Source organism: Haematobia irritans, chromosome 5 (genome assembly GCF_050003625.1).
Source record: "Haematobia irritans isolate KBUSLIRL chromosome 5, ASM5000362v1, whole genome shotgun sequence".
NCBI classification, from domain to species: domain Eukaryota; kingdom Metazoa; phylum Arthropoda; class Insecta; order Diptera; family Muscidae; genus Haematobia; species Haematobia irritans.
In genome coordinates, this window is record NC_134401.1 from 73,124,188 (window position 1) to 73,196,276 (window position 72,089).

At 34.3% G+C, this 72,089-nt stretch overlaps 3 protein-coding genes across 3 annotated transcripts; all 3 read left to right on the top strand.

Annotated features, from left to right (window-relative positions):
• Positions 1–22,644: 22,644 nt before the first annotated feature.
• On the top strand, positions 22,645–23,060 carry LOC142239832 (uncharacterized). The gene is made up of 2 exons (XM_075311593.1): positions 22,645–22,878; positions 22,932–23,060. Exons 1-2 carry the CDS (start codon positions 22,645–22,647, stop codon positions 23,058–23,060), a joined length of 363 nt encoding a protein of 120 aa, XP_075167708.1.
• Positions 23,061–23,062: 2 nt separating this feature from the next.
• Positions 23,063–23,673, top strand: LOC142239833 (uncharacterized). Its single transcript, XM_075311594.1, has 2 exons — positions 23,063–23,334; positions 23,376–23,673. Exons 1-2 carry the CDS (start codon positions 23,063–23,065, stop codon positions 23,671–23,673), a joined length of 570 nt encoding a protein of 189 aa, XP_075167709.1.
• A 3,800-nt stretch (positions 23,674–27,473) lies between these two features.
• Positions 27,474–27,821, top strand: LOC142239834 (uncharacterized). Its single transcript, XM_075311595.1, has one exon. The coding sequence runs from the start codon at positions 27,474–27,476 to the stop codon at positions 27,819–27,821; it is 348 nt and encodes a 115-aa protein (XP_075167710.1).
• The last annotated feature ends 44,268 nt before the right edge of the window (positions 27,822–72,089 follow it).

Sequence of the window (72,089 nt, forward strand, 5' to 3'; positions counted from 1 at the left end):
AAATGGACTGACAACTCTGAATGTTTATCCATGTATACTTAGGCTGTTAGACGAACTTCTAATAAAGAGACGTATTTCAGCCACACTAGGGCAAGCAAACATACAAAGGTATGTGAACAGGGGCACTCCCCAAGGAGGAGTTCTATCACCTCTTCTTTGGAATGTTGCTATAAACAACCTACTGGTTTCTCTAGAAAAAGAAAGGATAAAAGTGGTGGCATACGCAGATGATGTGGCGCTAGCAGTCAGGGGAAAATTCCCATCCACAATCAGAGATATTATACAGAGAGCTCTCCGGATGACTGATAAATGGGCGAAAGATAATGGTCTTGGTGTAAATCCAGCAAAGACAGAAATAGTCATGTACTGCAAAGATCGCAAAACTCCCACGGTTAGGCCCATTTCCTTAGGGGGTACTGAAATTCCCTTTGGTGAGTGTGCAAAATACCTTGGCGTTATTTTGGACAGGAAGCTGAATTTTAGGCTTAATATTGAAGAGAGGGCGAGAAAAGCCACGGTAGCTTTGTACTCGTGCAAAAAGGCAATAGGGAAAAAGTGGGGACTAAGACCAAAAATTGTGCATTGGCTATACACGGCAGTGGTTAGACCTATAATGCTATATGGTGTTGTAGTCTGGTGGCCGGCACTTCAGAAACCGACTTGTTTAGATAAAGTTCAGCGTATGGCGAGCTTATGTATCTCAGGCGCATTTAGTAAGACAGGAACAGACTCCCTTAATGTCATGCTACATCTATTGCCTTTAGACATTTTGGCCAAACAGTCAGCTGCAACAACGGCTGTGCGGTTGCGCGAGCTATCGCTGTGGTCGGAAAAAATGTACGGTCATAGTTCGGTCCTCAAAGTAATGCCAGATGTGCCTAACGTAGTGGATTACACCCTGGCAAAACCACTTTTCGACAAAAAGTTTGAAACTCTAATTCCCAACAGTGAGGCGTTGTGTACACAGACCCCGGGGAATAAAAGATATATAGATTTCTATACTGATGGCTCCAAATTGAATGGACAAGTGGGGTTCGGAGTATATTCTAAAGATCTGGAAATTCGAATAGCGAAAAGATTACCTAATCACTGTAGTGTTTTTCAGGCTGAAATATTGGCAATAAGAGAGGTGGTGAATTGGCTGAGAAGTAATGTTCCAACAAATATTGGCATTAATATATACTCAGACAGTCAACCTGCAATAAAATCCTTGGACTCTGTGTTCCTTAACTCAAAAACGGCCATAGACTGCCGCAAATCTCTCAACGAGATGGCTGAGCAGTACAATATTCACCTAATATGGGTGCCTGGTCATAGGAACATACCGGGGAACTGTGAAGCAGATGTGTTAGCAAGGCTAGGAACTACCTTACATATTCCAGGGGAACTAGAACTAGGGGAACTGGCCACCTGCAAGCTCTTACTGCGTGAGAAGGCTGTTATGATGGCCAATATTCGATGGGAAAATTGCAAGGGTTGTAACGACACCAAGCAAATATGGCCCCATTTAAACTTAAACCGCACACTAGATATGCTAGTGTTCTCAAGGCGTCAGATAGCACTCCTAATATCTGCTATAACGGGTCGCTGCCTGATAGGCGAATTTGTAAAAACTATAGGTGCGAAGTATAATGACTATTGTATAAGCTGGCATGACGTGGAGGAAAAGGAATCAATTAAACACTTCTTGTGTGAGTGTCCTGCTTTTTGTGTAAGGCGTAAGCGAATTTTAGGAGCATATAGCTTTAGATTACTGGCTGACCTGGAAAACTTTAACTTAAGCAGTTTGTTAATGTTTTTGGAGCAATCTGGTTGGTTCCACAAAAGTAAATAATAGAGAAGGTTCAGTGGTTAAGACTAGAAGTGCCCATATGTAATAGGTACTTTTAGTTAAATGTGGTATCACAATGGACTGAATAGTCTAAGTGAGCCTGAAATTTAATCGGACTGCCACTTTAACCTAACCTAACCTACCACGGAGCCCGTTGCAATTAAATTGCAAAAATGATGCACTCTCCGGACCTGGTACAACAATATTCGGTGTAAGATGCTGCGGCGGAGAATATTGTTGTGCGGGAGAAGTCGGTGGGGTCACATAATCAGATGACCCACTGCTGCTGTCATTGGCACAGCATCCTGCCACGAGGTCAGTTTGACTATACTCCCGCAGCGATGTTAGGCCGGAGCAGTTCCGGAAGTGCACCCATTCCATGCACCGGTTAGACCTCACCGAAACCGAGCGATGGTGAATTCGATTTCGGCAGACGGCACAGTACCATGGTCCGGGGTTTTCCTCTATCCCGGCTCGGACCAAAAGCAGGCGGAGAAGGCTCCCCGGGATGCACCTTCTCCAACACGAAAAAACGGACGAGACAACACGTACACTGAGGTGGCAGCCGCTGGCCAATGGCTGGTATCCATCGCGTCAATCCGGTGCTTAGAACCCGCCGCCGTGGGATTGACGATTGTTAATGAAATCTTTGCTTATCATTGTCCGTGAGGAAGTATACTTTTAAGTGCTGTAAAGTTTGTCTGCCCCAACTTGCACATACTAAAATAAATGCTATTTTTCTAGAAAACAGTGATGATAAAAATAGCGAATTATTCTCATTTTGTCTGAAAAACAAAAAAGATAAAAATGCTATCTTTTCTTTCTGGAAAAGTAAAACCACATAAAATCGACGAAGAATTAAGTAAATTAATTAAAACACATATAAGTACATCAAAAGGAAGTGTAAAAGCCACAAGATAACCAAAATAAAGGTCCTATGGCCAAAATTGGGAAAATTGAGCGATACGTGTATATGGGAGTTATATCTAAATCAGAACCGATTTCGATGATTTTTTGCAGGTATAGTTAGTACTACAGAAGATTACATTCTGCCAAATTTGAGTAAGATTAGTTAATAAATAAGGATTTTATAGTCAAATTTTGGAAAATCGGGCGATTCATATATATGGGAGCTATATCTAAATCTGAACCGAGTTTAAGGGTACTACAAAAAACTACTTTGTGTTAAATTTGAAGACAATCGGGTAGTAAATAAGCGCAGTACGATCTTTTTTGTCGTAATCGGGCGATACATATATATGGGGGCTCTATCTAAATGTGATCCAATTTTTTCCAAATTCAACAGTGTTTGTCCTTTTACTAAGAAAACACGTTGTACAAAATTTTATCAAAATCGGTTAATAATTGCAACCGGAATCCTGTGAACACCAAACACAGACGGACGGAATTAGACTTAGATACCGAAGAACGTGATTTTAATGGTTAATATTTGTTTAATCTTAATAAAATGACAGCTGGTTTTTACTTTTTACAACAAGTTCTGGTGATAAGGCGCTTTCTTAATAAGGAAAATAAGCAAGTATAAATTAAACTCCATCTATGAGTATACGTATTCCATAGTATTCCAAGTGAAATTAGAATTTCGACCCCTCTATAGTAACGCACCTGGAATAAGGGGGATTGACTCCCTTTTTGTTGGTAACATTTGATTTTGATAAGAAATATCGATATACCATGTTTGAAGATGCTAGATTGATTTTAAATAATTTTTGCCGCAAATTGTGAATTTCCGCCCATAGTGGTTTGGTAACTTTAGTTTCCGAACGAACAGGAAAGATTTCACAGTACATGTAAATACATAGAAAAAAATTGTGTATATAATCGACTTAAGCGGGGATATGGGATGCGTGAAATTTCCCAATATGCCTTCCCTTCAAATCTTCTAGGTCGTACAGAGAATTACCTATTCTCTTTCTAATACGGCACTTGTTAAAATTTGGTAAGAATTTCGCATTTATTGCCTTAGAAAAATCACTACGTTGAAAATTTCTTACGAAAACTTCCTGTCCCTCACGAAACTGCACAGTCTTGCATCTGGTATTGTAAGTTTTCCTTGCTTTCTCATGAGCTGATGCTAAGCCTTCCGATATCTTCTTTCTGATTCGTCAATGTCATCATCAGTCATACAACCAATCTTCTCTTGGATACCATATGCTGTCCCATGCTGAACCATATTATGGCCTGTCAGTGCATAATAAGGCTAGCAACCTATTGCCGAATGAAAATCACTTCGAAGTACGAATAGGATATTCGGTATGCACTTGTCCCAATTTTGATGGTTTGGCTCGTCCTTGATGTACAGACGGATTTTCGATATTATTTCCCTGTTGGATCTCTCACTCGCATTGGGCTACGGCGAATATACACAGAATAACCGCTTAAAAGGACGGCAAGTAGAAAATGGACTCCCCATAGGTGGTCTTAATGTGTAATAAGGCGGTTTCACCAATTTACATTCCTCACATCTTTGTACACAATCGCGAACGTCCTTACACATGGAGAGCCAGAAATATTTTTGTCGCACCCTGGCCAGTGTTTTGAAATAACCTCCATGATGTCCGATATTGCTATTGTGTACAGCCCTGGTCAAGCTAATGCCTAAATTTCTGGGGACCCACAGCCTCCATAGACTGTCCTCTTTATCCTCCGAACCTTCCCGAAACTTCACTCTTTTGTATACCAAATCGTCAATGATACGTAAGTCAGGAAAATTCTCACTCTTTTCACGAGTGACCTGTAGAAGATTCTGGTAATCTATGTCATTAAACTCGGGAGAGTTCATGTCTACCTCGATGTTAGAATATCCAAGTTGACCAACTTCATCTACGTCGAACCTTGATAACGTGTCGGGTACTATGTTGAGGGAGCCCTTGCGGTGTTCGATTTTAAAATCGAACGCCTGAAGTTTCAAGCTGCAACGGGCTAAACGGCCATTCAAGTGTTTTTGGTTCATTAACAATTTTAGACTTGAATGGTCCGTTATTATCCTAAAGGGCAAACCCTCAACATACAGTCGAAAACGCTTAACGCACACTATCGCCGCCATACACTCGAGTTCCGTTACGGAATAGTTGCGTTGGGCCTTATTCAGTTTCTGCGAAACGAAGGCAATGGGTCTTTCCCTGTCTTCGTCATCCACCTGAAATAAGACCCCTCCGACACCTATCCGCGACGCATCACATTGGATCGAAACTTCGCGGCTAAAGTCGGGCTGGGCTAAAACCGGTGCGGCGCTAAGGGCCTCCTTCAATCTCGAAAAGGACTCAATAGCCTCTTCGGACAGTTTGAATGGCCTAACACCCTTTTTCAAGCAGTCCGTAAGTGGGCCTGATAAATCAGAATAATTCTTAATGAAGGTCCTATACCAGTTCGACATGCCAATGAATCGGCGGAGTTGTCTGGCGGATTTCGGCACTGGAAACAACTTAATGGCCTCGACTTTTGAGGGATCCACATTAAGACAACCCTGACCGACAATGTACCCAAGGTACTTAATTTCCCTTAGGGCGAAACTACACTTTTCAATATTTATTGTAAGGTTTGCCTTGTGAGTCAAAATCAGCGCTACATACACTCCGAGACTCCGAGAGAATACATTCTCTCGGAGTCTCGAAAGTATTGCCTTGTCCATGAGACGGCTTATTGTCTGGGGACCATTGCATAGTCCGAATGGCATCACTCAGTACTGATACAATGGTTTCCCCGGAACAGCAAAGGCTGCCTTCTCCTTTGAAGACTCCGAGAGTTTTATCTGGAGAAAGGCGTCCTTTAAGTCTATCCCGCTGATGTAGTAGGTGTCGCTAAGACGAGACAATATGCCGTTTATATGGGGTAGAGGATACGAATCCTTCTTGGTCAGCTCGTTAACCTTTCGACAGTCCAGGCACAATCGTACCTTTCCTAGTTTTCGAACAAGGGCAACGGGGCTGCACCAAGGAGAATTCGATTCCTCTATAACGTTCATCGTCAATAATCGGTCTATTTCGTTGTCTGGGCGGTGACAATGGAAAATGTCGAGATTTCACGGGGACGGCGTTCCCAGTGTCTATGTGGTGTTCGACTAATATCGTACACCCAGTGTCTATGTGGTGTTCGATCAATGTCGTACACCCAAGACCCTGTTCAGAAAAAGATGGGAATTTCACACGTTCCAACTCTAATTTTTGGGTAGCAGTTAGGACATGAAATTCTGGCCTCTAGGACCTAACTTGAACCTCAGAAACTACAGGAATAATATTCGGAGCCAAAGCATACGCGCTCCAGAAGTTCACGCCTAAATATGGTTCCTGTTTTAGAGATGGTACCAGGTAAAATTCAATCTGCTTCTCAACATTCTTGTAAACAACAAGCAATGTACAAAAACCTACTACTGGCTGCTTTGAGCCATCCGCCGTTGAAACTATTGATTTAAATGGTCCGTATTTAATACCGTGGCTTTTAATGAAAGAAAAACAATTCTGACCCAAAACAGAAACGCTAGCGCCAGAAAAACGTCATGGTTAAAAATACGAATATTTGCATAGGGTCGATTATCATCGCCAACGTGCAAACAAGAACTAACAAGTTCTCGATGTATATCTCTAATGAACTTGAATCTTCTTCGACATTTCATAATTCTAGGAGAGGCTCCAAATATCTCATTCCTAACCTTATTGTAATTCGTTCGTCTTTCAGATAATGTGGGACGTCCTAGGTCCACCTGGAGACATTTGTCATAACTTAATGGTTGTAAAATCGTGATGGGGTTTTGTTTTTGGGAAATAGTATTATCACAGAATACAACTCGGGATTTAGTGGGAAGAACGAGCATCCCCTGTTAACGACTCGCTCTTGTTCAGGTTTCCCGTATGGTTGTTTGGGCACTTTGGGGTTGCAACTCCAGGTTGCCCACACTTATAACAAAAGAGGTTCCGAAAGTCCTCAGGACAATACATAAAAGAATGACCCATCTTGGAGCAGTTCCAGCATTTGAGTTTAGAAAATCCATTTGGGTCCTGTTCAACCTCATAGCCTCTATCTGTCCTTTACTACCATTGTATTCGTCGACGTGATCAATTTCATACACTCTACGATGAAAATAAAACGGGTTCCGGATCCAATTATCCTGAATCAGAATTTCTGCTAAAACTATCTAAATCATTCGTACTGGAGTTGAATAACATGTACTTTAAGTCAGGGCAAACATTACGTTTAATAATCTCGATCAACGAAGAATCAGATATCGGTCGTTCAAGTCTATTATTCAATATATATTTGAAAATCATTGCCGTGTGAAAATCGTCATATGACTCGCGTGAGCTTTGTTTCCTCATTGACATTCTAATGACGATATCCTGATCACTCTCCAGAGTACCGAATTGTTTCGTAATGGCCTGTTTCAATTGGTAGTAAGTTGGATTAGGGTTTTGCCGAATGAACAGTCAATACCATTCATCTGCTTTTCCCGTCAAGAAAATTGGTACATTTGCCAGTATTTGGCCTTCCGAACAATTCGAACGCTCCGATAGTCTATCCAACTTAAATAAAAAATCTGAAACCCTACCAGTGCCATCGTAAGTAATATTCCACTCTTTCATTCTTATTGAATGATCAATCGCAAAATTGGAAGTACCGGTATCAGAATTCATTCGAGTTGGTGCCGTAGGTGGCGGAAAATTTTGTGGCGCTCTTGGCAACGCTCCAAATAAAACATTCATCGATCTCTTATCGATCGTATTTCTTCCCTAAATTCTCTCTGTGAACAAAATCAGTTGTTGTATTGTCTGAATGAGGGAGTCAACAGAATTGTCATTCGATCCATGTGTAACTAATTTCGATGGTAATGCGTCAGGAAGATTCAAAGTCCCCCTTGGTACCTGATCAGAAGTACTAACACTCACGTCTAATTCTTCGTTTTCGGACATGCTGGGTATGTTCAAGTCAGCGTATGAAGTGCTTTGAGAATTAAGATCGGTTCTACGAATTTCTTGTTTCTTTGATCCCGATAAGGAATTTCTAGAAGGTGTATTAAGAAGCCTAGTTATAGTCTGTAAAGAAGTATTAAAGATATTACTCTTTCCCGTATGAACTTTTCTTCTGCCTCTACCTGGTGTGCAAGTTCTAAACCCGACGCTATTAGAAATTCTTTTCGCACCACGAGTTGTCGATCTAGTATTCATAACTCATATATTCCAATGGCACCAATACTATCTCAATGTAACAACAAAAAAATATTTTTTTTTATTTCATATGAGAAATGTTTGTTTCCAAATCCATATGCAACATAGACCATGTGAAGTAATCTATCTGATTAATTTATAATGTTGATTTTATTAAAACAAAATTAAATATCCTAGGGTTAATGATGTTAAGAGTTTCCTAGAAAGTTCCAGATATGTAGGCCTAAGGTACAATTTCTCATAGCAAAGGTAATACTGCTCCAAGCTATATTACCTGTCTTATGAAGATGTATCCTTAATAAATAACTACTGATTGAAATATAATCTGAACTACAACGCGGCAAATACGCGCTCGATTAATCGGACTGATGTGTTCGAGTATACTGCGGATGGAATTTTAATAATAATTTGTTTATTCTGCATTATCTAGGCTTTACAACCTTATTAACAAAGTACTGAGAAATGTGGTACATTGCAACGAGTTCCTCCGTATAAAATGACAGTAGAACTGGACTAATGAAACTATGAATCCTCGAGATTATTTGTTGGTTGTATTAATACTAGCTTCAAATGAAATGATCAAAACATTGCAAACAAATATGTGTATTCGATACACTTCAAGTGAAGTTTTTCCCATCATGGATTTTAATAGATAAGATCTTCATACCAAATAATGATATTCTAAGATAGAATTGAATATGCACCATTCGTATTTCAATGTCACAATGTAGGACCTAGCAACTATTCGTTAGTTTAATGAACTCACTATAGGACTCACGTCTCTAGAATTGCAACAAAAAATTTTCAAAAGAAAATAAGTGTGCTGTGTGTGTGTAGCCCCACGTTGGGCGCCATCTATTGTTACGTGTCCTCAACCACGGTTGATCTGTTGTCCGGGAACTGTGTGGCATGATAGGTTTTCTTCGGCTTGCTTCAGTCGGCTGGCGAGGTACTTTGTTCCCAAAACAAACAGACACACGAAAACAGTACAATTTTTCATGCCTTTCAAAGTCGCCAAATAAATTAGAGGGGGCCACAATTATTTCTTCGAAGACTTATCTGTATTTTCGAACAAGATGTTGTAGTTCGGAGGTACTTTGTTCCCACCCGCTGATCCTAAAATCAGAACGCCATGGCAGTATGCGTACCTATAAATTTTTAACTGCCCCTAATTTTGACAAACACAATAGGTCTATTTAGTTGCACATTTCATTGGTGAAAACATTTCTCTTTATTTAAATTTAAGAATTATTATAACTTTATAACTATCGAATAATCATATTATACTAATTTAGAGAAGAAAAAAACAGAAAATATTGTATTTTTTTCTACCAGAAGCAAGCCGGAGATATATTTAACTAATACAAAGAAAAAAATCAATGATATTTATACTTAGATCGATTTAGGATAGGCGATTTTAAATTAAAAAAAAATGTAGCATGATATAAATTTGCGCTGTAATGGTATGACCCACAAAAATGGAAATTTAACGTCTATTGAAAAAGATGTTGTATATAGGCCAGGTAATTAGTAAACTACATATTCTACATAATACTTAATAATTGTTAAAATTGTTATGGTTGGTACATTACGGTATTTACATTAAGTCTTGACTCCTTCCGAAAAATGCGCATCCATCGGTTGGTGGTAAGAGAAATTGTCATACAAGTTGAAGAGTATTATGATAAAGAAGATCCCTTCTCTTAATATTTTATACTCCAAGTTGTTGTTGATAATATATAATTTGCCAATTACTTCGCCCTCTTGTATTTATGACGTCATGAAGTTGATGTACAACGCAAATTTATGATCATTACAAATTTTACAGTTATTTGTAGTATTCCAACACACAACGTAAATAGATTTGTACTCCATGCACAACGTGTATGTATGATTTTCACAAATTGTACAGTTATTTGCAATATTCTCAACACAGAATATGAAATTACGACAGAGAATAAATCAATATATTGGAAAATCGTCCAGGTGATTTCAAATGAATTTGTGACTAAGCCGGGTATTTTCTGATAAATTTGTTGTCAATCAGGGTATGAAATGTCCAAATTGGGTTGAAATATAAAGTAAATCAGGGAATGTCTGAGAGCCTCCTAAATGACCACCAATGATCACTACGGTGGTTGATTGCCTGTCTTACTGACTTATGTCTTCCGTGTAGGCTAGTTTTAAGAATTGAATAGTGGAGAATTAATATGGCAAAGGAACCGGCCAGTTCCAACTCCTGCCCACACACGTGCCTAAAATTATGGCCACTTGTTATGAACAACATACCGCAGTAAATTTTTCAAATCTTACTAACCTGTTGTAATATAACCAAGTCGTTCAGCAAAATGACGCCACCGCTTTATGGGTGATATTGAAATTATCGCCAGAATTACAAAATTCGTTACAAGTGAAATTTGTTACAAAATAAATAGAACTGGTGTCGGAAAATAAATGTAGTAGAAGTTCCTTTTGATATCACTTCACTATGACAAATGATGAAAGCAATCGCCGCGCTTTTCTAGAATCAGCTGATTAATTGGCTGTGTTCAGAAAGACAAACTCATATGTTTATGAATGAACCAGTAGCGGCGTAATTGCAAGAAACACATAAAAGTCGGAGATCGACGTTACAACTCGGCATTGCCATATTCGGTTTCAAAATAGAACACTGAGCAATCAAAATTTATGGAAATCCGTATCAATGCATACAAAGAGCACAAAAAGAGTGCTTATTTAAAAATATAGCACTTTTGCGTGCTCTTTTGGCCTATCTTGTTTTAAGAGCACATTTTGTAAAAAGGAGCACATGTGCTCTTTAAAAGAACACGTCTGGCATCCCTAACCTGAACGCAGAAATCCAATTGGATGTAAGCGGGTATACAAGCAGCGTTGCCACAATGAATTTTTATTTTGGACCAACATTTTTCCAAAATTGGACAAAAATTCGTACCAGCGGACCATTTTTCAAAATTAAGTTAATACCATTTATAAATTAAAAATTTTTCTCGATAGAAAATTGTGTGAATTTTTTATTTCTATTCAAAATTTTTATTTCCCCGTGTAAAAATTGGGGGATCTGATTTGATATGGTTAGATCTTTGCCAAGATATGGTCAGATCTGAGCAGATCCGAAAAATGGTTATATCTGGTCAGATCTAAATACTATGAAATTGGATCTGATCACATCTTAAAAATGAGACACATCTAATCAGATCTAATTTGATATAATTGTATATTATTTGATACATTTGTATCTTTCGAGATCTTTCAACAGCAGGTATCCTATATACCTGCTCATAATAAAAGCCCATAATTTGTATATAATATGAGATCAATTAATTTATTTAAAAATACAAAAAGTGTATGCATTACATACACTCCATAACCTAACCATAACCATTACATACACTTAAAAAATTTTAATATAAATTGAATTCCACCAAAGTCAATTAAGGGGGTATTGTTGTCCAGGTTTTTTTCGTTTGTTTTTTCCTTAAGGCAATGAAATTTAGTAAATAGTATTAGGAATTAAATTGAACTATGTAAGCTAGTATAAGGATTGCTTTGGATCATTCTTCTTTAAGTTGCAATAAAAGTTGCTAAAAAGGTTATAATTTTATGTTGCTTTTAATAGTCACATTTAAAGAGAATTCGTGAACAGTGATCATATCGAGTGATGTCCGATTCAATGTTTAGCTCAATAACATGGGACATCTTTCTTATAATCGAGTCTGAACGGCAATTCACGTTGAGTTGAGAAAACTTAGAGAATCTTTGAAGCAGTAAGAAATGTCACCAGCATTACTATGAGGAGATAATCCACCGCCGAGATAATTTTTGGTCGGAACTGGGATTGAACGCATGACCTTTTGAATGTAAGCCGGGCATGGTAACCAATACCACCGTGGTTTCCTTTTTCCTAATCTAGAAAGTATTAAAACAATATATGGAAAGGACTACGTAAGAAATGACAAATACAATCTACTTACCTACATAATCTCCGCAATAAAAGAAACTACAATTTACCAAATTAAAACAATTAAGTATTTCTTAATTTTCTCGCCTTTCTTGTGTTATCCCAATAAACACAAACGTTTGAAAAATGCTAAATTTCAACAATTTTTCAAACATTTTTTCAAAGGATTAGGGTAATATTCAAGTTGAGAAATTGTTGAGAAAATCGCGTTCTCAACAAAAAACAGACATTACCCTCAACAATGAAATTCCACACATTAGCAATAATATCTCAAGTGTTATCCTCAAATTGAAATGCATCGCTACTCAATAATTTGTCAAACAATTTTCGATGCGAGTCAAATTAAAATTTAACATCGTTGCAAATACTTTTCAACCTAAATTTGTATGAATGATATCCCCACTTCAAATTGAAAGTCAAAGCCAAAATTCTATGAATTTTGTATAATTTATTCATTTTCATCAAAATAAAATATATAATAATACACTACACTACATAATACACTACAATACCAATTGATAAATAATAATCTTATTAAACATATCAACAAATAAGAAAAAAAGCAAACAACAAAACTTTAAATATCTTAAACATTATTAGCAAACACTTTTGCATTGATAATTCGTTTTCCTTCCTTTTGGTTCCTTCCTTTTATTAACATGCGGGCAATTTGAAATTAGGAACGTACTGGACCGCGTGTTAGAATTGATTTCCAGCAGAAGGAATTCACAAAATATCCATTTTAAACTGATAATAGCATATGAATTAAACTGACGATGTGATGCACATTTTCATCCAGAAGTTGTTGATTTCAACAATTTGTTGTTTTTAACAATTTTAATTGGTTGCACTTGTAATGTTTCTGGAAACTTTTTCTTGTCGATACGCCACTCATTTTTCATTGGTCAGCTTCTTATTGTTTGCAAGAAAGTAGCATCCAAAGATTTTAGTTTTCTGCAAAGAGATTTAAATTTAGTGACTTCTTTAAAGTGTTGATTTAATTTTTCATATTGACGTACCAATTATTTTAAACTATTTGAAGCAGTTCCAGTTAATTGTCCACCATTTTTTCATCGGTCAGCTTTTTAATGTTTTCAAGAACGTAGAATCCATAATTTTAGTTTTCTGCAAAGAGATATACATTCCTTAAAGTTTTATTTCATTTTTTATTTTCACTTACCTATTTTTATAAACTATTTGGTTATTTGTCTAAAATTTTCCATTTTTATTTCTTGCAATTGACCACGAACTTCGTTGCACAATAAAGTATTGAAAACCACATGGTTTTTTCGTTGCATTTTAGGGTAGTATTTTGTCAAAGTTTTCTCATATTATCTTCAACACCTTTTCAAAGATTTCGTAAACATTTTTGCAAATTAGAAGTAATTCGCAAACAATTTGAAGATGTATTGAAGATAAGCTATTTCAAGTCAAGTTGAATTTATGTTGAAAATTATATTTACCCTCAAACTGAAAAGTTGTTGCATTTGAAAAACGCTCATCCTGTGTTTATTGGGATCTTTGTGTTATTAATGGGTTTTTGTTGAGACTGAAAGGCTGTTCACACTAAAGGCCGAATTGGTTTGTCGAATTTAATGGAAACATGAAGGACTTTTATAATGTATAAAACCCATTTATTAGAAAATATCATGTCTGCATTCCAAAGTACGCTAAGTCTAAAAGGTGAATATTACGGGAAACAAGTTAAGTGTTTTTGGAATTTCTCAAAAACCGTTCAAGATATAAATTCACTTTTTTCGGTCTTAAAATCATGTTTATTGTGGATTTTTTTAGTATGTACGCTCTTAGAAAAATATGTTTTTCATATGTTCCGATATAAACAAAATGTGTTTCGGGCACAATTTTAAAACACAATATATTTAAGTGCAAAAATGTAATGTTCCAAAACTAACACTAAATGTTTGGGACATATATGTTAATATGTTAGAATATGTTATGTTTGGGGCATGAATGTTTCATAAAAATCATATGTGTGAATGCAAACATGTATAAATTTACAAATTTCGACTAAACATACATATGTTGTGATATTTTATTCAAAGCGACAGAGAGAGTATAGAGAAAGAAATAGAGATGGAAACCGGGAGAGTTGACAAAAGATATCAACATAACACAGCGAAAGAATCAAAATAGAACAATTTCCATGAAACCGTTTGTATGTTGTTTCGGAAAACTGGTTTATGAGAACGCCAAAAATTTGATATGCTTAAGTCTAAATATTATTTAATTTGAATAAAGAGAATAGACATTCGGAACCAAGAGAATAGACATTAAAAAAAAAACAGCATGTGTTTTCGCCGTGAGAGCAGCATTTTATGTATGTATGGACATGTGTTTTGTTTACCATTTGGCATTATGGGCACAATTTTTTTCTTGGTTCGTTAAAAGGAATCAGGGGTCTTCATAAAAATAACGAAAGGGCACTATACTCTTTTTACAGTTGGAACAGTAAAATGAAATAAGGAGGAGATAGTGAAAAATTACACATTAAAATGTATAAAAACAAAGTTTAGTTCCTCTTTATTAATAAGTAGTCCACGAGGAGTTGACGGACACCTTCAAATATAAAGCGAGCATTAAGTTCGAGTTTTGCAGCTAAAACAATTTAAAAAGTTTATTTTCTTTAAAATGAATTATTAAAGAAAAATAAAAGGCATTTTAGAGCGATGGTGTTAAATGCTAGTAAAATAACTGTTCACGCCTAAATAAATTTATGTTTATATTATAAAATTATATATGTATGTTTATACTCGACTCCACATTCTTCTTTTGTTAGAGTTTTTGAATTCCTTCCAAATTTTAAAGTTTTGTACCAAAAACAGGTTTTTGTTACAAAATTGTTATTTTTGCAATAAAAAAATAATATGTTATCCAAAAATCAGTCAATTTCGCTTATATCAAGCACTGTTACTGACTATAAATCTTTAATAACCCACAATTCGAAGTTTCATTATAAAAATTTAATATAGTATAAATATAAATGCGTAAATTAAAAAAAAACCAATGGTGTTCGGTCGGAGCAGGGATTGAACCCACGACCCTTTGCATGCAAGGCAGACATGCTAACCACTGCTACACGTGGCAAACAAATGTATGTTTCTGTTAAATAATATTATGGTTGCATGGGCTCGTGGGCGCTGCAAACTATGCTATATAAATGTAACTTATAACGATATTTATCTGCTGGTGACTATAACAGCTACGTAGCCCAGTGGATAGTGTGTCGGCTTACAAACTGTATGGTCCTCGGTTCGATTCTCCGTGCAGGCGAAAGGTAAAATTTAAATAATTTATAAAAGTGAATAATTTCTTCAACATTATTTGTATTACAGAAAAAGGTACCAAGAACTAAAATATTTCGTGGAAGTGAGAATTACGAGTATGTTAGGGAATGAGCACAATCGTCTTTGGGAAAAATTCTTCCAAGTATATAATATTTTTGGGCTCAAAATGCTTCCAAACATATAATATGTTCACATAAAACAAATATGTTAATGTTTCGGCAGTATCCAATAATATATGTGCTTCCTGCAAAATATGTTTGGAACATATGTTAAAGAGGCGATTTTTTTTTGAGGGTGTACGAATTGAAAATAATTATAATAGACCATGGCTAAAAATGACTTAGACCACTTTAGACCGAATTTTTTTTTTTTGCCCTTTTTGGATTGGAAATTTGTAAAACTTTTGTCACAGACTGCGTACAATATTAACAATAACTTTTGATAGAAGTGTCCAATAAATTCGAACATTTGAAAGGATGCAATTCACATCAATGCGAATAAAAAACAACGAACTCCATCAAAAAATGCTAAGTTGACTTAGCGTACTCTGCAATGGTTTTTCTTATATAAAGAGGTATTTCAAGTAGTTTTAACGTGTTCATGATTTTTTATTACCTTTTGGACCATATTTAACCCCATAGATAGTCAGATATGATGTTATATATACCATAACTTATTAGATATAGCGCTATAAATGGTTCTATCCAATCATATATTATTAGATATGGGAGATATAATTAGATATTACACTATATATGATGAGATCTGCGATTATATCTAACCAGATCTAGCGCCATATACAGCATATCTGTGCAGATCTAATTATATCTGAACCAATATCTGAACAGATTAAATTAGATAAAATTTTATATTATTAGATAGGATTGGATCCTCCAATTTTTACACGGGTCTATAGAAAATATTAACAAAATTGTATTTCTATAGAATTTGTTTTCAAAATTTTTATTTCTATAGAAAATTTTGTCAAAATTTTATTTCTATTGAAAATTTCTTAAAAATTTTATTTCTATAGAAAATTTTGTAGAAATTTTATTTGTATTGAAAATTTTGTAAAAATTTAATTTCTATTGAAAGTTTTGTAAAAATTGTATTTTTATTGAAAATTTTGTAAAGAAATTATTTATTTAGGAAATTTTGTTAAATTTCATTTCTATAGAAAATTTAGCCATAAAAAATTTTTCAATATTTTATATCTATAGAAAATTGTGTCTAAATTTGTACTTCTTTAGAAAATATTGTCCAAATATTATTTCTATAGAATATTTTGTCAAAATTTTATTTCTATTGAAAATTTTGTTAAAAATTTATTTATTTATAGGCAAAATTTTATTTGTATAGAAAATTTTGGCAATATTTTATACCAATAGAAAAAATTTTCAAACTTTTATTTCTATAGAAAGTTATCGCAATATTTTATTTTTATTTTTTTTATTTTTATTAACATTTTTACAAAATGTTCTTCCTATACAAAATGTTTGCATAATTTTGTATCTATACAAATTTTTTACAGTTGATTTCTATACAAAATTTTGCCAAATTGTATTTTTATAGAAAATTTTGTCAAAATTTTATTTCTACAGAAAATTTTGTGAAAATTTTATTTCTACAGAAAATTTTGTCAAAATTTTATTTCTACAGAAAATGTTGTCAAAATTTTATTTCTGCAGAAAATTTTGTCAAAATTTTATTTCTATTGAAAATTTTTAAAAATTACCGATTTGACGAAAATGAACCAAACTCAATCAAATTCCATTTGGTCCGACCATTGGACCCAATTTAAAAATGTAAAATTTTTTGGACCAATTTTGGTCCGATCGGACCAAAATGGCAACCCTTAATTTGGAAACGGATTCAATTAATATGTTAATTGATTCAATTAATTATTTAATCAAATCCGAATAAAAACCAATTCGAAAATTGATTGATATTTGTTACGTTTCCAATTAAAATAGTAATTGATTCAATCAATTTGTTAATCAATTCGGAAATAATTGTCAATTACAAACGCGATTGAAAATTTTTCCGTTTCCAATTACACATGTGATTGAAATTGAATAATTTTGAGCAATGGAAAGATCGAAAAGAACAAAAGTATGGGTATTTATTCAACAATGTATGATGGAGAGATCAGTCTGTGGAAGTAACTCGTAACGAACGGATGGGTTTTTGTTTTTCGCGTAAATTGAAAAACATGGTTGGCGACATTCTGTCTGCTGCATTCAAAATGTATGCATAAATATTTTGAACGCAACAACAAATCCTAGCAAAGGGTTGAAATAAATAAAGTGTGCAACAATAAATGGCCACGTGGTAAAGGTTTGGAAAATTGTATGACGGAACGCATTTGAATTTAACTGTATTTGTGTTTTGTGTTATTGTAAAAATGGAAAACAATCTACGTTTATTGAAGGTAAGCAATTGTGAAATGTGAATACCGTTTTCCATTGAAGCCTGTTTACACTAAACGGACTAAAATAATATATTTGACCAACTCCATCATTTTATCAAATATGTAAGAATATAAAAATATGTTTGCAATCAAAAGGTGGGTACGTTATTCATCTTTTAAAATTGTAAATGTTGTTCACTCTTAGTTTTCTTAAATCCAAGAGCGGTATTAGTTTGTTGGAAGATTCACCTTGAAGTTGCGAAGTAGCGTTGGCATTAAATTGCATTGTTTGTACGAATTTATTTCGGCATAATCCGGCTATCAATGTAAAACCTTTTTTCGGAAGGTTCAAGTGTGGTTCATTGTTGGGTTTAATGAACTGCCTGAATTTATTCTGATAATTGGTTGATAGTTTTGCTGCGAGTAGAGGATGCTGATGAGGAATGTGGTAATTCCGAAACGTGCGTCCATCCAACCATCTTGCAGTCTATAGGGCTTTGCTCAAATAAATTTGACAAACATTCTTTTACTCTGTTCTTTAAGCTACACTTGTAGTTTAGTCAATGCATGGTTTTAAGCAAAAATCAAAAAACAACAATGAATCTTTGAAATTTTGAAAATCATTTATGAATGGCAAAATTCATTTAAATGAAGACTCTTATCTAAATTTGGAATCGGTTGGCAATATTCACTGTTCTGTGAGATTATTTGTTGGATTTTAAGCTTTGGCAAAATTTCCGTAAATTTTTGGGAATATTTTTATGGAAATTGGTTTGATTTTCTGGTGATATTCGTTGGTAACCTTGTCTGTAAATTTCCGTAAGCTGATAACTCGACCCATTAATTTACAGTGTGTTACAAATACCATATTTGTTTTGTGGAAAATTTTTATTGTGTAAAAACGTATGTCAAAAGTCGTAACTTGTTGTCTGACTTTACGGTGGCCATATACAAAGTAACCCAAGTCATTTTTATTGAAAATCAGCTCGTTTTTTCAGAAATAATTTAATCGATATTTTGACGTTTTTTATTGGCGGCTATTGTGAATTTCGAACGTTTTTTCATTCTCGTTTGCACTATTCTGGAACTGACCCGATATTAATGTTATTTCTTCTGACTTCAACGGTTTTATAAATTTGTGAAAGTTTGAGAAAGTAATTGATCATTTTATATAATTTTCTTCCCATATATTCAAATACAACATTATTGTGAATAACTCATCAAAATTGTTCAAAAAAATTTTGTAAGTAGGTAAAATTCGCATACATTTGTTTATCATTTTGTTTATCTTTGCAAAGTTTTGCCGAATCGAAATTTTGACTTAAGACTCCAAATTGAGTAAAATGGAGAAAATTGTTCGGGAAAAATTTGCCAATAGCATCAATGATTTAAATGATTTCGAGAGTATTTATGCCGTGGCAAAAACTACTGAAAACTAGGCAACTGACAAATCAAAACTTCGTACCCACTATAATGAAGCAATGTCGTCATATAAATGTGTTCTGAGTGCAATTAATGCGGATATAGTCGCCTTAAAAGATCAGGTTTCCAAAGAAAAGGAAGAAAGGCAATCGTTTGGGACCCCTCCCACTACTAGTTTCAACAGCATTAAGACTGCCTCTCTGTGACACAGACATTTTCAGAGGGGGATATTCAGCGTGGTCATCTTTTAGAGATCTATTTTCCACCATATATATAAACAACTCTCGACTCAGCAATGTCGAAAAACTTTTCCACTTGACCCAAAAAACATCTGGTGAAGCAAGGGAAATAATTAGTAATGTTCCACTCACCAACGATGGGTTTACATTGGCATGGAAAAATTTGAAAGATCGTTACGAGAACAAAAGAATGCAGGTTAATGAACAATAGAAAATAATTTTTAATTTACCAAATGTTTCTATCGACTCAAGTTATAGGTTCAGAAGCTGCAACGGACAGTAAATACTTGTATTCAAACTTTAGGAACATTGAGTATAGAAGTCAAGCAATGGGACCCAATCTTACTTTATCTTTGTTCTGCAAAATTGCCAAGACCCTTTCTTGAAGAATTCGAAAATTCTTTAGAGGATTGCAAGACTCTTCCAACTTGGCATCGATTCGATCTTTTTTTGACTCATAAATTTAAAACTATTGAGTCAGTGGAATATAAAGCCAATTTTCAGTAGCCAAAATCAGGATAAGTACGAAGGCCATCGTTATAAACCAGATAAAGGGAAATTTGTCAATAGTTTTCAAACGAACGTCTCACAAAAAACCAAATACACCGGGGGTAAAAATAAGTTCGATTCTAAATTGTCGTCCAGAAATCAAAATCCAAACAAACAAACATGTCCACTTTGTAAAGAAAGGCATTTTATTCGGGATTGTCCGAAATTTATTGAGAAAACTGTGAACGACAGAATGTGGTTAAAATTTCTCATCTTTGTTATAATTGTCTTTCGTCCAATCATGGAATCAAAGACTGCAAAAGCAATTACACTTGTCGAGAATGTAACATGCGGCATCACACAATGTTACACAAACTTGTGCGTATCATCCCAGGGGTACATAACTTTTCACGGCTTTGGTCCAAATCGAATCTCGCGGACAATTGTTTGATGCCAGAGCGATCATTGACTCTGGACCTCAATCCACTTTCATATCTGAAAAACTTAAAAATAAATTGTGTTTGCCAACTAGACGAAATTTAGTACATATTACGGGAGTTAATGAGATGTTGGCAGAAACTTCTACAAAAGCTTGTCTTTTCAATTTACGTTCTCGTCTAGATCCTAGTTTCCATTTTGAAATTTGGTCAACTTTGATTTGGTAGATCCAAAATTCTACATCAGTCAACCCGTTGATCTTCCCTTAATTTTTGATATTGATACTCCTATGAAATCAATCGGCTCTTTATTGGCCCAACATACCGTTTTTGGGTGGATTGTTGGTGGTCCAATAATTCAAGAAAAGGTGAACGAACACCGAATTTCTTTACATAACACTGTTTCCATTGAAAATATTCTCACTCGTTTTTGGGAGGTGGAGGAAATTCCAAAAAAGATTTTGAGATCAGAAGATGATGCATGTTGCGAATTAAACTTCAAAATCACTACAAAGCGTAATGAACAGGGCAGATATATTGTAACCCTCCCATTTAAAAATTGTGAAGAATTAGGAAATTCTTGAAATATCGCAATGGCACAATTTTTCCGAATGGAGAGGAAGTTAATGAAGACTCCTGATATAAAGGCACAATATGATCAAACAATTTTAGAATATTTGGAACTTGGACACATGAGAAAAATTTCAAGAAATCGCGAAGACTCCGACTATTATTTGCCGCATCATGCGGTGATTACACCTGATCGGCTGACAACAAAACTTCGGGTGGTTTTCAATGCTTCAAGCCCTTCGTCAAACAAGCGAAGCCTTAATGATAATTTGTTTACTGGACCCATTCTCCAGCAAGATCTTGTCTTACAAATTTTGAAACGGAGGTTCTTTAAGTATGTTTATAGTGCGGATGGCACAAAGATGTACAGACAAATTCTGCTCGACCAAAATCAGACACTATATGAGCGTATACCTTTTAAAAATCTCCCACAGACCTCTTAGAAGACTTTGAACTCGTAATAGTCACTTTTGGAGTTAACTGCGCTCCATTCTTTGCAATCCGGACACTTCTTCAACTTGCAGAAGATGTGACGGACACGTATTCTCTTGCGTCAAAAATTATACGGGAAAACTTATATGAAGATGATGTTTTAGCTGGCGCGCACACTGTTAAATCTCGTAAAGAGTTAATTCTAGCTTTGGACTCTGCGGGTTTTCAGCTAATGAAGTGGTCGTCTAATAATCATAACGTTATTCAAGATTTGCCTTCAGAACAATTGCTTCCACTTAATTGGTTGGATTTATCTGAGGCTTCATCAACCAAGACACTAGGAGTTAGGTGGAATATATCGGGGGATTTTTTCACATTTAATCAGCCAACCATAGATGTTAGGCAAAACTGCACCAAAAGAGAAGTTTTATCTTCTATTGCAAAATTATTTGACCCATGTGGATGGTTAGCTCCAGTAATTTCGTAAGAAATAGCGGCGCTATCGATTCTGTCAAAATTCCTAGATGGATTAATTTATTCCAAGTTCAAAAATAGAGATTCACGGTTTTTGCGATGCATCCGAGAGCGCATATGGGGCAGCTTTATATATTAGGGTCGAACTCCAAGATCACCAAGTTTAAACTCATCTGATTTCATTGCCCCGACTCGAGTTGTGCGGGGCAGTTTTACTTTCTAAATTAGCATCAGCAACCATTACAAATCTTCAAGTTTCAAATTACTCAACCCAGTTTTGGACAGATTCGAAAATCGTGTTAGCGTGGTTAAAAAAGCCTCCATGCGCGTGGAGTACATTTGTGGAAAATCGTGTATCTGAAATTCTGGAAAATGTTGGCAACATGTTGACTCCGAAGATAACCCTGCTGATGCAGCTAGTAGAGGTTGTACGCCTTCTGAATTAGAATCACATAATTTATGGTAGCATGGGCCACAATGGTTGAAACTGCCTAGAGACAGATGGCCGAAATTTGAAATGTTGGGAGACACAAATTTCGAAACAAAGACTGTGAAGGTTTTACCTGCTTCCTCTTTTGAAGACCCTTTGATGCGATTCTCTTCACTACCACGCGCTTACAGGGTAATGAGTTATGTTTTACGGTTTTGGAGAAACACCGGGCAAAATAGATCACATCATAGAATTTCGACCCAGGAGATAACTCCAGAGGGAATTCAAGAAACAAAACGACGTTTGCTCATTATGACTCAAAGTCAATGACAATTGCACATGAGTACACGAATTTTGGTCATTATGACTCAAAGTCAATATTTTGCACATGAGTACACGAATTTAGTAAAGAAGATAAAAATTTCGTCTACCAGTAGTTTGCTAACAATGAATCCCTTTATTGGCTCAAACGGGGTGATGCGGTCCAATGGACGACTTGTACAATCACCCGTTCTAAGTTATAATGAAAGACATCCTATTCTTTTGCCATATGATGCTCGGTTCACACACCTTTTGGTAGAGTCTATTCATAAAGTTACTCTTCATGGTGGTAATAAACTTATGACTCGTGTTTTGAGATCGGAATTCTGGATATTCCGATTAAAACCTTTGGTGACGAAAGTAATACATAACTGTAAGACTTGCATTTTATTTAAACGACACAACAATCACAGATAATGGCCTCACTTCCACCTGAACGTACCTTTCTTTCCCGACCATTTACTAATACAGGGGTGGATTTTACAGGGCCTTTCAATATTAAGAACTATAAAACGAGGGTCTGTTTGATAACTAAGGGTTAGATATGTATCTTCACTTGGAAGTCACAAGTGATTTATCGTCGCAATCATTTCTTGCTGCTTTTTCACGATTTATTGCACGACGAGGTTGTCCTTCGTGTATGTACTCTGATAATGGGAAGAATTTTGCTGGAGCTGCAGAACTTTTCCGAAAAGATCGCCTTCAGTTTCTAAAAACACTTCAGACCCAAACTTTGCAACAGTATTCCCACAATAATCTTGTTTGGAAATTTATACCTCCTGGTGCCACCACATGGGCGGTTTGTGGGAAGCGGGGGTGAAATCTCTGAAAACCCACTTACGAAAATTTATTCGCAGTATGAGCTTCACATTTGAGGAATTATCCACAATATTAGCTCGTATAGAAGCTTACTTGAATTTTAGGCCTTTACATAAAGCGAGCGACAACCCTAATGATTTTTCACCTTTGATTTCTGGCCATTTTTTAATCGGTACATCCATGTTGGCTCCTGCAGAGCCCGATATTTCCGGTCAGGATGTAACTCTCGCAAACAGATGGCAACGCCTCAAAATTATATCACAATATTTTTGTATGCGGTGGAAGTCAGAATATCTCAATGATTTGCACCGTCGAACCAAACGGAAATATCAATAAGATAATATTAAAGAAAATGATCTCGTTGTCATCAATGATGACAGGTTCCGTCCAACCGAATGGTCATTGGTTCGTATCAAAAGAGAGGGACAATAAGTAGACCTAGAGGGACAATAAGTAGACCCATCACCAATATTGTCAAACTATTTTCCGCCTGACTATGCTTTATAGACAGTTTAGCATGGGGCCTCACAACTTGAAGACCCGTTGCGACCTGCCCTCCAGTTTCCATAGTGGTACAACCATCTGCAGATGCGATGTCGATCGCTACACTATAGTGAGAGCGCTAATAAGCCAGTCAACGACTATGTCAAGAATCGCCTACTCAACATTTCGTCGTATTGGGCTTCGATCATTCAATCATCGTGGCCAGAGGTTTACAACCTTCAGATTAATGCCTCGAAGTACCAGTGGCACGTGGGCTTTGCGAGTAAATGCTCTTATTACCAATGAACTTCCGACACGACCCTATTCTGACCCAATAATTTATGACCCTACAAGAGATCTGGCAACCGACACTCTTGCCGACATTGACCCACGCTCGAACTCCCCGATTGATCTAGAACTTGGTGCCGACGTGTATCCTGCTTTGAGAAGAGATGGCCATGTGTTTACCGGCCTTGGAGACGTACATGCATATCAAACCAATCTTGGATATGTATTCCCCGGGCCCATCAGAAACATGCCGAGAGAATAAAATCATCATACAAACCACTTTGAGGCACACATGCCACGGGGGGCTGGATGTTTAGGGATGTGCTAAAAATTTAATCAGTATTGTGATTATAGGTGTTGCTATAATTTTGCTCAATACTGTAAAAGCGGTTTGCTGATTGACATGTCGATCAGTGTGTGAGTGGCAACCACATTGTCTCACTGCAGTTGTTGTTGTTGTCCATTTGCTGAATAATGCCAACAATGACGATTGCAGTGACGTTTGATAAATCTTCAGTTCATTTTGATCGATTATTCTAACCGCAACCCCCGTGACCGTGAAGAGAAAAAGAATTGAAAGTTTAGTTAAAATAAAATAACGAAGTGAAAAACCTGCAAAATAAAAAAAGGAACAGTACAATAATAAGAATTAAAATACCTACCTGTTGAAAGTGTAAAACGAGCATTGATAAAAAAAAACAAAAACTATATTAAATACAATACGTACCACTAAGTTTAAAACGAAATAAAACCAAAATTGTAAAGTAATTAAAATATTTATGAAAATAAGTAAAAGCTGGATTAAAACGAAACTTTGAATCTTAACCTAATATTGCACTCGAAGTTAAATTTGTAAATATTGCACATTTGTTGAAGGAAACATTTGTAAATATTCCTCATATATTTAATGTGATCGATCATCATAAATATTGCTTCGTCCTTATATTGAATTAAATCGTATTTATATGAGTTTGTGAATTGCAATAAATCAATATATCTAGAAGGAAAATCATACTTACCTTAACATAAACCTTGTTACTTACCTCAAACTTTGTTACCTACTCAAATTGTTATAAAAGTTGTACATTATATTTGCTTTATACCTATAAAACCTAAACGTGAATTTGAACCAGAACTAAATTCTTGTCTTTTGGCATTCTGAACGAAAAAATAAGGTTGTAACATAAACAAAAACTAATTAGATTTTGGGGCGCAATATATAAATTTTTTGATTGAAATTTATTGCCCATATCAATTGATAATTTAATTGAATCAATCAAATAGTTGATTCATTTTTGTCGCGAAATTAATTAAATTTTTAATTGAAAATCGTGTTGGTTTTCAATAAAAATGGGTGATTGATACTATCATTTTCCTGATTGAAGACATTTCAATTAAAAAACTGATTGAATCCGCGATTTTCGTGATAGAAATCACAAAAAAAAAAAAAATTCTGTGTAGATTGGTTGCCCAAGGTTTTAGTCAAAAGTTTGGAGTTGACTATGACGAAGTCTTTGCTCCGGTAGTTCGACAAACCACAGTGTGCGTGTTTTTAACAATAGCAGGAGCAAATAAATCCCGAGTGAAACATTATGATATAAAAACAGCATTTTTAAACGGAGTGTATATATGCGACGACGTCCACACGCACAGAAAAACAATGTTTGGACATGGTTGCCGCATCCATTTAATGCTTAGCTAGAGCATGTAATTGCCGCGAAAACCATGTATTTTGTCTTTGTAAAAATAGTTTTCGAGCGGAGAAAAATGTATGGTGGCAATAAGAATTTGAATGGTTCTCAAATACCGCAAACATGTTCTATCATTTAAATGATAGAATTTGAGACCATTAAATGGTCGGGAAAATCATGTATCTGACCATTCAATTTTTTTACTTTTTTACAGGGAAAAAAGTATTTTTATAGGTTAAGTATAGACATGTCTAGAACCATTACATGGCCATAAAGACCATTTACATTTTTTTCGTGACCATTTAATTTTTTAACTTGTTTGCAGCGAACAGAATTTTATAAAAACATTGAGCAGGTACACACGATTTTCATTTTGCGCGTCAGTCGTGTGTTGATTGTTTCTTGGAATGGACGGAGAATACTAATTTACTGTGTTTATTTATTCAGAAGTGGCACGTGGTTTTATGTGAACACAAAAAAGGAAAGTGTAATTGAAAAAATGTACCTGTTTTTTGTTCTGCATTTTGCTATATGGTATCATTTATTTTTATTTGCAGTTACATGATGTCTGCGTTTGTACATTTGATGGGCACGATGTAAATATGGAGTGTGTAAAAATATATGATGTTTGCTTGAACGGCATTATAAATACAAATAAACAATGAATTAGTTTATAAATAAATAAAAACAAACAAATAAAGTTAATGTTGTGTTTTCTTTTCTCAAGTGGCGTCCTTTTTTCGACGATGAAAAAAGTTTTTTCATAAAGATCAAAACATTTTAGGTTGTGACCATGTTCTTTTAACTAGGAGAAAAACATTTTTAATGAATACCATAACATTTTAAATCGTGACCATTGTCTTTTCATTGAACAAAATTCTTTTTATCAATATAATAACATTTTAGATGAGGACAATTACATTTTTCTTAGAACCATGTTCACTGAGCCAACATGGTTGCAGGTTAAATTGTTACATGGTCGCCGCAAAAATAGCTCCTATCATATTATTTTGCTCTTCGAATATGATTGTGACAATCATGTTTCTTCTCTGCGTGCAGGATATGAAGTTCCATCTGAAGATGGTAGACCACTTGTTTGCAAATTGCAGAAGAAATTATATGGTCTAAAACAGGTAGCAAGATGCAGGAATATAAAACTTTTCGAAATAATCAAGAAAAACGGATTTATTCAAGGCAAGGCAGATCCTTGTTTATTTTCAAAGTTGGGAAGAAGAGGAAATATCAACATACTATTTTAGTTTCAGCACAATATATCAAAGATTTTGAAGATATTGAAGAAATATTAGAAAGCAATTTTGAGCTTACAAATTTGGGAGACGTTAAATATTATCTTGGTGCCCAAATTGAGAGAGGTGATGGTTTCTATAACTTCCTTCAGGATCATTACATCTCAGATTTATTGGAAAAAACAAATTTAGAAGAGAGCAAAATTTCGAAAATACCGTTAGACGTCGGATATTGTAAACTCGACAGAAAACAATTTAATGTATTGAAAAATAATAAAATATATCAATTGTTGATAAAAACTCGAGCGTTTTTATCAACAATTATCAATTGGAAAAAGTATATCAAGAAACTATTGGAAGCTTAATATATTTAGCAGTTAATAGCAGACCAGATATAGCAGCATCAGTATCTATTCTGAGCCAACCGATGGAAGAAGATTGGACAGAAGTAAAAAGGTTGTTAAAGTATCTTAATGGTTCCAGAAAATTGAAACTTAAAGTTGGAAGCAATGAAGACTTTAATCAAGGCTTAATATGTTTTGTGGATGCGGACTTGGCACAAAATGTCATTGACAGAAAATCATTAAGTGGTTACGTTTTCAAGTTCAGAGGCGGATGTGTAAGCTGGTATTGCCATAAACAACAAAGTGTTTCCTTATCGTCAACTGAAGCTGAATACATAGCCTTGGGAGAGGCAACGCAAGAAGCCATTTGGCTGAGACGGCTTTTAACGGATTTTGGTATTCAAATCGAAACACCAACCGAAATATTTTAAGACAATCAGAGTTGCATTAAACTAGTTGAAAACGAAAAATGTAGCCGAAGAACTAAACACGTGATTTGTTAACAAAAGCACTTAATTTTGTTAAATTACACAAATTTAGAAGTTTGCTAAAATTGTATTAATTAAGGAAGGGTATAGAAATATAAGTAATTAATACTCCACTTATGTTAAAAACACTTTAGAATTACACATCTACACCCTCAAAAAAAATCGCTTCTGTAACATATACTCCCAAACACATTTTGCTTCAAGCATATACATTTTTGGGTATTGCCCAAACATTTATATATTTGATTTCTTCCAATATATAATATGTTTGAAAGTTTATTGGTCTAAACAATATAATATGTTTGTGTAGTCTAAGTTCCAAACATTATGCATTTTCCATCCAAATTAAATAATGTTGTAAGCCAGCACACTAACCACTGGGCTACGTAGCTGTTATGGTCATCAAGAGATAATTATCGTTATAAGTCATATTTATATAGCATAGCTTGCGGCGCCCACGATTGTTTAACAACATAACATTGTTAAACATACATTTGTTGGCGACGTGGAGCAGTGGTTGGTACGTCCGCCTTGCATGCCAAGAGTCCTGGGTTCGATCCCTGCTTCGACCGACACCATTTTTTTTAAATTTTTATATATTATTACTATTATATTAACTTTTATATACTATTATATTAACTTTTTACTACGAAACTGTAAAGTGTGTCTTATAAAAGACTTAAATTCAGAAAAGAACAGTGCTTGATATAAACGAAATGGACTGATTTGAAATCATATATTATTTTTTATTGCAAAAATAAAAAAATTTGTAACAAAAAAGGGTTTTGTACACAAGTTTGAAATTTTCGAAGAAATTCAAAAAACTCTTACAAAGGAAGAATGTGAAGTCGAGTAATATATAAATATTTTTCCATTGAATCCTAAAGTTAACGATAACCATTCAAAAGCACATTATATTTAAATTCGAAACAATAATTTTACAACCAACACATAAATTTATTTAGGTGTGAACAATTGTTTGCTTTCTTTAATAATTTATTCTAAAGAAAATAAACTTATTCAATTGTTAGGTTAGGTTAGGTTAAGTGGCAGCCCGATGTATCAGCAGAGATGGTCTGTATCAAACATTTTAAGGTTTGCGACTGTCGCAAAGTTGTAAACGTCGTAAACGTCACATACACGTCGTAAATGTAGAAAAAGTAGCAAACGTCGCAAACTCCAAATACTTCAGGCCCTTCAGATAGGCAGCGAATGATATCCAAGATGATGATATATGCGAATCAATTCTCAGGAATGTTCATAAAATTATTAACGAGTTTAAAATACTTGAGAATATAGTTATTTCAATTGGAAATTTGAAGCCAAAATTACTATAAACTACTCGATGGTGCAGTAAACGTGACGGTCGGTACTCGCTCATAGTTAACCTTTCACAAATTACTGCAGAAACTGGAAGGAAGGAAAACTACTTATTGCTGTTGCTGTTTAGAAAAAATTTTATAAAATCACTTTTTGGCTTATTAGAACCAATTTCCATACTAATTAAAATTTTTCAAAATTGTAGCTAGTCATTCGTTGGTGCAGCTAAAGCTTGGTCCACGAAAACCAAGAATAGTTTCAAGTTGTGAATGAGAGATGTAAATCTAGTAGAGTTTTGAATAAATACAATATAGGACATTTTTTGCATACCTTTTATCGGGGAGCTTAACTAAATTAAATTAAAAAATATTCACAATTTCTTTAATTCCAAATTAGGTTTTCTACACTAGGTTTACGACTTTTGCGACATACGTATTATACCGTCGTAAACGTATGTCGCAAAAGTCACAGTTTGCGACAGGCCAACCATGTGTATCAGGCTCACATAGACTATTCAGTCCATTGTAATACCACATTGGTGAACTTCTCTCTTACCACTGTTTAATTTTTCACTGTTTCCCAATGTTTTCATTTTACTGTAACAACTCTAAAAAGAGCACACTGAAAAAAAATATTGTCGTGTGACCAAAGATTTCATGTCCTTAAAATAAGAATACAAATTTTGCTTAGCTTAGACGACGCATTTCTCTAATATAAAGTTTTTTCCATGTTCAAAAGTCGATAAACTTTTCAATGAAGTCGTGTTGTCCTTATAATTAAGTGATTTGACTTGAAAATGGGTATCATAACATGAAAGAAAAAATTTTGAACAAAGGTCAACTTGACTTTAATAATTCAGAAAAAATCTTTAAAACTAATGAAATTGTCTTTAAATTTGTTGCATTTTTGCATCTTGACTACAAAGCAAAAATCGTTAAAAAATAGGACATGTTTTTCAACACTTTATTTTAAAGACGTTTTTACTTGAAACATAGCACAATTTCTACTGTCTTGTTTTTAACGGACTTTTTATAGCATATGAAAAAAGCTGAAAAAGCGAAAAAATAAAATTTGCTTCATAGAGTCAAATACACAAAACCCACATTTAAAAGAGAATTGTGTCTTAAAAGGATCCTTACTTGAATTTTCGGCTTCATTGGCTCGGAATAAATACCAAAATTTTTAAAATAGAGACACAATCTTTGGAACCGGACATGCTATTTTTCAGTGTATAGTGCCCTTTCGTTAGTTTTTATGAAGATCCCTTTAATTACCTTTGTTTGAATATTTTGACTTGCTCGTCCTACACTCAAAAAAAAGTGAACTCTCTTTTTCACTAAAGCCATTTTAACTTTATTTTAGTTCATAGAAATATTATGTTTGGAAAAAGTTTTCTTTACTCTAATACTTTTTTGTGTACGTTAGTTAAATTAACTAAACAAGAGGAAAAAATATATTCAAATGAAGCATAAAGATTAACTAAATTCGTGTCTTCCACAAAATAGTTAAGAATTTCTTTAAATTTGTAAATTTTACCAAAAATGCGTCCATCGTGAACTTCGTATGTCACTAAAGACATTCTTGCAATTTTGAACTCCAAGTTTTTTCTTCAATCAACAAAATTTTCTTTAACAAGTGAAACAACTTAGTTATGTCTAATAAATTTTCTTGTATTTGTCGAAAAATATTTACTTATTTTTATGACATCGGCGTGATGCCAACGTTTGTAATACTGTTTAGTTAAAATTTTCTACAAATATTCAAAATTTTCTAAAATTAACCGAAAGTTTCCTTCTTGGTGGGTTCACTGTGTTTTCAGTGTACGTTCCGATTTGTTTTGACGAAACAAAAAAAAGTGCCCGTAATGCGAAAATGATAAACAAAACTCATTCTCTTTTATTCAAATGTCTTTTCTCTTGGTTCCGAATGAATTTTCTCTCCGAATACTCATTTTAATTTTTTTACTTAAGCATATAAAATTTTTGGCGGTCTTATATCATAACATATATATGTTTACTCCAAATTTGAAAATTTATACTTGTTTATATTCACACACAGTATTTTTCCAATCTTTAATTGAATTTTCTTTGTGTATATATATTTTTAAGGCGCCAATTTGTTACTTTCGTGATTTTTCTTCCAGCACACATTTTATGTCGCTCTTTCTAAACACATATATGTTTATAGTCTATTTCTAAATTAATATATGTTTGCATCCAAGCATATTATATTTACAAACATTTTATGTCCCAAACATAATATGTTCTAACATATTAACATATATGTCCCAAACATGTTATGCTAGTTTATGAACATTATATGCTTGCACTTAAAAATATTGTGTTTACAAATTTGAGTTCCAAACATATAATTTTTACACCCAAACATATGAAAAACAGTCTTTTTCGTCCATGTAGTCGTTTTGAATATATGAACTTTTTGCTATACTGAAATGTACAAATTGAAAATTTTTAGTGTCTTAAATATCTGATTTTGTGATATTCGGAAGGAAAGAAGGGCCACCCCTTGCCCTCCTGTTTAAAAATTGGGCTTATAATTTTCTTGAAATGTTCTGGGACGTCTACGCAATATACGCTATATCATTATCGAAATTGGGACGGGGAGGGAAAACTCCTCTAAAATTGAAGAAAAACCTAGAATTCTCAACTTTACTTGAAATTTACAAAGGCCGTAGGGGAAGGTTATGAAATCAATATGGTGTAATTGATTTTTGGGTATTTTGACGGGAACCTTCTCCTTGCCCCACACTATGAAACTTGATGGAAAGTTTACAGATTTTGTTAGAATTTGCAGAGAAAGTGACGTCCCTTTAACAAATGTTAATATGGTCAATTTTTAAGTGTGAGTACTAAGTTCGATTTTAGCCACTAAAATAAAAAAAAAATTACAAAAAAAGTATAAAATTATATTTGATGCAAATTTTAATATAACTTGATGGGAAATGGGCCAAAGAGCTTTTTCATAAACTTTATTCTCTTTAAAAAGAATTATAATTCTTTTTCTTCAATATTTATTATTGAAAAGTAATCTAAAAAAGCGATTTTAGCGGCTAAAAGCGAACTTAATATGTTATATTTAATTTTATAATATTTTTTATTTCAAATATATTCTGAGAAGAATTTCAAAAATGTCCCATTAGTCCATAGATATGATTCCAATAATGTACCTACTGGATGGATTTTTTCAATGTGGTAAGATTTTCTACAAACGGTATTTCGTCCGTTTTTAATAAAACCAACATTTCAATTTATTAAAAATATTTATTTTCACTTGCAGGTAGACATGCCTTTTTATGGTATTTTTATACCCTGCGCCACACTGTGGAACAGGGTATTATAAGTTAGTGCATATGTTTGTAACACCCAGAAGGAGACAAGGTAGACATATGGTGTCTTTGGCAATAATGCTCAGGCTGGTTCCCTGAGTCGATATAACCATGTCCGTCTGTCCGTCTGTCTGTGAACACATTTTTGTGATCAAAGTGTAGGTCGCAATATAAGTCCAATCGCCTTCAAATTTGGCACGTGTTCCTTTTTTGGGTCAGAATAGAACCCTATTGATTTTGGAAGAAATCGGTTCAGATTTAGATATAGCTCTCATATATATCTTTCGCCCGATATGGACTATTAAGGTCCTAGAAGCCAGAGTTTTGGTTCAATTTGGTTGAAATTTTGCACTAGGAGTACAATTAGTAGTATAGTCATGTGTGCCAAATTTGATTGAAATCGGTTCAGATTTAGACATAGCTCCCATATATAGAGTTCGCCCGATTTACACTCATATGACCACTGAGGCCAATTTTTAACTCCGATTTAGGTGAAATTTTGCACAGGGAGTAGAATTAGCATTGTAGCTATGCGTGCCAAATTTGGTTGAAATCGGTTCAGTTTAGAAATACCTCCCATATATATGTTTTTCTGATTTCGACAAAAAATGGTCAAAATACCAACATTTTCCTTGTAAAATCGCCACTGCTTAGTCGAAAAGTTATAAAAATCACTCTAATTTTTCTAAACTTCTAATACATATTTATCGAGCGATAAATCATAAATAAACTAAGTTTCCTTAAAATTGCTTCAGATTTAAATGTTTCCCACATTTTTTACTAACATTGTGTTCCATCCTAGTGCATTAGCCGAATTAAATTTTGAAACCATAGATTTTGTAGAAGTCTATCAAATTCTGTCCAGATCGAGTGATATTGAAATGTATGTATTTGGGACAAACCTTTATATATAGCCCCTAACACATTTGACGGATGTGATATGGTATCGAAAATTTAGATCTACAAAGTGGTGCAGGGTATAATATAGTCGGCCCCGCCCGACTTTAGTCTTTCCTTACTTGTTTTAATATTCTTAATGTTCAATTCTAACCAAGCTGATATCCTTATTGAACACCGTAAGTTAAAAATCAATAGATATAATTTGATATTTTGCTTATATTTTGTATAGTTTTACAATTTCAGATGCTTATAAGGCAAATCCGCACAATAAAAGAATATAGCAACATATGTCACATGTATCTTTCATATAGATAGAAAACATGGAAATTGAAATTAATTAGTTTAGCCCTACGAACATAGAATATTACTCTTTTGAAGAAGCAATTACTAACAAGCGACAAGTAACTGCATCCAACGTGCGAATAAGACAAAAATATTTCCTTTATTGTATAGTATAAGTTATAATTTTGTGTAATATAATAATAATTTTTTGAAATAAAGTACTGGTGGTTATAGAAAATTGACTTGTATTGTACAAAAACTTTCTTAGTTGTACACATGCTTGTTGTACCTTTGTTTCCTTTTTTGAAATTTATACTGACAAACAGTTTATTCGACACCAATTTCTTAATATAGTTTTCCCAAAAAATTGTTCATTTTTCTGTATAGAAGGAATATTTTGAATGAGTGTGAGTACATTCTTCCCACAGCGTAGTAATAATGAACTAAAATAGCAATACATGAACTAATTTATAAGAAAATCATGAACTTATCTAGAAAAAAATCGTTGGCGCCAAATCATGGTCATTCTTACTATGGATTAGTTCATTTTTCGTAAACAATAGTTCACTTTTTTTCGGTGTACATAGTTTTCCCGTTGGTTTCGATATCTATCATTTAAATAATAGAACCTGTTTGCGGCATTTTAAATCCATTTTATTGTTTATTGCCAGCATACATTTTTCTTGGCCAAAAAAAACCTTTTCACAACGACAATATATGCACTGAAAAAACAGTGAACCCATCAGGAAGAAAACTTTTGGTTAATTTTAGAAAATTTTTAATATTTTTCGAAAATTTTAACTGAACAGTATTACAAACGCTGGCATCACACCAATATCACAAAAATAAGTAAATATTTTTCGACAAATTCAAAAAAAAATTGTTAGACATTAATAATTTTTTCACTTGTTTAAAGAAAATCTTGTAGTTTGAAGGAAAAAATTGGAGTTCAAAATTGCAAGAATGTCTTTGTAGTAAAATTTACAAATTTAAAGAAATAATGTATTTTGTGAGATATACGAATTTAGTAAATCTTTATGGTTAATTTGTGTAAAATTTTTTCCCGTTTTTTCATTTCCGTTAGTTCATTTAACTTAAGTCCGCAAAAAATTATTAGGGTAAAGCAAACTTTCTACAAACATAATAATTCCATGAACTAAAATAAAGTTAAATTGGCTTTAGTGAAATAGAGAGTTCACTTTTTTTAGTGTGGTTTTTGCGACAATTACATGCTCTAGATAGACATTAAATCAATCAAAATATGTTTTTTTCTGTGCGTGTAGTTAGAGCTTTCATCATATCTGTTATACATAACACTTAATAATGAAAGCATAAAGCTCCAGTTGTAACGAGTCTGTGTGCAAAAGCTCAATGATTAAATAAAAACTTCCACAAATAATAGTTATTTCCACACTACAGAAAATGGAATACATTTCTTATTTACCTCAGACCAAAGCTATCTGTTATAGCAAAAATAACTTGTTATATGTTAGCAAAAATACCGAATCCTATAGGGCGTTGGTTGATTAAATAAATGAATAAATAAATAAATAAATAAATAAATCTCAGTCATAACAAAGTACTGGGTCAAAAAATGTGACAAAACTCATCATAATTTCCACAAATAACAGTTTATATTTATAATAAAGCGAAAGCTTGATCAAATAAGAGCAGTAGTATAAGTTCTACAAACACAAATTTTTCTATTCTCTAAATATCAACAGCAATTTAAATGTTATCAAACACAAGTGGTTTTTAAAATAATGAAGAAGAGTTTATTTATGTAATTTTTGGAGTATATTTATGTTTTTCAAGTATATCGCCTATCAACGCATGTTATTTGTTTACTTGTGTTTTTCAAATATACTTCCTACCAAAGCATGTATATTACACAGAAAAAAAGTGTCTCGTAAATTTAAGAAGATTTTTACAATAACTTATTACAAGAATTTTCCAGAATTTTAGTTCATTTTTCGTATTTCAACGAAAATTAACTATTCGAAAGGAAATTTTACAAATTCTAAGTAGCAATCGTTTATTTCATGGCCTACGAACTACGATGGAAATTTCCTTAAAAAATTTTTTTTACGAAAAATGAACTTGAAAGTGGATAGCAATTTCTTATTGACAATTCCTATAGTTAATAATTGTTGGTAAAAAATTACCCAATGAAATATTTTTAGTTCACATGTAATTAAATTTATAGACATTTTCGTCAAAAATGGTAGATAACATTTCATGAAAATTTTTGCAAATTTTAAGTTAAACGTTTCATCGTTCATAAACTGGTGTGCCTTTACGAATATTATTCTTAGAGTAAATTGTCAGCAGATGCGATGAACTAATACATAGTACAGAGATCTTTATCGGCATAGTGGAATGTGATTAACGTAAAGATGATGTTGCTTGAGTTTTGTTGTGTATACATGAGCGTGGGGTTGTTTTTATTTTTGTTCATTTAGTGGTGTGTGTGTGTTTGTTATACGCGGATGGTTTATTTGGCTGGATGAGGTGTTGTTTTCAATAAAGGCACATGTGGTTTTGTTGTTGTAGGAATGTTTTGGCTTTGCTTGGTTTTGTTTGGCATGCTTCAGTTGTATAGTTGGCGTTGGCGTGGGCTGTTGCATCTTTTAAGTAGGTATGCAACAAGGGAATATAAAGGCATGGAATATTTTGGATTTTTGAGACATATGTATATTGGTGTTTGTTTATTAAACCTTTTAAATGAAAGTTATTAATATTTTATCGGTAGTTTAGAAAAAACTTATTACGAATATTTAGGAAAATATGTTGAAATTGAAAGTGTATTGAAATTTTTATTATTCTATGTAAAAAATTAATATTCAATTCCAGATGAATTCGGAAAATTTTTGTTATATCTCAGCGTATAGTTTATTCTTAAATTGGTAAGTATTTTTTAATATGACTTTCTTTTAAAAATAATATTTTTTATGTATATTTTTATTTGTTAATTAATTATTTTGGAAACCAGTTTAATTTTTTTCTTTATTGTAAAAACAATATTTAATTTCAGAGCAACTCCAGATGGATTCGAACAAATTTAAAAAATAGAGAATTGGTAAGTTTTCTTTAAAAGATTGGCTATATTTCAACTAGAATATTTACGTTTTTGTGACCTTTTGATCATCAAAATTACAGGGTTTTAATACCTTATTTTAGTATTTATTTAATAATTTTTTTTGGAAACCAATGTAATATTTTTAATGTAAAAAAAATATTTAATTTCAGAATAAACCCTTAAAAATTTGGACAAATTTTTAGTACTCCTTTGCCTGTAATTTAATAGTGAATTAGCAAGGATTCTTTAGCTTTCTTTTAACCCTGGACAGTCACACAGAAAAAAAAGTGTCTCGTAAATTTAAGAAGATTTTTACAATAACTTATTACAAGAATTTTCCAGAATTTTAGTTCATTTTTCGTATCTTCAACGAAAATTAACTACTCGAAAGGAAATTTTACAAATTCTAAGTAGCAATCGTTTAGTTCATGGCCTACAAAATACGATGGAAATTTCCTTAAAAAATTTCTTAACTGGTAGTTAAAAATTCGTTTGTCATGCTATAAAACTACTTGTGAAATGTAAAGTATTTTCTAAATAATAAGTGGAATTTACCATAAGATTTTTTTGTATGAGAAAATATTTTTTTACGAAAAATGAACTTGAAAGTGGATAGCAATTTCTTGCTGACAATTCCTATGGTTAATAATTGTTGGTAAAAAATTTCCCAATGAAATATTTTTAGTTCACATGTATTTAAATTTATAGACATTTTCGTCAAAAATGGGTAGATATCATTTCATGAAGTTTTTGCTAATTTTAAGTTAAACGTTTCATCGTTCTTATACTGATATGCATTTAAGAGTATTGTTTTTAGAGTAAATTGTGGACAGATGCAATGAACTAATGCATAGTACAGAGATCTTTCTCGTCAAAGTGGAATATGTTAAATGTAAAGATGATGTTAGTTGAATTTTTTTTGAGAGTGAGAGCATGCAATGCAATAATGAGAAATGGTAGCGAGTGAAGGGGATGTTGTGTATATCTGAGCGTGGGGTTGTTTTTGTTCTTTCAGTGGTTTGTGTGTGTGTTTATTATTGGCGAATGGTTTATTTGTCTGGATGAGGTGTTGTTTTCAATGAAGGCACATGTGTTTTTGTTGTTGTAGGAATGTTTTGGTTTTGCTTGGTTTTGTTTGGCATGCTTCAGTTATATAGTTGGCGTTGGCGTGGGCTGTTGCATCTTTTTAGCCAGTATGTAACAAGGGAATATAAAGGTATGGAATATTTTGGTTTTTTTAGACATATATTGGTGTTTGTTTATTAAAACTTTGAAATGAAAGTTATTAATATTTTAGCGATGAGATGTACGATGGCGAAGTGATGATCGGTAGCTTAGAAAAAAGTTATTAAGAATGTTCAATATTTAGAAAAAATGCTGAAATGGAAAGTATATTGAAATTGTTTTATCTAATTTAATTTTTATTATTCAATGTAAAAAATAAATATTCAATTTCATAGTAACTCCAGATGAATTTGGAAAATTGTTTGTTACACCTCAGCGTATAGTTTAATGATAAATAGGTAAGAGTTCTTTTTCAATGTGGTTTTCTATTAAAAAATAATATTCTTTATGTATATTATTATTTGCTAATTATTATTATTATTATTATTTTTTTTAAAGTTTCATGTTTTTCTTTGTTGTAAAAAAATATCTAAGTTAAGAGCAACCCCAGATGGATTCGGGAAAATTTTTATATTTCTCCGCAGCGTATAATTTAATAGAGAAGTGGTAAGTTTTCTTTTAAAAATTGGCTTTCTTCTCACTAGAATATTTACGTTTTAATGACATTTTTATTGTCAAAAATTACAGGTTTTAATACTTTATTTTAGTATTACTTTAATCAAATATTTTTGGAAAATTTTTGTTACACCTCAGCATATAGTTTAATCATAAATTGGTAAGTATTCTTTTTAAAATGTGGTTTTCTTTTAAAAAGGATATTTTTTATTTATATCATTATTTGCTAATTATTATTATTATTTTTTTTTGTTGAAACTAGTTTAATGTATTTCTTTGTTGTAAAAAAAATATTTAATTTCATAGCAACCCCAAGATGGATTCGGGCATATTTTGATATTCCTCCTCAGCGTATAATTTAATAGGGAAGTGGTAAGTTTTCTTTTAAATTTGGCTTTCTTTTCACTAGAATATTTAAATTTTTATGACCTTTTTATTATCAAAATTACATGTTTTTAATACCTTATTTTAGTATTACAATAATCAAATATTTTTGGAAACAAATTTAATATTTTTATTGTAAAAAAAATATTTAATTTCAGAATAACAATTTGGAAACATTTTTATGAAGCTTTCTTTAACATTCTTTTAACCAGAATATTTAGTTTTTTTTTTTAAGCATATTATTTCTTTAATTAGATTTTTTGGAAACCAATTTAATGTTTTCTATTTAATGTAAAAATTAAATATTTAATTTCAGAGTATCCCCAAATGAATTTCGATAACTTTTTAACCTCAGCGTACAATTTAATAGAGAATTGGTAAGTTTTATATTAAAACTTTGGCTTTCTTTTGACAAGAATATTTATTGTATTATGTCCTTCACATCGATAACAACACAGTTTTATGAGTTAATATATTACTTAATTTATTATTTCTCTAATTGTTTCAGGTACAAACTTTATGCGGTACGTTTATCTAAGAAAAGTTGAATTCCTTACACCATTTAATAAAATGTCCCCAAATATGGTAAGTTACAAGCTAATTTTGACTACGGCTGATTTCAAGACGCTATAATTTTCATCATGAGCGAAAAAGTGAACCAAACTTGAATTTATTTCCTTATTCAATTTGGTTTTAAGTAGTATAAAACAAAAATTCATAAAACAGTCGAATTAGTATAACTTAAATTTACCATTTTCCAATAGACTAAAATGCATTTTAAATCGAAAATTAAATTACGTGTCGTCATTTTGACGAATGATGGCTGTCTAGGGTTAACCAGAATATTTGGTTTTTTATGCATATTATTATTTTTTTCATTAGATTTTTTGGAAACCTATTTAATAATTTTATTTAATGTAAAAAATAAATATTTAATTTCAGAGTAGCCCAAATAAATTTTGACAACTTTTTATATTTCCCCTCAGCGTACAATTTAACAGAGAATTGGTAAGTTTTATATTAAAACTTTGGCTTTCTTTTAACTAGAATATTTATTTTATTATATCCTTCACATCGATAACAACACAGTTTTATGAGTTTATTTAGAATACTTCATTATTTCTCTAATTGTTTCAGGTACACATTTTATGAGATACGTTTTTCAAAGAAAAGTTGAATTCCTTACACCATTTGATAAAATGCTCCAAATATGGTAAGTTACAAGCTAAAATGAAGAATTAAAAATTATATTTCATTACATGGTGTTAATTTTTAACAATTTTCATTATTGTTTCCATTTTTTCCAGCAAGATATGTGAACAAGTTACCTACGATGAATAAAAAAAGGATAAGTCAAAATGTCCAAACAGCGGGTTCAAATGAACTACTCTCTGTTCCACGTGGTCATAATTTTTATTCACAAAAAACATTGTATTAAGAACTTTCATCATAAGTTTTTATAATAAAGTACTTTTGCTTAAAGAAAGTTTAATTTTAATGTATGAAAATTTTCATAATAGTAAAACGGTTTGTTGTTCCTCTAATTATTTAATTTCTCTGTACTGTGGAATGATTGATTTAAAAATAGTTTAGTCGTCGACATTTTAAAGAGACTGTTAACCAATTTTTATTATCGTGTTTCCAAAAAATCAGCAAGTATATCAAAATAATACTGACTTTTTAACTTGGTAGGGGTATATAAATCCTATGGTGTTGTAAAAATGAACTAAACTACAATGTTATAGATGAACTAAAATTTAAGAGAATTATAAACTAGACAAGTTGAAAAAAATCTTAAAGGCTAAATCATGGTCAATATTACTACAGTTTAGTTCATTTTGCAATGGAAAATGGTTCACCGTTTTTTCAGTGTAGTTTGTCTGCACACCGTAGATGGCTCTTTATACCATTCACCACTACTGTGGTTCAGGGTATAATAAGTTTGTGCATTTGTATGTAACGCCAAGAAATATTGGCCATAGACATATCTTTTAGTATACCGATCGGCTTAGAATTAAATTCTGAGTCGATTTAGCGATGTCCGTCTGTCTGTATATGTAATTTTGTGCACAAAGTACAGCTCGAAATTTAAGTCCGATCGTCCTCAAATTTGGCATAGGGCCGTTTCTTGGGACAGAGACAATCGCTATTGGGTTTGGAAAAAATCGGTTCAGATTTAGATATAGCTGCCATATATATTTATCCCCGATTTGGTCATAGTTAGCGTGTTTATCAACCGATTTTCTTGAAATACCGTACGTCCAAATATTTTATGAATCTCGAAAATCTTTCAAAATATCAGCCAAATCGGTTCAGATTTAGATATAGCTCCCATATATATCTTTCGTCCGATTTAGACTCATATGACCACAGAGGCCAAAGTTTACTACCGATCTTCGTGAAATTTTGCACAAAGGGTAGAATTGACATTCTACCAATGCTTGGATAATTTGATTGAAATCGGTTCAAATTTAGATATAGCTCCCATATATATCTTTCGTCCGATTTGAACCTATATGGCCACAAAAGCCAGAGTTTTGCCGTGATTTGCTTCAAATTTTGCACAAGGGGTACATTTAATAGTATCGTTAAGTGCGTCAAATTTTGTTAAAATCGGTTCAGATTTAGATATAGCTCACATATATATCTTTCGCCCGATTTGGACTTATATGATCTCAAAAGCCAGAGTTTTGCCCTGACTTACTTCAAATTTTGCACAAGCGGTCCTTTTCACGATACTATTGTATGTGCCAAATATGGTCAAAATTGATTCAGATTTAGATATAGCTCCTATGTATATCTTTCGTCCGATTTGAACTTATATGGCCTCAAAATACAGGGTTTTGCCGTGATTTGCTTCAAATTTCGCACAAGGAGTACGTTTAGTAGAATCGGTAATTGTGCCAAATTTGGTTGAAATCGGTTCAGATTTAGATATGGCTCCCATATATATCTTCCGTCCGATTTGCACTCATATGACCAGGGGGGCCAAAGTTATACTCCCGTTTAGGTGAAATTTCGCATAGATAGCAGAATTATTATTCTAACTATACATGTCAAATTTTGTCAAAATCGGTTCAGATTATATATAGCTCCCATATATACGTACACCAGAGTTGGGAAAATATGGTAGACTGTTACACATTTTAGACCCATTTTCAATGGAAGTTTCCTCCAATTAACTGGATAGCGTTAGCCGATTTAAATTTTTATTCTAGAGATTTTGTAGAAGTAAAAAAATTGTCTCCTTTATATAACTTCCAGCAAATGTGAAGTAGTTGAGATGGTAACACACATTTTGGCCTACATAGGGGTGAAGGGTATAATATAGTCGGCCCCGCCCGACTTTAGACTTTACTTACTTGTTTTCGTCTGCAATTGAGTGATTTTTAAATTTGGCTTTAATTTGTTTTCTTTCGTTTGTTCTTTTGATGAAACACCAAATATTGGAAAACATGTAAAATTCTATACATCCACCTTTTTTGTAATGCAAATTGACTGATTTGTACGGTAATTCTCGTTTTCCAAAAAGAAATTGAGTCACTTGACTGCGCAATTGAGTGGAATGACTGCGCACTGCAAATAAACAAAACCATGGTGCATTATCAAGGTATGTCTCTATTTTAATTGGTCTATCGGAGACCAACACGCAAAAAAATAATTCTTTCCTCCCAAACGAAATTTTAGACAAACAAAGTTCGTTTCTCATTTGCTTTTTGTTGAAAGGAAGTGTATTTGGAAGAAAAGTATATACTTTTTGTGATAAACGTTTATTCTTTTCCAGGATGTAAAAACAATTTCATAAAGACTAACTAAAAAAAAATTTATTCAGGCTAATTGCATTTTCACTCACATCTTTCTCACTTCCGCGAAGTTTTTTAGTTCTTAGCACCTTTTATAAATTTAAAAAATTTTTTTTACCTTTCGCCTGGACGGAGAATCGAACCGCGGACCATGCAATTTGTAAGCCAACACACTATCCACTGAGCTATGTAGCCGTTATTGTCATCAATAGACAATTACCCATATAAGTTATATTTATATAGCATAGCTCGCGGCGCCCACGAGCCGATTAAACAAAGTTTATTTAACAGAAAAATACATTTAGTTGAGCATCGTGGAGCAGTGGTTGCTACGCCCGACTTGCATGCCAAGGGTCGTGGGTTCGATCCCTGCTTCGACCACAGTGTTTTTTTTACATATATTCCAGATATGGTCGGAAGATTCCGAAAAAATGTTCAACATTAAATTCTACTATATTAAATTTTTACTATGAACTGTAAAATGTGTCTTATTAAAAACCTAAAGTCAGAAAAGAACAGTGTTTGATACAAACGAAATGGACTGTGTTGTTGGTTCAAAAACAACTTTTTTTTATTGAAAAAATAAATTTTTTTTTGTGATAAAAGTGTATACTGTTCGAAGCAATTCAAAAAACTCTAACAAAAGAAAAACGTTTTCGGTACACGTTTTCCAAACGTTTTTTTTCTTTGCGTGAAGGAAATAAAAGACATAGCTTGACAATTCACCATGGTTTTGTTTATTTGCAGTGCAGTCATTCCACTCAATTGCGCAGTCAAGTGACTCAATTTCTTTTTGGAAAACGAAAATTACCGTACAAATCAGTCAATTTGCATTACAAAAAAGGTGCGGATGTATAGAATTTTATATGCTTTTACAATATTTGGTGTTTCATCAAGAAAACAAAGGAAAGAAAACAAATTAAAGCTGAATTAAAAAATCACTCAATTGCAGACGAAAAAGAGCCATCTACGGTGTGCAGACAAACTACAGCGCTGTGAATTCACTTTCGTTGTCTATACCTTCCATGGTCTATGACAAAAATTGGAATCATCGCTATAGTGTATTTTTTTGCTGATTATATATTATAATATAGTCAGCGAAAAAAAGTTGTACACCAATCAATTTGAAATAAATTGTGTAATTATATGAAAAATTTAGAGTTGTCAATCCATTTAATATTCTTCACAAGGTATCCTTAATTCATTAGTTGTCTTTAAAGGGCTCATCAAAACGACAATACATATTGAATTTCGTAGCACCATAGACCAAGGAAGGTATAGACATCTTAAGTGAATTCACAGCGCTGTAGTTTGTCTGCACACCGTAGAGGGCTCTTTTTCGTCTGTAATTGAGTGATGTTTTAATTTGGCTTTAATTTATGCTTTTACAATATTTGGTGTTTCATCAAGAGAACAAAGGAAAACAAATAAAGCCAAATTATAAAATCACTCATTTGCAGACGAAAAAGTGTCACCTACGTTGTGCAGACAAAGTACAGCGCTGTGAATTCACTTCGATGTCTATACCTTCCTTGGTCTATGGTAGCACCGAAAAGCTAACAAATAAATAAAACACAGGGATTTAGTTTTTCTTCAATCAATCAATAAAACGTAATTTTATTGAAGGAATTTTGCTTCTTACGTCCATCAACCAATAGGGTAGGTTGATGGACGTAACATAATCCAAGTAACGAACACAGCTAGAATGCCGAAAGGCGGTAAACGTCAACAACGCGACTCGTTAGAACTTTTGACTTATGTTGTTGTTAACCAAATTAAATCGAAATTAGAACTTCGGAAATAACTCGAATTTAAGGAAGAAAAACGAAAATATTGGGTTATGTGGGCCATGTCGTACTGCCTCTATTGTTGTTGGAAACTCTAATATCAATCAATTGGATCCTAGTAGCTCGTCTTATATGCTTACTGTTCTTTCGTGTGTTGACTACGAATCGTGTCAGTCATCAGTTTCTCATCCCCGTAGCAGGAAAGCAATTGATCATGTTTACAGCAATGTTGCAAACGGAATATGCATACATTTAATTGAATGCGCCATAACAGATCACATCATCATATGGCGCAAAATAGAAGCTGCGATACAAAATAACAATGAAAAACAAGTAACAAAGAAGTACTACAACTACACACAAAAAATGTTTATTAGATTCAATCACAAAATTAATTGATCAAATTAATTTTTTAATTGAAATATCTTCAATCACGAAAATGATAGTATCAATCACAGTTTTAATTGAGCATCATAAAAAAATACTTGATTTAAACAATTAATTGATTTCATTAGCAACTTTCAATTATTTTTTAAAGTGATTCAATTAAATTTTTAATTGATGTTGATTGCAAAATTCAATTAATTTTTTAATTAAAAACGAAACCATTTTTAATCGCTATACTATATTTCAATCACTTTCTATAACTACGTTTAATCCTTTTCAAAGTTTCAAACATTAAGTATTAGTTAATTTTTTAATTGAAAATTTAAACACTTTCAATCATTGACTTAATGTTACTAGTTTGATTAAAAAGTTAATAGTATCTTAATTGAAAATTAATTAGTTTAATTGAAAATGTTTTCAACTTCAATTCAAACTTTTTAATTGGGAATATTTTTTTCTGTGTATCGAAAAATATCTGAAACTATTCAGAACAATATAGTTAATTATGATATAACTGGGAATCCATGTCGTGATATGGAAAACTTTATTTACTCTATTACGGATATAATTTCAGAAAACACAACGTTTGAACAAGTTCAAGGATTTTCGATGTTAGCTCCGTGGGAAAATAATAAGCTGCTTTTACTTACAAAATATACAGAAAAATTATTGCGGAAGAGAAGGAAATGTAGAAAGGATGCAAATACGGAGATTATTTTGAAACATATCAGTCGGATCATAAAAATAGCCAGTAAAGAAAGTATGAACTCTTACGTGAGCTGGAAACTTTAGAAGCTAATCCAAACCCACGGGAATCTTGGAATTTCTTGAATCAATGTTTGGGGAGGAAAAATTTTATTGCTATCGTTCCAACCAAACACCAAATTGTTCGATTTTTTGGATCCATGTTGATGTTGGCAAATTTATTATTCCAAAATTTCAAATTCCGGAATGCAATTAAATAATTCTCTCGGATTAGTTGCATTTTAAAATCTATTTACAATTGCCTACACTATTGCGCCGTCTGTCTGGTTTGGTCGCAATCGACCCGGTAGTTTTTAAGATTATCGATCACGAATATACATTTTTACATATAGAGAAATAAAAATCCGATCACTTATCTTTCACCTTTTTCTTTGAATGCCAAAAACACATCCTTTACAACTTATTATAGCACAGAGAAAAATGAAGCTTAAGACATAGTGCAATACAAATCTCTGAATCGGAGCAATAGTTATTTGTAACATCAAAACCATGGTTTTGTTTATTTGCAGTGCGCAGTCATTCCACTCAATTGCGCAGTCAAGTGACTCAATTCCTTTTTGGAAAACGAGAATAACCGTACAAATCAGCCAATTTGTATTACAAAAAAGGTGTAGATGTATAGAATTTTGTATGTTTTCTCAATATTTGGCGTTTTATCAAGAGAACAAAGGAAAGAAAACAAATTAAAGCCAAATTAAAAAATCTCTCAATTGCAGACGAAAAAGAGCCATCTACGGTGCGCAGACAAACTACAGCGCTGTGAATTCACTTGAGATGTCTATGCACTGAAAAAAAAAGCATGCCCGGTTCCAAAGATTTTGTCTTTACTCTACAAATTTTGGTATTGATTCCGAGCCAAAGAAGCGGAGAATACAAGAAAGGACAATTTTAAGACACAATTCTCTATTAAATTTGGGTTTTGTGTACTTGTTTCTAGGAAGCAAATTTTAATTTTTCGTTTTTTCAGCTTTTTTCTTCATATGCTATCAAAGTCCTTTAAAAACGAGATAACGACAACTTTATTTTCAAAATTCAGACTCAACTTCAGTAGAAATTATGCTATGTTTCACGTAAAAAATAAAGTGTTGAAAAACATGTCCTACATTTGAACGATTTTTTGTTTTGTAGTCAAGATGCAAAAAGACAACAAATTTAAAGACAATTTCATTAAATTTAAAGAATTTTTCTGAATTTTTAAAGTCAAGTTGACCTTAGGCCAAAAAAATTTTTTCTTTCATGTTATGATACCCATTTTTAAGTCAAATCACTTAATTATAAAGACAATACACTTCATTCAAAAGTTTATCGACTTTTCGACAAGGAAACAACTTTATATGCGTCTTCTATACTAAGCAAAATTTGCATTCGTATTTTAAAGGCATGAAATCTTTGACCTCACGACAATATTTTTTTCAGTGTACCTTCCTTGGTCTATGACTATATTTATACTCATCTGATGGCAATCAAATTTACAAAGGCAAATAACCTTCCCCTGCGGCCTTCGTAAATTTCAAGTCAACTTGAGAATTCTCCTCCTCCCCGTCACAATATCGAAAAATGATATAACGTATATTGCGTAGACTTCCCAGAAAATATCAAGCAAATTATAAGCCTAATTTTTAAACAGCAGGGCAAGGGGAGGCCCCTCTTCCCTTCCGAATATCACAAAATCAGATATCCATTATAATAATATAACCTACCCTACATCCTCTGTAAATTTCAAGTAAATTGGAAAAGTTTAATTGTTTCACGGTATGTACAAGAATATGGTCTTATTGAGCAGCATATTTTATTCAACTGAAAAAATATGTATTTTTTTCTCAGACATACAAATTGTCAAACACAGAAAAAAAGTGTCTCGTAAATTCAAGAAAATTTTTACAATAATTTATTACAAGAATTTTCCAGAATTTTAGTTCATTTTTCGTACCTTTAACGAAAATTAATTACTCGAAAGGAAATTTTACAAATTTTAAGTAGCAATCGTTTAGTTCATGGCCTACAAAATACGATGGAAATTTCCTTAAAAATTTTCTTAACTGGTAGTTAAAAATTTTTTCGTCATACTGTACAACTACTTATGAAATGTAAAATACTTTCTAAATAATAAGTGTAATTTACTATAAAGAGTTTTTGTATGAGAAAATATTTTTTGACGAAAATTGAACTTGAAAGCGGATAGCAATTTCTTACTGGCAATTCCTATAGTTAATAATAGTTGGTACAACATTTCTGAATGGAATATTTTTAGTTCACATGTAATTAAATTTATAGACATTCTAGTCAAAAATGGGTAGATATCATTTCATGAAGTTTTTGCTAATTTTAAGTTAAACGTTTCATCGTTCTTATACTGATATGAATTTAAGAGTATTGTTTTTAGAGTAAATTGTGGACAGATGCGATAAACTAATGCATAGTACAGAGATCTTTCTAGTCAAAGTGGAATATTGTTACGAATTTGATAATTATAGACATAAGTTTATTTAAATTAGTTTCCGTTAATTTAAAATTTCAAATTGTAACGATAAAATTTCGCTATCACTTGTTGGAATCATCTATTCATTTTCTAGTATTTTCCTGAATTTCTTTTATGTTCTTTTGTTTGCTTACCGAAATGTTAGTTCTTACTCTCTCATAGAATAGCAACCCCTTTGCTTTGTTATTCTGCATTCTCATTTCATCTCATTGTCTATTGTCATTGTTGTTGTAGTAATGCGAGCATATATCTATGTGAGTGTGTATGTGTTTGGCAGCCACCAGACGAATAACTTAATGGTCGTAGATCCTTCTAGCACTGTCTAAGAATGTTCTGGCGTTGCCAGAATATTGTAGTGCTACCAGAATGTTCTCGTATTGCCACACCGTCATATATAAAAGCGCTCGCATGCTGCTAACGAGTCAGTCTTAATTAAAGCGTCAAACGAATAACTTCAGTGTGAACGAATTGTAAAGTGTGAAGTCATAGTAAATAAATTGTAGATTGTCGTTATTTAAAAGAACTGTGTTTTAATTGTCGGGTAATTAAAAACGCCTAAATATAGAAACGTAACAATTGGTGTCGGAAGTGAAATAACGAAAAAAAAATCTACAATGAAGTTTAATGAGCTTCGTGTGGAAGACTTAAAAAAGGAATTGAGCAAACTGGAGCTGCCGACAACAGGCAATAAGGCCCAGCTTCAAAAGCGTCTACTGGAAGAGTTCGAGCGGCGCAATATTGATATCGAAACACATGAGTTCGATTATAAGGAAGATCTTGACGAATCAGTAGTAGCCAGCGCCTTGGAAACTTCATCTGTAGCTTCTAATGTTGTTAATTACACATCGATGGTCAATATTTTGAGCAAAATGATGGAAGCTAATTCTAGAAAATTGGAAGAAAAATTCGACGAAAATTCAAAAAAGATGGATGAAAATTCTAGAATTCTAATTGAGAATATTCAACAAATTGCTGAAGGCATGGAAAAACATGTGGACCATATCAAAAGCCAAATTGGGGAGCTGGATAAGAAGATTATTTCTGTGGATGAGAAAATTGTGGTTCACGATGAGAAACTTCTACACCTGGAGAAAAAAAAGGCTGACCTGGAAATTAAAGGTGGTCCCGTGCGCGTAATCGACGGCCCAAAAATCAAAACTCCTGTTTTTGATGGCTCATCTTCATTTGATGTTTTCAAATTCCAATTTGAGACGGTGGCATCCAGAAACATGTGGAATGACAACGACAGAGCAATTGAACTTCTGTTGGCATTGAAGGGTAATGCTGCTGATGTGATACAAAACATTCCCGCTGCTTCTAGAAATAACTATAATGAAGTAATAGCGGCACTTCAACGCAAGTATGGTGGAGAGCACAAGCAGGTCATCTTCAGAATGGAATTGAGAGGAAGAGTCCAGAAGTCGAATGAGACCCTGCAAGATTTCGCAACAGAGGTTGAGCGGCTGGTGCTTCTGGCATACCCTGGAGAGAATCATCCTCTTATAGATCGTATCAAGATTGAGACTTTTGTGAACGGCATTCGAGATAAAATGTGCAACATATGACGCACAAAAAGCTACATTCACAGAAACAGTAACATTTGCACTTGTACAAGAGACTGCGAGATTGCTGGCACGGCCTCAAATTCACAAAGTACGCAGAGTAGAGACCGAGTGTGAAGAATCGAAATTAGTCATCGAATTGGTAAAAGAGGCTCTAAGGCAGATAATGCAAGAAATGAAGCAGCAGGCAAATAAATCTAGAATAAAATGCTATAACTGTGATAAGGCTGGACATCTTTCCCGGGGATGTAAAGCGTGGCGTAAGACGTCGGGGTCAATCTCGCCATCTCCATTAAACAATAATCATAGGAAGGCGACCACAAAGCCAAGCGACTCAAATTTGAATTTCGCGGATAATAGAGAAGGTGGTAAACAAGTTATTGATCAAGCATTGACACGACGGCATTGCAATGTAGAAAGCACACGCTACTCGAAGGCTGAACCAAAGGAGACAGTTGTAAATGTCAGGCAGTTACACATCGAATCTGGCACAGACTGGTCAACAGAGCAACGTAAAGATCCCATTTTGAACAAAATTATTTCGGCAAAGGAAGAGAACAAGAAGCCCAGTAAGAAAGACATCGCAGCCGAAAGTCCGCTTATGAAATCATACTGGGCTCAATGGGATAGTTTAGTTCTAGTCAATGGATCCCTGCAACGTAAATGGGAAAGCGAAGATGGCAAGAGCAGCCGAAATTTGATCATCGTACCGGATTCCAAAATAAGAGACGTTTTGGCGAAGTTCCATAATGGTCCCAGTGGAGGTCATCTGGGAATAACCAAAACAGCCGAGAAAGTGAAGCACCGATTCTACTGGGTTGGATGCCAGAAATCAATTGCTGAATGAGTAGCCAATTGCGAGAAGTGCATGAAGGCGAAAGGTCCAACAAGGAAAGGTCGAGGTCCTATGCAAGAGTATAGACCAGGAGCCCCGTTTGAAAGAATAGCAATGGACGTGGCAGGCCCTTTCCCAGTAAGTGATTCTGGAAACCGTTATGTCCTTGTGGCCATGGATTACTTCAGCAAATGGCCGGAGGTGTATGCAATTCCAAACCAAGAGGCAAAAACGATTGTGGATGTTGTCAACAAAAACTGGATATGTCGCTCGGTGTGCCGTCCGAGATTCACTCAGACCAGGGAAGAAATTTTGAATCGGCCATATTCAAAGAGATGTGTGAATCCCTTGGTATCAAGAAAACGAGGACTACACCATTACATCCACAATCCGATGGCATGGTAGAAAGGTTTAATCGCACTCTGGAGGAACATCTTCGAAAAGTAGTGGACAACGGCTGTAAATACTGAGGGCTTCCAAGAAGAAGAATTGGTTCTGCTATTTAACCCGCAACGAAAGAAAGGATTGTGTCCTAAACTGCAAACACAGTGGGAAGGCCCATACAAAGTCATCAAGAAGATCAATGATGTTGTATACCGGATTCAGAAGGACGACAGCCCTAGATCAAAGATGAAAGTTGTACACCTGGAACGATTGGCTCCTTATGGAACAGGTTCTGTGCCTGTTCGGGACGAACAGGCTTAAGCGGGAGGCAGTGTTACGAATTTGATAATTATAGACGTAAGTTTATTTAAATTAGTTTCCGTTAATTTAAAATTTCAAATTGTAATGATAAAATTTCGCTATCACTTGTTGGAATCATCTATTCATTTTCTAGTATTTTCCTGAATTTCTTTTATGTTCTTTTGTTTGCTTACCGAAATGTTAGTTCTTACTCTCTCATAGAATAGCAACCCCTTTGCTTTGTTATTCTGCATTCTCATTTCATCTCATTGTCTATTGTCATTGTTGTTGTAGTAATGCGAGCATATATCTATGTGAGTGTGTATGTGTTTGGCAGTCACCAGACGAATAACTTAATGGTCGTAGATCCTTCTAGCATTGTCTAAGAATGTTCTGGCGTTGCCAGAATATTGTAGTGTTCTCGTATTGCCACACCGTCATATATAAAAGCGCTCGCATGCTGCTAACGAGTCAGTCTTAATTAAAGCGTCAAACGAATAACTTCAGTGTGAACGAATTGTAAAGTGTGAAGTCATAGTAAATAAATTGTAGATTGTCGTTATTTAAAAGAACTGTGTTTTAATTGTCGGGTAATTAAAAACGCCTAAATATAAACACGTAACAATATGTTTAATGTAAAGAGGATGTTACTTGAAATTTTTTTGAGAGTGAGAGCATGCAATGCAATAATGAGAAATGAAATGGGATATTGTATATCTGAGCGTGGGGTTGTTTTTATTTTTGTTCTTTCAGTGGTTTGTGTGTGTGTGTGTGTTTATTATTCGCAAGTGGTTTATTTGTCTGGATGAGGTGTTGTTTTCAATGAAGGCACATGTGTTTTTGTTGTTGTAGAAATATTTTGGTTTTGCTTGGTTTTGTTTGGCATGCTTCAGTTGTAAGTTGGCGTTGGCGTGGGCTGTTGCACCTTTTTAGCAAGTATGTAACAAGGGTGTTTGTGTTTGTTTATTAAAACTTTTAAATGCAAGTTATTAATATTTTAGCGATGAGATGTACGATGGCGAAGTGATGATCGGTAGCTTAGAAAAAAGTTATTAAGAATGTTCAATATTTAGAAAAAAATGCTGAAATGGAAAGTATATTGAAATTGTTTTATCTAATTTAATTTTTATTATTCAATGTAAAAAATAAATATTCAATTTTAGAGTAACTCCAGATGAATTTGGAAAATTGTTTGTTACACCTCAGCGTATAGTTTAATTATAAATAGGTAAGTGTTCTTTTTTCAATGTGGGTTTCTTTTAAAAAATAATATTTTTTATGTATATTTTTATTTGCTAATTATTATTATTATTATCTTTAATCAGTTTCATGTTTTTCTTTGTTGTAAAAAAATATTAAGAATATGCTCTTTTATGAATTCCGTCACACAATCTTGAGTGAATAAGAGAATATTGCACAAAATGAGTTATAAAAGTGAGAACGTAACTTTTTTGAAAAACTGAGGAAAAAAAAATTACTCATGATTAGAATTAATCCATCATTGAACGTAAGTCGGAGTCATAAAATAGTAATTCCAATGATCAATCATCCCAAGACTCTCAGAATGTTTGGAGGGATATTTCATACACTGGTAAAACCTTTAATAACAGTTTCTATGTGTGTGTATATTTTTAAGGCGCCAATTGGTTACTTCCATTTTTTACTTGCAGCATATTCTTTCTACATATATATATATATATATATATATATATATATATATATATATATATATATATATATATATATATATATATATATATATATATATATATATATATATATATATATATATATATATATATATATATATATATATATATATATATATATATATATATATATATATATATATATATATATATATATATATATATATATATATATATATATATATATATATATATATATATATATATATATATATATATATATATATATATATATATATATATATATATATATTTCTTTAAATTTTGCATTTAAAAAAACTGAACACCCCTCATTTTGAAGATGTGTGTGTGGAGAATGTTGCTCCTTTTTGGATTTTGGAATTCACTCTTCAGTCAAAATGCCGTCTAAGCAAGAAGAGCAGCGTATCAAAATTTTGCTCGCGCATCACGAAAATCCGAGCTACTCGCACGCAAAGCTGACAAAATCGCTAAAAGTTGCCAAATCAACCGTTACAAATGTAATTAAAGTGTTTGGGGAACGTTTGTCGACAGCCAGGAAGTCCGGATCGAGGGGAAATCGAAAACCGGAAGCCGCTGAGACGACAAAGAGAGTTGCCGGTAGTTTCAAGCGAAACCCTAACCTCTCTCTCCGAGATGCCGCAAATAAGCTGGGTGTATCGTCTACAACCGTGCATCGAGCCAAAAAACGAGCCGGACTATCGACTTACAAGAAGGTAGTGACTCCAAATCGCGATGATAAACGACGATGCTGACGAAGCGTGGTAATGGACGACGAAACCTACGTCAAAGCCGACTACAAGCAACTTCCGGGACAGGAGTTTGATACGGCAAAAGGAAGGGGAAAGGTAGCAGATATTTTCAAGCACATAAAACTGTCAAAGTTCGCAAAGAAATATCTGGTTTGGCAAGCCATCTGTACCTGTGGCTTGAAAAGCAGCATTTTCATAGCTTCCGGGACTGTCAACCAAGAAATGTACGTGAAAGAGTGTTTGAATAAACGTCTGCTGCCTTTCCTGAAGAAACAGGGTTGTTCCGTACTGTTTTGGCCGGACTTGGCATCTTGCCATTACGGTAAAAAGGCCATGGAGTGGTACGCCGCCAACAACGTGCAGATGGTTCCCAAGGACAAGAACCCTCCCAACACGCCAGAGCTCCGCCCAATTGAGAAATACTGGGCTATTGTCAAGCGGAACCTAAAGAAGACCAAAAAAACTGCTAAGAACGAGCAGCAGTTCAAGGCAAACTGGCTTTCTACGGCGAAGAAGGTGGACAAGGTGGCTGTACAAAATCTGATGGCAGGTGTCAAGCGCGAGGCCCGGCAATTCGGATTTGGAAAAGCGAAAGCCTAACTGAATATTTTTCCTGAATTTTATACTAATTGAACTTGAAAAAGAAATTTAATTAGATTTTTAAATAAACGATTTCACCGATTTACACGCGTTTTCCCTTGACCAAATTTTGACCGTATCACCCTTTACTACTTTTCATTTGGGTGACAGCAGGCTATGAATAAAAGTGAAGCAACCAAACTAAAAGTGGTGATGACACTTTTCAAATTTGTTATTACAACCAAATGCAGGCAGCCCGCTTTGTTTCAAGCTAACTTCCATTTGTCCATTGTGACTGAATAGTCACTTAGTTTTAATAACAAATTCGGTTGCACAAAATTGGTTGCCACGCCAAATTAGTTTCTTGTGTGCTCAACTCATATTGGATGGCAAATTCCCCAGTCTTCTTTGCATATAGACACACACTAGGATAGGTTAGGATAGGTAAAAGTGGCAGCCCGATTAAGATTCAGGCTCACTTAGACTATTCAGTCCATTGTGATACCACATTAACTAAAAGTACCTATTACATATGGGCACTTCTAGTTTTAACCGCTGAACCTTCTTGATTATTTTTCTTTGTTGAACCAACCAGATTGTTCCAAAAACATTAGCAGACTGCTTAAGTTAACGTTTTCCAGATCCGCCAGTAATCTGAAGCTATATGCTCCTAAAAGTTGCTTGCGCTTTACAAAAAATGCAGGACACTCACACAAGAGGTGTTTAATTGATTCTTTTTCCTCCGCATCATGACAGCTCATACAATAGTCATTATACTTCGCGCCAATAGTTTTCGCAAAATCGCCTATCAGGCAGCGACCCGTTATAGCAGATATCAGGTGTGATATCTGACGTCTCGAGAACATTAGCATATCTAGTGTGCGGTTTAAGTTGAAATGGGGCCATATTTGCTTGGTGTCGTTACAACCCTTGCAATTCTCCCATCGAACATTTGCCATCCTAACAGCCAGTAGCCAGAGGCTTACCGTGTACACCACGCCTCACTGTTGGGAATTAGAGTCTCACACTTTTTGTCGAAAAGTGGACTCGCCAAAGTGTAATCCACTACGTTAGGCACATCTGGCATTATTTTGAGGACCGAACTGTGACCGTAACCTTTTTCCGACCACAGCGATAGTTCGCGGAACCGCACAGCCGTTGTTGCAGCTGACTGTTTGGCCAAAATGTCTAAAGGCAATAGATGCAGCATGACATTAAGGGAATTTGTTCCTGTCTTGCTGAATGCGCCTGAAATACACAAACACGCCATACGCTGAACTTTATCTAAACAAGTCGGTTTCTGAAGCGCCGGACACCAGACTACAACACCATATAGCATTATAGGTCTAACCACTGCCGTGGATAGCCAATGCACAATTTTTGCTTTTAGTCCCCATTTTTTTCCTATTGCCTTTTTGCACGAGTACAAAGCTACAGTTGCCTTTCTCGCCCTTTCTTCAATATTAAGCTTAAAGTTCAGCTTCCTGTCCAAAATAACGCCAAGGTATTTTGCACAATCACCAAAGGGAATTTCAATACCCCCTAAGGAAATAGGCCTAACCGTGGGAGTTTTGCGATCTTTGCAGTACATGACTAATTCTGTCTTTGCAGGATTTACCCCAAGACCATCGTCTTTCGCCCATTTCTCAGTCATCCGGAGGGCCCTCTGAATAATATCTCTGATTGTGGATGGGAATTTTCCCCTGACTGCCAGAGCCACATCATCTGCGTATGCCACCACTTTTATCCTTTCTTTTTCTAAAGTAACCAGAAGGCTATTTATAGCAACATTCCAAAGAAGAGGTGATAGAACTCCTCCTTGGGGAGTGCCTCTGTTCACATACCTTTGTATGTTTGCTTGTCCTAGTGTGGCTGAAATACGTCTCTTCATTAGCAGTTCGTCTAACAGCCTGAGTATACATGGATCAACATTCAGAGTTATCAGTCCATTTAATATCGAGCTCGGATGGACATTATTGAACGCCCCTTCGATGTCTAGAAACGCCACGATTGTGTATTCTTTGACAGATAGTGAGCTTTCAATAAAGCTGACTAGTTCATGTAGTGCGGTCTCAGTAGACCTGCCCTTCGAGTATGCATGCTGTCGTTTCGAGAACAAACTTGAATCGATGCTAGTTCTAAGATAAATATCTATCATCCTCTCCAGAGTCTTAAGTAGGAAAGAGGATAAGCTGATTGGTCGGAAATCCTTCGCCCTCAAGTGAGAGGCTTTTCCCGCTTTAGGTATGAAAACGACTTTTGTTTCCCTCCACTTTCCTGGGATATATGATAAGTTGATACATCCTTTATATATCACCGACAACCAGGGGATAATTTTGTCAGTTACTGCTTGTAACTTCGCCGGAGTAATTCCATCAGTTCCGGGGGATTTGAATGGTCCAAAGCTATTTAGCGCCCATCTTATTCTAGTTTCCAATACAATTTCCTCGATAGGAAACGACCGCTGAGCAACTGTGGCACCGCCAGTACATGGTTCAACCGTCTGATTTCCGGGAAAATGTGTGTCCAATAGTACCTCCAGCGTCTCCTCACTGGACGTTGTCCAATTGCCCTCCGATGTTTTAATGAAACCTGGAGCGGAGTTGGTGGATGCTAGAACCTTCCGTAGTCTGGAAGCCTCGGACGTATTCTCAATACTGCTGCAGAAATCATTCCAAGAGTTATGCTGAGCCTTTCTCAGTTCTCGCTTGTATCCTCTCAGATTCTTCTTGTAAGTGTCCCAATCCTCAGGGGCTCTGGTGGACTTTGCCTTGTTAAAGAGCTTCCTGCAGCATTTCCTCATATTACTTAATTCCGTAGACCACCATGGTGGTCGATTTTTTCCCCTTGGCTTTCCTCTAGGCAGCTTTCAGTGAGATGTTGAAGGTCTTAGTAATCCGCTCCACTGCGTGTTCGATATCTTGCACATTTCTCATATTTGTCTCTGTTATTTCCGGTATCATCATATTGAACGATTCACTATACCTATTCGAGTCAGCTTTCCTAACATTTGGCGGAAATATGGTCTTGGTGATATGAACATCAAATTTGAAACTGATATAGCGATGATCTGAGCAGCTGTGTTCACTTAAAACCTGCCACTCAGATATCATTTCATTCAGTTCTTGCGAGGCCAAGGTGATGTCCAAAACCTCTTGCCTGTTTTTAGTGACAAAGGTTGGGGCATCTCCCTTGTTGCAAACTACCAGATTAGTACGCAAAATAAACTCTATTAGCGACTCTCCCCTTGCATTAGTATCACTACATCCCTATATACTATGATGTGCATTCGCATCGCATCCCATAATGAGTTTCGTCTTTGTTTTCAGTGACTCCTCCACTAAGGTCTTAACGGCATATGGAGGCATCTCCCTGTCCCATGTAGACCGAAGATACCCAATATTTGCATTTGGCTATTTCTAAACTGGCAACGACAGTGTCTGTATTGCACATTGAAGAAAGCAGAAACAAGTTGAGCTCGTTTTTAGCAATTATACAGGCTCGATTTACATCATTACCAGTATACTGCAATAGTTTGAACCCCGGAGTACTTAATTCACATATTTTGTTTCTATAAACATATGGTTCTTGAATAAGAACTATATATATGTCCCCTTTCATCAGGAGAACTTTTAAGGCAGCACATGCAGCCTTACAATGATGAAGATTTATCTAGAGGATCCGTAGGACCATCGAGATTTTCAACAACCGTCACATCAGCCGCTTCAATCGAGTCATCAAGAATGTTCTCTTCAGAGTTCTCGGTGACTCTCGCAATAACCATAGGTTCCACTTTGGTGAGTTCTGAGGCAATAGAAACCTCCTCTCGCATACGGTGTCTATCCATGTCTTCAACTTTGGTATCTCCCTCGACTTCGCAAGAGGATCCGCTTACTTCTGATTCAGACAGTGGCTTGTCCATTTCTGAATCCTTTAGCTGATCGTTTTTATATACCTTCATTTGGATATAATGAAAGCCATAACATACACGGCCCTGGGACTTTGCTAGATGTGGCAAAGACTGAGTGTTCAATATAAACACTGCATGCCGTCTTGGTCCATCCACTTCATCCAAACGGCCAACCTTCCAATCAGCTGTTGGAAGATCTGGATTGCATCGTTTCAGTCTATTTAAAATAGATTCAGGGTCAGAAGGGTTTGCAGGTATCCACGCATGTGCTCTAGGTCTAGCCGGTATGTCTTTCTTCTCGACTAACTCTAGAGCAGCTCCTTCCCAAACTTCATCAATTAGTATCAGAGCAGCTTTAAAACATTCTATAGACCTCTGGTCCTCAAATGCGACTAGCTTAAATCGTCCTTGATGCCAACCAGCCTCTTGGTGTCGAGGATCTGGGCCGGGACAATTTTCCAGCACTTGTGAGTAGACGACAGACAGAGCATTCTCAATTTCGCCCCATTTTTGCTTTGGAACCATACCGTCCAATGCTCCTTTGTTAATGATAGCCATCACAAGGCTGTCTTTAGCAACTGAGGCAAACGATCTTTGATCCCTTTTAGAGGATGGCAGCTCATCCGGCGATCGTTCCCTTTTTCCAGTCTCAAGAATTCCTTGAGCCCATTTTAAGGAATCGCTTTGTTTAGCCGACAGCGTGCTTGGGTCGACTGATCCTAACTTCTTTAGGATAAACAAAGCATTTCTGCGTTCCTTGAATCTCTTTCGTGAGGGATTACCTCCTTTTGATGTCGTTATCTTAGAAAAAGTTCGACTTGTCATAGTGTCGCCACCTGTCGACCCGTCTACAGGTCGACTAATTGGGCCTAACTCTTGGTCATTGCCCAGATTTATAACTCCAGTCGATACCCGTCCACTGGGCCCTGAAGTTAGCAACCCAGTGGATGACTTGGAATTTCGCTGCATGGTGGCTTAATATCCCACCACATTTGAAATTCTTAGTAGGTACCTATTACGATGAGTTTATCCGCTATTGAAAATCACGTCCGTCCCGTTCGACGGTTGATAGACACACACTAATTTCACACATTTTCTTACAGCTTTTTATGATAATTCCATTGCACTTGTATTGTATTGCAAATTTGCTTTAGTCACAAATGTGGAATACATTTCCCACTTATCTCAGAACATACTATGGAATTTTGCTATCAAAAACTGGGAAAAAACGTGTCAATCATTCGCAATAACCTGAACTACAACAATTTTTTTTTTGCAATAAACTAAATTTTTGTTAAAAGCTCGATGACATAAGTTTACTTATGACAAGCGAAAGTTGGATATATTTCCCATTTATCGCAGCTACAACGTTATGCCCCTATTACATCATTTCTGTTATACATGACGTTTAATAACGAGAACTATTATAAAAATACATGCGCAATATAAAAATCTTACTACGAAATATGGACAATTTACTCAGAAAAAATTTTGTATGAAAAATTTTTGTAGTAAAAATTAACTTAACGACATTACCGATTCGTATGATGGCTACCTACAGATTATTTCCCTCTTTATTATAAGTTGGAGTGTTTTTCCTCACAATGAAAATTTTAGATAAAGTAGAATAAAAAGTAGTTAATATAATCCTTGGCGGGTGTATATAATTTTTTATAGATTCCTCATAAATTTGGTATATATTTTACCTTAACTTATAGATAGAATTCCAACTAATCAATAAACGTGCTACTGGAAAATGAAGTGAGAAGAGAGTAATGAAATCATTGCATCATGTGAGGGAGTTTTTTTTTATTGTTTGTGTTTGTTATTGCGTCATTTATGCTGTTGTTGGTTGTTTTGATTCCAGAGACAATGGAATGTTCCTTGTGTGTTATTGGTATCTTTTGTGGTGAGAGTTGTTTTCTTGCAATAGCGAGATCAGAAAGAGATCGTGTGTGTGTGGAGCTGTTTTTCTTTACGACAGGCATGTATCCTTTATGACTATTTGTGTCTTTGAGTTTTATTGCTGCATTCAGTTCTGTTGATGTATTTATGAAGTGCACGTGTGGATTTAATTTTGCACAATTGTACGTACGGTATGGGTGTTTATTAATGAAAATACATTTGTTTCGAAACATTTTAGAAACTGAGAAGTGAATGATGTGATATTAGAGAAACCAAACCAATTCTTATTGATAAAAAACAAATAACAGATTAAGGAAGTGTATATTATTATGTTAATAGTTTAAAATTAGTGCGGATTTTTAATTGATTTACATAACAAAATATACAACATGAGTGGTAATAGGATGATCTATATTTATTCTACATCTGGATCACAGGTTGGAGATGCAACCAGTTTTATGAATCTATATTTTTTATGTGACAGCAATTCCTACAGGTGAGTACTAAGTTCGAGTTTAGCCGCTAAAATTAAAAATAAATCACTAAGAAAAGTATAAAATTATACGTCTTTGATACAAATTTAAATATAACATGATGGAGAATAGCCCAAACCAAGTTTTTTATGAAGATTATTTTTTCATAATGGATTATTAAAGAAAACTTATCATGAAAATTGCAATTTTAGCCGCTAAACTCGAACTTAATATCCATCTTAAATTCTTAATGCTATACTGACAAGTGGAAATTATGTCTAATTTTATAATATTTTTTATTTCAAATATATTCTGAAAATAATTTCAATAACGTCCCATTAGTCCATGGATATGATTCCAATAATGTACCTACTGTATGGATTTTTCAATGTGGTAAGTTTTTCTATAAACGGTATTTTGTCCGTTTTAAATAAAACCAAAATTTCAATATATTAAAAATAATTATTTTCATTTGCAGGTAGACAGGCCTTGTAATGGTAATTTTTTGGAATATTCTTACTGTTTAATGCTAACTAAGCTGAAATCCTTATTGGCGCTAGGAAATACTCTTGAAAACCGTAAGTTAAAAATCAATATGTACGATAGAATTTGATAATATTTTTCTTATATTTTGTATAACTTTGCAATTTCAGATACTTATAAGATAAATCCGCCCAACAAAAGTTAGCCCAAATCGATGAAATTGGACAATTCAATGAATATAGCAACTTATGCCACATATATCTTTCATATGGATAGAAAACATGAAAATGTAAATTAATTAGTTTAGTCCTAATAACATAGAATATTACTCTTTTGAAGAAGCAATTACTAACTACCGACTAGTAACTGCATCCAACGTACGAATAAAAATATTTCCTTTATTGTATATCATACATGGTTTTGTGTAATATAATAATAATTTTCTTAAATAAAATACTGGTGGTTATAGAAAATTGACTTGTTTTGCACGAAAAAATTCTTAGTTGTATAAAGGCTTGTTGTACCTTTGATTCCTCAATTTCTCTATAGCCCCCCTAGCTAAAATTTTATAGACTGAACTTATAATATATAAAAATATAGTAAGTATATACGGCCGTAAGTTCGGCCAGGCCGAATCTTATGTACCCTCCACAATGGATTGCGTAGAAACTTCTGTTAAAGACTGTCATCCACAATCGAATTACTTGGGTTGCGGTAACACTTGCCGATGGTAAGTTATCTTAAAACTTCTTTACACCGTCTTCTAAATTGTGTTAGTCCATAGGGGTATATATTAAAAAAAGGCGATATATAATTCAGTTTGATAAAATTCTCCATAGAAATACAAGTTTGATAAAATTTTCTATAGAACTAAAATTCAGACAAGATTTTCTATATAATAACATTTTGGTAGATTATTTTTATTTTGGCGATATGGACCAATTTTTGTGTGATTGGCTATATATAACTATATAACTATAGACCGATATGGACCAATTGTTGCATGGCTGTTAACGGCCATCTACTAGTGCAATGTACCAAATTTCAACCGAATGGGATGAATTTTGCCCCTCCAAGAGGCTCCGGGATCGGTTTGTATGGGGGCTATATATAATTATAGACCGATATGGACCAATTTTTGCAAGGTTGTGAGAGAGCATATACTAGCACCATGTACCAAATTTCAACTGGATCGGATGAATTTTACTCCTCCAAGAGGATCTGGAGGACAAATCTGGGGATCGGTTTATATGGGGGCTATATATAGTTATGAACCGATATGGACTAATTTTTGCATGGTTGTTAGAGACCATATACTAACATCATGTACCAAATTTCAGCCAGATCGGATGAAATTTGCTTCTCTTAGAGGCTCCGCAAGCCAAATGTGGGGATCGGTTTATATGGGGGCTATATATAATTATGGACCGATTTGGAGCAATTTTTGTATGGTTGTGAGAGACCATATACTAACACCATGTACCTAATTTCAACCGGATCGGATGAATTTTGCTCCTCCGAGAGGCTCTGCAAGCCAAATCGTTCGGAAGTTAGCGTGACTTATTCTCTATTCACTATTCAACCGTCGAACGGAACGGACGTGTTTTTCAATAGCGGATAAACTCATCGTAATAGGTACCTACTAAGAATTTCAAGTGTGGTGGGATATTAAGCCACCATGCAGCGAAATTCCAAGTCATCCACTGGGTTGCTAACTTCAGGGCCCAGTGGACGGGTATCGACTGGAGTTATAAATTTGGGCAATGACCAAGAGTTAGGCCCAATTAGTCGACCTGTAGACGGGTCGACAGGTGGCGACACTATGACAAGTCGAACTTTTTCTAAGGTAACGACATAAAAAGGAGGTAATCCCTCACGAAAGAGATTCAAGGAACGCAGAAATGCTTTGTTTATCCTAAAGAAGTTAGGATCAGTCGACCCAAGCACGCTGTCGGCTAAACAAAGCGATTCCTTAAAATGGGCTCAAGGAATTCTTGAGACTGGAAAAAGGGAACGATGAGCTGCCATCCTCCAAAAGGGATCAAAGATCGTTTGCCTCAGTTGCTAAAGACAGCCTTGTGATGGCTATCATTAATAAAGGAGCATTGGACGGTATGGTTCCAAAGCAAAAATGGGGGGAAATTGAGAATGCTCTGTCTGTCGTCTACTCACAGGTGCTGGAAAAGTTTCCCGGCCCAGATCCTCGACACCAAGAGGCTGGTTGGCATCAAGGACGATTTAAGCTAGTCGCATTTGAGGACCAGAGGTCTATAGAATGTTTTAAAGCTGCTCTGATACTAATTGGTGAAGTTTGGGAAGGAGCTGCTCTAGAGTTAGTCGAGAAGAAAGACATACCGGCTAGACCTAGAGCACATGCGTGGATACCTGCAAACCCTTCTGACCCTGAATCTATTTTAAATAGACTGAAACGATGCAATCCAGATCTTCCAACAGCTGATTGGAAGGTTGGCCGTTTGGATGAATTGGATGGACCAAGACCGCATGCAGTGTTTATATTGAACACTCAGTCTTTGCCACATCTAGCAAAGTCCCAGGGCCGTGTATGTTATGGCTTTCATTATATCCAAATGAAGGTATATAAAAACGATCAGCTAAAGGATTCAGAAATGGACAAGCCACTGTCTGAATCAGAAGTAAGCGGATCCTCTTGCGAAGTCGAGGAGATACCAAAGTTGAAGACATGGATAGACACCGTATGCGAGAGGTGGTTTCTATTGCCTCAGAACTCACCAAAGTTGAACCTATGGTTATTGCGAGAGTCACCGAGATCTCTGAAGAGAACATTCTTGATGACTCGATTGAAGCGGCTGATGTGACGGTTGTTGAAAATCTCGATGGTCCTACGGATCCTCCAGATAAATCTTCATCATTGTAAGGCTGCATGTGCTGCCTTAAAAGTTCTCCTGATGAAAGGGGACATATATATAGTTCTTATTCAAGAACCATATGTTTATAGAATAAAAATATGTGAATTAAGTACTCCGGGGTTTAAACTATTGCAGTATACTGGTAATGATGTAAATCGAGCCTGTATAATTGCTAAAAACGAGCTCAACTTGTTTCTGCTTCCTTCAATGTGCAATACAGACACTGTCGTTGCCAGTTTAGAAATAGCCAAATGCAAATATTGGGTATCTTCGGTCTACATGGGACATGACAGGGAGATGCCTCCATATGCCGTTAAGACCTCAGTGGAGGAGTCACTGAAAACAAAGACGAAACTCATTATGGGATGCGATGCGAATGCACATCATAGTATATGGGGAAGTAGTGATACTAATGCAAGGGGAGAGTCGCTAATAGAGTTTAGTTTGCGTACTAATCTGGTAGTTTGCAACAAGGGAGATGCCCCAACCTTTGTCACTAAAAACAGGCAAGAGGTTTTGGACATTACCTTGGCCTCGCAAGAACTGAATGAAATGATATCTGAGTGGCAGGTTTTAAGTGAACACAGCTTCTCAGATCATCGCTACATCAGTTTCAAATTTGATGTTCATATCACCAAGACCATATTTCCGCCAAATGTTAGGAATGCTGACTGGAATAGGTATAGGGAATCGTTCAATATGATGATACCGGCAATAACAGAGACAAATATGAGAAATGTGCAAGATATCGAACACGCAGTGGAGCGGATTACTAAGGCCTTCAACATCTCACTGAAAGCTGCATGCCCTAGAGGAAAGCCAAGGGGGAAACATCGACCATCATGGTGGTCTACGGAATTAAGTAATATGAGGAAATCCTGCAGGAAGCTCTTTAACAAGGCAAAGTCCACCAGAGCCCCTGAGGACTGGGACGCTTACAAGAAGAATCTGAGAGGATACAAGCGAGAACTGAGAAAGGCTCAGCATAACTCTTGGAATGATTACTGTAGCAGTATTGAGAATACGTCCGAGGCTTCCAGACTACGGAAGGTTCTAGCATCCACCAACTCCGCTCCAGGTTTCATTAAAACATCGGAGGGCAATTGGACAACGTCCAGTGAGGAGACGCTGGAGGTACTATTGGACACACATTTTCCTGGAAATCAGACGGTTGAACCATGTTCCGGCGGTGTAACAGAGGCTCAGCGATCATTTCCTATCGAGGAAATTGTGTCTAGAATAAAATGGGATTTAAATAGCTTTGGACCATTGAAACCCCCGGAACTGATGGAATTACTCCGGCGGGGTTACAGGCAGTGGCTGAAAGAATTATCCCCTGGTTGACGGTGGTATATAAAAGATGTGTAAACTTAGCATTTTTTCCAGAAAAGTGGAGGGAAACAAAAGTCGTCTTCATACCTAAAGCAGAAAAAGCCTCTCACTCGCGTGCGAAGGATTTCCGACCAATCAGCTTATCCTCATTCCTACTTAAGACCCTGGAGAGGATGATAGACATGTATCTTAGAACTAGCGTGGATTCAAGCTTGTTCTCGAAACGACAGCATGCATACTCGAAGGGCAGGTCTACTGAGACCGCACTACATGAACTAGTCAGCTTTATTGAAAGCTCACTATCTGTCAAAGAATACACAATCGTGGCGTTTCTAGACATCGAAGGGGCGTTCAATAATGTCCATCCGAGCTCGAATTAGTCATGTTCTGCAAAGATCGCAAAACTCCCACGGTTAGGCCTATTTCCTTAGGGGGTATTGAAATTCCCTTTGGTGATTGTGCAAAATACCTTGGCGTTATTTGGGACAGGAAGCTGAACTTTAAGCTTAATATTGAAGAAATGGCGAGAAAGGCAACTGTAGCTTTGTACTCGTGCAAAAAGCAATAGGAAAAAAGTGGGGACTAAAACCAAAAAATGTGCATTGGCTATACACGGCAGTAGTTAGACCTATAATGCTATATGGTGTTGTAGTCTGGTGGCCGGCACTTCAGAAACCGACTTGTTTAGATAAAGTTCAGCCTATGGCGTGTTTGTGTATTTCAGGCGCATTCAGCAAGACAGGAACAAATTCCCTTAATGTCATGCTGCATCTATTGCCTTTAGACATTTTGGCCAAACAGTCAGCTGCAACAACGGCTTTGCGGTTGCGCGAGCTATCGCTGTGGTCGGAAAAAGGTTACGGTCACAGTTCTGTCCTCAAAATAATGCCAGATGTGCCTAACGTAGTGGATTACACTTTGGCGAGTCCACTTTTCGACAAAAAGTTTGAGACTCTAATCCCCAACAGTGAGGCGTGGTGCACACAGACCCCGGGGAATAAAGAATATATTGATTTCTACACTGATGGCTCCAAATTGGATGGACAAGTGGGGTTCGGAGTATATTCTAATGATCTGGAACTTCGAATAGCGAAAAGATTACCTAATCACTGTAGTGTTTTTCAGGCTGAAATATTAGCAATAAGAGAGGTGGCGAATTGGCTGAGAAGTAATGTTCCAAAAAATGTGGGCATTAATATATACTCAGACAGTCAACCTGCAATAAAATCCTTGGACTCTGTGTTCCTCAACTCGAAAACGGCCATAGACTGCCGCAAATCTCTCAATGAGATGGCTGAGCAGTACAATATTCACCTAATATGGGTGCCTGGCCATAGGAACATACCGGGGAACTGCGAAGCGGATGAGTTGGCAAGGCTAGGGACTACCTTACATATTCCAGGGGAACTAGAATTTGTTGGTATGCCCCCAGCTACCTGCAAGCTCATGCTGCGTGAGAAGGCTGTTATGATGGCAAATGTTCGATGGGAGAATTGCAAGGGTTGTAACGACACCAAGCAAATATGGCCCCATTTCAACTTAAACCGCACACTAGATATGCTAATGTTCTCGAGACGTCAGATATCACTCCTGATATCTGCTATAACGGGTCGCTGCCTGATAGCCGATTTTGCAAAAACTATTGGCGCGAAGTATAATGACTATTGTATGAGCTGTCATGATGCGGAGGAAAGAGAATCAATTAAACACCTCTTGTGTGAGTGTCCTGCATTTTGTGTAAAGCGCAAGCAACTTTTAGGAGCATATAGCTTCAGATTACTGGCGGATCTGGAAAACGTTAACTTAAGCCGTCTGCTAATGTTTTTGGAACAATCTGGTTGGTTCAACAAAGAAAAATAATCAAGAAGGTTCAGCAGTTAAAACTAGAAGTGCCCATATGTAATAGGTACTTTTAGTTAATGTGGTATCACAATGGACTGAATAGTCTAAGTGAGCCTGAATCTTAATCGGACTGCCACTTTAACCTAACCTAACCTAGCGTGACTTCAACAGGCGGACGGACGGACGTGCGGACATGCTTAGATCGACTCAGAATTTCACCACGACCCAGAATATATATACTTTATGGGGCCTTAGAGCAATATTTCGATGTGTTACAAGCGGAATGACAAAGTTAATATAAAGTATAATGTACGAAGTTGTTTCTTGCAAACTACGAAAAATTTGTAAGAACTTTTCTTCGTAAAAAGAACGGAATATTTCGTACTTTTAACGAAATTGTTCGTTCTCTTTACAAAAAAAAAATTCTTTCGGTGTAGCTACAATCCCTTAATCCTATTTTTCGGCATCTACACAGAAAAAAAGTGTATCGTAAATTTAAGAAAATTTTTACAATAATTTATTACAAGAATTTTCCAGAATTTTAGTTCATTTTTCGCATCTTCAACGAAAATTAACTACTCGGAAGAAAATTTTACAAATTCTAAGTAGCAATCGTTTAGTTCATGGCCTACAAAATACGATGGAAATTTCCTTAAAAAATTTCTTAACTGGTAGTTAAAAATTTGTTTGAAAGTTATTAATATTTTATCGGTAGTTTAGAAAACAGTTATTACGAATATTTAGGAAAATATGTTGAAATTGAAAGTGTATTGAAATTTTTATTATTCTATGTAAAAAATTAATATTCAATTCCAGATGAATTTGGAAAATTGTTGTTATATCTCAGCGTATAGTTTATTCATAAATTGGTAAGTATTTTTTTAATATGACTTTCTTTTAAAAAGAATATTTTTTATGTATATTATTATTTGTTAATTAATTTTTTTGGAAACCAGTTTAATGTGTTTCTTTGTTGTAAAAACAATATTTAATTTCAGAGCAACTCCAGATGGATTCGAACAAATAAAAAATAGAGAATTGGTAAGTTTTCTTTTAAAAATTGGCTTTATTTTAACTGGAATATTTACGTTTTTGTGACCTTTTTATCATCAAAATTACAGGTTTTAATGCCTTATTGTAGTATTTCTTTAATCAAATTTTTTGGAAACCAATGTAATATTTTTAATGTAAAAACAAATATTTAATTGCAGAATAACCCCTTAAACATTTGGACAAATTTTTAGTACTCCTTTGCCTGTAATTTAATAGTGAATTGGTAAGGATTCTTTAACTTTCTTTTAGCCCTGGACAGCCATCCTTATTTTTTGTACATTAACGTCAGCCTTCGTCATTTTGACTACGGCTCATTTCAAGACGCTAAAATTTTCATCGTAAGCGAAAAAGTGAACCAAACTTGAGTTTATTTTCTCATTCAATTTGGTTTTAAGTAGTATAAAACAAAAAATCATAAAACGGTCGAATTAGTATAACTTAAATTCACCATTTTCCAATAAAATGCATTTTAAATCGAAAATGAAATTACGTGTCGTCATTTTGATGAATGATGACTGTCTATGGTTATCAAGAATATTTGGTTTTTAATGCATATTATTATTTTTTTCATTAGATTTTTTGAAAACTTATTTAATAATTTTATTTAATATTTAATTTCAGAGTAACCCCAATAAATTTGGACAACTTTTTATATTTCCCCTCAGCGTACAATTTAATAGAGAATTGGTAAGTTTTATATTAAAACTTTGGCTTTCTTTCAACTAGAATATTTATTTTATTATATCCTTCACATCGATAACAACACAGTTTTATGAGTTTATTTAGAATACTTCATTATTTCTCTAATTGTTTCAGGTACAAATTTTATGAGATATGTTTTCCAAAGAAAAGTTGAATTCTTTACACCATTTGATAAAATGCCCCAAATATGGTAAGTTACAAGCTAAAATGAAGAATTAAAAATTATATTTCAATACATGGTGCTAATTTTTAACAATTTTCATTTTTGTTTCCATTTTTTCCAGCAAGATATGTGAAAAAACTACCTACGATGAATAAAAAAAGGATAAGTCAAAATGTCCAAACAGCGGGTTCAAATGAACTACTCTCTGTTCCACGTGGTCATAATTTTTATTCACAAAAAACATTGTATTAAGAACTTTCATCATAAGTTTTTATAATAAAGTACTTTTGCTTAAAGAAAGTTTAATTTTAATGTATGAAAATTTTCATAATAGCAAAACGGTTTGTTGTTCCTTTAATTATTTAATTTCTCTGGACTGTGGAATGATTGATTTAAAAATAGTTTAGTCGTCGACATTTTAAAGAGACTGTTAACCAAATTTTATTATCGGGTTTCCCACAAAATAAGCAAGTAAACCAAAATAATACTGACTTTTTAACTTAGTAGGGGTATATAAATCTTATGGTGTTGTAAAAATGAACTAAAATACAATGTTATAGATGAACTAAAATTTAAGAAAATTATAAACTAGACAAGTTGAAAAAAATCTTAAGGGCTAAATCATGGTCAATATTGCTACAGTTTATTTCATTTTGCAATGGAAAAGGGTTCACTGTTTTTTCAGTGTACCCATATATTAGTTATCCAAACAAATATATTCACAATTATTCCAAACACAATTGGTTATAGGTTAGGTTAGGTTAAAGAGGCAGCCCGATTTGTTTCAGGCTAACTTAAACTATTCAGTCCATTGTGACTGAATAGTCAATTAGTTGTAATAACTCATATTGGATGGCAAATTCTCCCCAGTCTTGTTTGCATATAGACACACACTAATTTCACACATTTTCTTACAGCTTTTTATGATAATTCCATTGCACTTGTATTGTATTCCAAATTTGCTTTAGTCCACATTTGTTGAATACATTTCCCACTTATCTCAGAACATACTATGGAATTTTGCTATAAAAAAAACTGAAAAAACCTGTCCATCATTCGCGATAACCTGAACTAAAACAAATTTTTTTCAATAAACTAAATTTTTGTTAAAAGCTCGATGACATAAGTTTACTTATGACAAGCGAAAGCTGGATATATTTCCCATTTATCGCAGGTACAGCTTTATGCCCCTATTACATCATTTCTGTTATACATGAAATTTAATAACGAAAACATAAAGCTTAACAGAAATTACCAAGAGTTTTGTCATACTTGTTACTATAACAAGTTGCATATTACAGATAGCTTTGATTTGAGGTAAATGAGAAATGTATTCCATTTTCTCTTTAGTATGGAAATAACTATTATTTGTGGAAGTTTTTATTTAACCATTGACGAGTTTATTCCCAGCTTTTTGTACACCTATTCTGTACAACTGGATGAAGCGGCGTCTATGCAAAGAACAGCTACTTTATTTTTCGAGATTTGTCCGAGGAGGGGGGTCTCCCTTTTGACCAACTTTTTTTAAAGTACTGATATTTTACAGAGAACTTGAAATTTATATGAGGTATAAGATTTTTTAATATTTGATCGGGGAAAATTAAAAGGGTACAGGGATGCTTTGTTATCAGTGAATACAATTTTCTTGTTTATATGAAGTATAAGATTTTTTAAAATTTGGTCGGGGAAAATTAAAAGGGTACAGGGAGCCTCATTTCTCCTCAAGTACGAGTACATACCGTGAAACAATTGAACTTTTCCAATTTACTTGAAATTTACAGAGGATGTAGGGTAGGTTATATTATTATAACCTAATGGATATCTGATTTTGTGATATTCGGAAGGGAAGACGGGCCTCCCCTTGCCCTGCTGTTTAAAAATTGGGCTTATAATTTGCTTGAGATTTTCTGGGACGTCTACGCAATATACGCTATATCAATTTTCGATATTGTGGCGGGGAGGGAAACCCCCTCTTAAACTGAAGAAAAAACTAGAATTCTCAGGTTTACTTGAAATTTACGAAGGCCACAGGGGAAGGTTATGAAATCAATATGGTGCACTTGATTTTTGGGTATTTGGACGGAAACCTTCTCCTTGCCCCACACTATGAAACGAAGGAAAGTTTACAGATTTTCTTGGAATTTGCAGAGAAAGTGACGTCCCTTTACAAAAAATGGAGCAAAATCTAACCTTCTCCGATTTACTTGAATTTGGGAGAAGATGATTAAATTTATTACACAGGAAAAAAATTTAAATTTAAGGACCATTTTAACTTCCACATAGTTCAAAAAATGTACTGTAATATAGTTCATTTTTCGTAGCCACAACGAAAATTAACTTAGCTAAAGGAAAACTTATAAAAATTCAGTAAATGTTTTTTAGTTCACTAATTTCGAAATGGGAAGGATTTTTCCTTAAATAAATTTCCAACACAGTAGTTAATGCATCGTTGATTCTATTATAAAAATACATGGGCAATATAAAAATCTTACTACGAAATATGGACAATTTACTAATAAAAAATTTTTGTAGTAAAAATTAACTTAACGACATTACCGATTCGTATGATGGCTACCTACAGATTATTTCCCTTTTTATTATAAGTTGGAGTGTTTTTCCTCACATTGAAAATTTTAGATAAAGTAGAATAAAAAGTAGTTAATATAATCCTTGGCGGGTGTATATAATTTTTTATAAATTTGGTATATATTTTACCTTAACTTAGAATTCCAACTAAGCAATAAACGTGCTACTGGAAAATGAAGTGAGAAGGGAGTAATTAAATCATTGCATCATATGAGGGAGTTTGTTTTGATTGTTTGTGTTTGTTATTGCTGTTGGTTGTTTTGATTCTAGAGACACCCAGCAAAAAAAGCGTCGCCAAAAAAGTAATGAAAATGTTCTTTTTGGATCCGGAAGTGGTGCAAAATTGACGCAGAAGCGATGAATTTAACATGGGCTTGTCATAGGACGGAAGTCCTCCATTTCAACAGCCGTTGCACAGAATTTGCATCACTTCTTTAGGTGTGACCCGAATTCAATATTTTGGATATAAATTAAATAATACTGTGATATTTTGTCAAATAAA

Coding starts and splice junctions, on each gene's coding strand:
- LOC142239832 (XM_075311593.1), top strand. CDS start 22,645: ATGAATCCCTTTATTGGCTCAAACGGGGTGATGCGGTCCAATGGACGA. Junction 22,879..22,931: donor TAAAACCTTTGGTGACGAAA/GTAATACATAAC, acceptor CAACAATCACAG/ATAATGGCCTCACTTCCACC.
- LOC142239833 (XM_075311594.1), top strand. CDS start 23,063: ATGTATCTTCACTTGGAAGTCACAAGTGATTTATCGTCGCAATCATTT. Junction 23,335..23,375: donor GCGGTTTGTGGGAAGCGGGG/GTGAAATCTCTG, acceptor ATTTATTCGCAG/TATGAGCTTCACATTTGAGG.
- LOC142239834 (XM_075311595.1), top strand. CDS start 27,474: ATGGAAGAAGATTGGACAGAAGTAAAAAGGTTGTTAAAGTATCTTAAT.